The sequence below is a fragment of the Scyliorhinus torazame genome, chromosome 1, assembly GCF_047496885.1.
Source record: "Scyliorhinus torazame isolate Kashiwa2021f chromosome 1, sScyTor2.1, whole genome shotgun sequence".
Lineage (NCBI taxonomy): Eukaryota > Metazoa > Chordata > Chondrichthyes > Carcharhiniformes > Scyliorhinidae > Scyliorhinus > Scyliorhinus torazame.
In genome coordinates, this window is record NC_092707.1 from 140,679,404 (window position 1) to 140,751,492 (window position 72,089).

At 46.2% G+C, this 72,089-nt stretch overlaps 1 protein-coding gene across 1 annotated transcript; it reads left to right on the forward strand.

The window, feature by feature from the left end:
• The first annotated feature begins 10,770 nt into the window (after positions 1-10,770).
• On the forward strand, positions 10,771-56,542 carry dnajc8 (DnaJ (Hsp40) homolog, subfamily C, member 8). Its single transcript, XM_072500919.1, has 9 exons — positions 10,771-10,917; positions 19,080-19,181; positions 22,283-22,339; positions 24,184-24,250; positions 27,441-27,535; positions 39,381-39,452; positions 50,829-50,920; positions 52,167-52,242; positions 55,367-56,542. Exons 1-9 carry the CDS (start codon positions 10,828-10,830, stop codon positions 55,484-55,486), a joined length of 771 nt encoding a protein of 256 aa, XP_072357020.1. The 5' UTR covers positions 10,771-10,827; the 3' UTR covers positions 55,487-56,542.
• Positions 56,543-72,089: the final 15,547 nt, after the last annotated feature.

Genomic DNA, 72,089 nt, shown 5'->3' on the forward strand with positions numbered 1-72,089 from the left:
CCGCAAGTACACAGCCTTCGAGGCAGACGGGCGATTATACCATTTCCTACGGGTCCCATTTGGCGTCACAAACGGGGTCTCGGTCTTCCAACGGGAGATGGACCGAATGGTTGATCAACATGGGTTTCGGGCCACGTTCCCGTATCTCGACAATGTAACCATCTGCGGCCACGACCAGCAGGACCACGACGCCAACCTCCAAAAATTCCTCCAGACCGCCAAAGCCTTGAACCTCACGTACAACGAGGACAAGTGCGTTTTTAGCACCAACCGGCTAGCCATTCTGGGCTACGTAGTGCGCAATGGGATAATAGGCCCCGACCCCGAACGTATGCGCGCCGTCATGGAATTTCCCCTCCCGCACTGCTCAAAAGCCCTGAAACGCTGCCTGGGGTTTTTTTCATACTACGCCCAGTGGGTCCCCCAGTACGCAGACAAGGCCTGCCCCCTAATACAGACCACGACCTTCCCTCTGTCGACAGAGGCTTGCCAGGCCTTCAGCCGCATCAAAGCGGATATCGCAAAGGCCACGATGCGCGCCATCGACGAGTCCCTCCCCTTCCAGGTCGAGAGCGACGCCTCCGACGTAGCTCTAGCGGCCACCCTTAACCAAGTGGGCAGACCCGTGGCCTTTTTCTCCCGAACCCTCCACGCTTCAGAAATCCGCCACTCCTCAGTGGAAAAGGAAGCGCAAGCCATAGTGGAAGCTGCGCGACATCGGAGGCATTACCTGGCCGGCAGGAGATTCACTCTCCTCACCGACCAACGGTCGGTAGCCTTCACGTTCGATAATGCACTGCGGGGCAAAATCAAAAACGACAGGATCTTAAGGTGGAGGATCGAGCTCTCCACCTTCAACTACGAGATCTTGTATCGTCCCGGAAAGCTGAACGAGCCGTCCGATGTCCTATCCCGCGGCACATGTGCCAACGCACAAATTAACCGCCTCCAAACCCTCCACGAGGACCTCTGCCACCCGGGGGTCACTCGGTTTTTCCACTTTATCAAGTCCCGCAACCTCCCATACTCTTTAGAGGAGGTCCGTACAGTCACAAGGGACTGCCACAACTGCGCGGAATGCAAACCGCATTTTTTCAGGCCGGAGGGTGCGCACCTGATTAAGGCTTCCCGCCCCTTTGAACGCCTTAGTCTGGATTTCAAAGGGCCCCTCCCCTCCACCGACCGCAACACATACTTCCTTAATGTGGTGGACGAATACTCCCGCTTCCCATTCGCCATTCCCTGCTCTGACATGACCGCGGCCACAGTCATTAAAGCCCTGAACACCATCTTCACACTGTTCGGTTGCCCCGCATACGTCCACGGCGACAGGGGGTCCTCTTTCATGAGTGACGAGCTGCGCCAGTTCCTGCTCAGCAAGGGCATAGCCTCAAGCAGGACGACCAGCTACAACCCCCGGGGGAACGGGCAAGTAGAGAGGGAGAACGGCACGGTTTGGAAGACCGTCCTACTGGCCCTACGGTCCAGGGACCTCCCAGTTTCATGGTGGCAGGAGGTCCTCCCGGACGCTCTCCACTCCATCCGGTCGCTATTATGTACGAGCACTAATCAAACGCCTCATGAGCGTCTCCTTGTCTTCCCTAGGAGGTCCTCCTCTGGAACGTCGCTGCCGACCTGGCTGGCGGCCCCAGGACCCATCCTGCTCCGAAAGCATGTGCGGGCACACAAGGCGGACCCGTTGGTCGAAAGGGTTCTCCTCCTCCACGCGAACCCGCAGTACGCTTACTGAAGACGGCCGACAGGACACGGTCTCCCTGCGGGATCTGGCGCCCGCCGGCAACACACACACCCCCCCGACACCATTCACCCAACCCCCCCCCCTTTCTGCCACCGCCGCACCCCGCGACCGCCCCCTTCCCAGGAGGATTGGTTCCCCTCCCCTCAGGCCCGACCAAGAATAAAGCCCAAGCTGAAATCGTAAGGCTCCCGGAGACGACAACACTGGTACAAGCACCACCACCACCACCGGGGCCGAGGCGATCGACACGGACGACCAGACCGCCCGACCGACTCGTGGCGTCGATCTAAATCAATATATGGACTTTTCACAAGAACATTTTGCTTTTCTCCCGATACCTACTGTAAATAGTTGAAACAGGACAAAATTGTACATACTGTATTGCCATATGAATGTTTTCCTCCCAGGACCAGCCCTGTAAACCCTTACCACCATGCGAAGCATCACCCCGCCGGGTTCATTTTTGACAAGGGGTGTATGTGGTAGTATGTATTAGGGGTCATGTGGGACTGGAAGCCCTAATGTCATTGGCTGACAGATCCCGGGTCCTGGTTGGCCGTTGACCTCTAGCTCCGCTCTGAAGGCGGAGTATAAGAAGCCGGAGTCCTCCCCCGCAGGCCATTCTACTATCGAGCTGCGGGGGAACAGACACGCTTAATAAAGCCTCATCGACTTCACTCTATTCGTCTCACGGAGTCTTTGTGCGCTACAGCCACTCTTTTGAGGCCCACCAACAAAATAGAAGAAAGAAATCAAACTTAGGGATAAAGCAAAAAGGACTCCTTCTGTTCGGGGCACTGCCCGAACATAACAAAGATCACCGGAAACTTAAAAACATCAAATAAGATTGCAATTAAAGGGGCCAATAAAGCACTCCAACCCCTGCGGTGCCCACCGGGCACAGAAGGCCTTGATAATGTCCATGGACACTGCATGATCCCTTTCTAGGGACACCCGGCTGCGAATGTAGCCTCGGAAAAGGGGCAGTCTGGCCGGACGACCCACTCGGTCGCCCGTTGCCTGGACCTATAAATGGTATGCTTCGCCAGGCCCAGGAGCAGGTTCACAAGGATGTCCTCCACCTTCCCTGTCCCTCTCTGCACCGGGTGCCCATAAATCCGGAGCGTGGGGCTGAAGGGCAAACAAAACCCCAGCAAAAGATTTGACAGAAAACTAAAAGATAGGGGCAGCGTATAACACATAACATAGATCTGGTCCAGAGACTCCACAAAGCCGCAATAATGGCAAGCGTCTTGGGAATCCGTGAACCGGTGCAACCGGTGACTGTACGGCACTGCTGCATGCGACACCCTCCACTCCAGGTCCCCAAGATTGAGGGGGAGGACTCATCCATAGAGGGACCTCCAGTGGGGACCTCCGCCACCGGACGGCAATACGGCATCACATGGCGTGACCGGACGACGGGCGAAGGCAAGGAGGTGAACGGTGTGCAGCGGCAGCCCGTACAGGAAACCCCTCCGTGCAATGTGAAAAGGCACGGAGGGCATTTCCGCGAGTTGGCTAGGATTGTGGGGCATCAGCCCCCGAGGGAGGTGTCAGGACCTGGAGCCAATGTGGAATTTCGTCCGGACAGGGGTTCGCCCAGACGGGATACCACCGCATACCTGCGCGTCCTCCAAACCACGAGTACCATTGGGTCCAAGCACGACCGTTTTAAGGTCTCGGATGTCATTGATCGTGAGCTGGACGTCCACTGCCGTGCTAACTCCAGCCCACTCCTCTGCCACCCAGCACGTTCCCGATCCTGGTCACCCCGGTAGCCACAACTCGCTCCTCCGCCAGCCACTCAAAATGGTATTGGTGGAGCTACGGATTCCTGAGCAGCGACTCCACGACGACAACCATTACACCCGGCGGGGGGGGGGGGGGGGGGGGGGGGGGGGCTGCGGTGCGAGGCGACCATGCTCCAGACTTTGGGCAAGTCCTGGTAAAAGACGGGTAGCACCTGCAGAGGGTAATGAAGACCCTGCAGATCTATGAACAGGAGCTGCACATCATAATTCAGGCCATGCACTTGCCGGAAGAAATGCGTCGCCAGGGCACACCATCGTAGAGGGGGCTCAACATAGAGGTATCGCTGCAGGGTCTGAAGGTGGAAGGTCATCACCTGGGTGTGAAGACACCCCAGTCATTGGCTGCCTTCCCTAAGCGGGAGATTCAGAACCTCAGCAGCGACCCAGTGCAGTCTCTTGTCCCAGATGAACTCGACAAGCATCTCTGGATCTTCGTGACAAAGTCAGGGGGAGGGGTCAAAGTGACCAGCGGGTACCACACCATAGAGGCTATCAGCTGGTTTATGACGAGAACTTGACCCCTGCAAGACAGCACTCGGTGCAGTCCTGTCTAGTGGTCAGTGACCTTGGCCTCCAGCTCCTGCCAGTAAGCCGGCCAAGATTCCTCAGCCGGGCAAAGGTGGACACCAGATAGCGGAGGCTGGTCCTGCTCCAGGTGAAAGGCCTGAGCTCCTCGGGGAAGACGTCCATCTCCCATGGACCAACCAGGAATCAGGAACACTTGGCCCCGTTGATCCTGGCAGAGGACACGGCGGAGTACACAGCCTGGCACTCTCGCATTCTCTGCAGGTCAGCAGGGTCGGTGAACAGAAGGAGCATGTCATCAGCGTAAGCTGAGAGGACCACGTCAATGCCCGGCCCGCGCAGAACCAGTCCCGACAAACTCCTCCGTAGGAGGCGCAGGAAAGGCTCCATGAAAATAGAATAGAGTTGGCCAGACAAGGGGTAACCCTGATCCACACCTTTCCCAAAGCGAAGGGCACCATCAGGGAGCCATTAACCTTAACAAGATACTCTGCGACAGATGGATGTTGTCGTGAATCGTGCTGCCCGGGACCGTGTAGGAATGGTCAGGGTGGATCATGTGGTCCAGCACGGTGCCAAGGTGCAAATACATCGCCTTGGTGGTGATCTTGTAATCCGTGCTGAGGAGGGAGACCGATCACCAGTTTTAAGTGGCAGAGATCCCCCCTCTTTAGCACCAAGGTAATGGTGGCTCTGCGCCATGAGAGGGGCATCTCCCCAGTTGCGATACTTTACCCCAGGATCCCTGCATAGTCGCTTTCCCAGGATGTTCCAGAACACCCTGAAGAATTCCATGGTCAGACTGTCCAGCCCTAGGGTATTGCCCCTGGACAGGCTGTCGAGGGCGCCAGTCAGCTCCCCCAGGTTTATAGAGCTATCAAGGTCCTGGCGCTCTCTGGGCCCACCTGCGTCAGGTCCTCCCACAAAGCTCTGCAAGCATCCTCGCTGGACTGGTCCGGAGAGGAGAGGGGGTTGTAGAAGCTTCGGATTTGGGCCCTGACCTCCTCCAGATCTGAGATGAGGGACCCGTAGTCGGCCAGCAGCCTACGGAGCAGCTGACGGAACCGCTGCCTTTTTTCCAGCGCGCAGAAGAAGGGGTGCCGCGCTCCATGTCCGTGAGGATCTGGATCCGCTACCTCACGTACTCGCCACAGGACCCGGCGAGTTGCAGGTCCCACAGCGCGCCCTTCTTCTCTCTGTACACCAGCCGCAGGGCCGGGTCCTCAACGGGCTGACCGAGATGTGACTCCAGGTCGAGCACCTGCTTCTCCAACTCCACGACCCTGGATTTCTGCTTCTTTGTCAACCCCCTTGTACACTCCTGACAGAAGGTACGCACGTGAGTCTTGCCACGTCCCACCATAGCCTCAGTGAGGGGATGCCACCCTGCTTCCTTCTCCAGCCGGCCCAGAGCCGATGAAAAAAGCCCAGGAACCACTCGTCCTCCAGCAGCAGGTCATTAAAGTGCCAGTACGAGGATCGCGACTAAGCGCGCGACAGGGTGAGCCCGCCCACACCAAACGGTGGTCCAAGCATGGCACCTGCTGCTCAGAGGCTGTCGGGACGTGGTGCAGTTACGCCCTAGAAATGTAGAGGTGGTCGATTCTGGAAACACCGATCCTGAACCTCACAAAGGCGAAGGTGTTGGAGTCAGGATATAAAGTCTGCCAGATGTCCACCAAGTCAAAGAACCCGACCAAGTTTCTTAACTTCACCACCGCATGAGAGCTGCACTGGGTACCAAGGTGGTCCTTTATCCCGAGGGTGCAGTTAAAATCTCCACCCAGGATGATGCACTCGCCCGCGGCGATGGTGCACACTTGTTCAAAGAAGGTCGTTTGCTGCTGGCCAGCCTGGGGAGCGTAGATATTCACAAAGTGAAGTACCTCGACCCCCTAGTGGACCATCAGGTGCAGCAACCGGCCTGGCACTGGCTCCTTGGCCCCCAAGATCTCCGGCTGAAAATGTGGGACCAACAAGATAGCCACCCTGCCTAAATGTGAGGTCAAGTGACTCATGTCGACTCCACCCCCCCACGCCTCGCCACTCCAGGAGCCACATGACATCATATCCCGGTGCTGTGTGGGTTTCCTGCAGGAAGCATGCCGCATACTTATCGTCCTAGAGACCGAGAAGTTCTGGAACCTGTGGAGTGCATCCCTGAGGCGAGCTGATAACTCGAGCAGTGAGCCATTATGACCCCAAGCTGTCGGTCATCGAGCATCGGTACCGTTTCAATGGGGCTGAGAGGACCTTAGGGGAGTCTGTTACCGGGCTCTGAATGCATTTCAGGAAGCTATCTGAATTCTGTGATTACGGTCCTTCCCTTTCCGAGATGCTGCGGGATCGAATGGCTTGTGTTGTGAACAATATGGCGACCTAATAAAAATTGCTGGCCGAGCCATTGTTAGACTTTGAGAAGGCTGTAGAAATTACCCTTTCAAGAGAAAGTGCAGAGAAGGAAGTACAGAAACTCTGAGGGATGGAAGTGAACAGTGTGGGATGTGCCCGCTCCTGGTGTTCAGGACCCCCCCCAGAATGGGAAACCCCAGACATCTGCCTTAGGGCAAACACCACCGATACCAAGTCCATGGAGTTAGGACAAGGTTAGCTGGTCAGGACACGTCCCCCACATTGGGCGCCACGGTAGCACAGTGGGTAGCACTGTTGCTTCACAGCACCAGGTACTCGGGTTCAATTCCTGGCTTGGGCCACTGTCTGTGTGCAGTCTACACAGTAGCACTGGGTCACTGTCTGTGTGGAGTTTGCACCTTCTCCCCGTGTCTGCGTGGGTTTTCTCCGGGTGCTCTGGTTTCCTCCCACAGTCCAAAGATGTGCAGGTTAGGTGGATTGGCCATGCTAAAATTGCCCTTAGTATCCAAAAATGTTAAGTGGGGGTAACTGGGTTACGGGGATAGGGTAGATACGTGGGCTTGAGCAGGGTGCTCTTTGTAAGAGCCGATGCAGATTTGATGGGCAAATGGCCTCCTTCTGCACTGTAAATTCTATGATTCTATGATTCTATGATACACGTTCTCCCTGTGTCTGCGTGGGTTTCCTCCAGGTGCTTTGGTTTCCTCCCACAAGTCCCGAAAGACATGCTATTAGATCATTTGGACATTCTGAATTCTCCTCCGTGTACCCGAAGAGGCGCCGGAGTGTGGCGTCTAGGGGATTTTCACAGTAACTTCATTGCAGTATTAACATAAGCCTACTTGTGACACTAATAAAAATTATTATTATTTTAAATCCATAGAGGAAGACCCCAGACGATGTGGGGCGTGTGGCCAGAGAAGCCACAGGGCAGCCAACAAACCTGCCACCCCCTCTCAAAATACACATCAATCCAGAGCCCGCACTTTTCATTTCGAACAGCCCAATGATGAATGCATACAGCTGAAATGCATCGTAGCACCCCAAGTTTCCTCCATTCAGATCACCGTCCGGGTAAACGGTCACCCTCTCGTAATGGAATTGGAAAAGAATCTGCCATGGGCATGGGAAACACCACAGGAAGAGGCTTCACTCAAGTAAAAAGGCAATTGACTTCATCAGGCTTGCTTATGCACTACAATACCATCAAACCTCTGGCAGCCACGTGTGATGCCTCACCGTACGGCATTGGTGCTGTGTTGACCCAACGCATGGACAACGGTAGAGAACGACCAATTGCATTCACCTCCAAACCACTGGCTGCCCTGAGAAAACCAAAGAACAACCAGAGAAAAACAACACACAAATTTAAAAAGAATTGGCCCTAGCTTTCGTAGTCAAAAAGCTCCATCAGTACATGTATGGATGTCGCTTTACAATAATGATGGACCACAAAGTGTTGTTGGGGCTTTTCAAGGAGGACAAGGCTATTCTGTCTATTGCGTTGGCCCGGATCCAAAGATGGGCTCTCTTCCTGGTGGCGTATGAGTATATGTTCAAGCACCGACCAGGCACACAATCTGCAAACACGGATGCATTTAGCATACGTCCGCTGCTATCACGACCACCGACTCCCCCAGAGTCGACGAAGTTGTAGCCACATTGAACTTCATGGATACATTGCTAGTCATGGCGGCCCGAATACATGAGTGGACGCAAATCGATCCGTTATTGTGCTATATGGTGGTCAACACTGGAAACTGCCCAACGAGCTAAAGGCATTTTCGACCAAGATAGCAGAGTTCAGCGTTGAAGGTGCTGGAACTCGCGTCGTGATTCCACACAAGGGGCAGGACTCTGCGTGATCTACATAACGGGCACCCGGGCTTATCAAAAATGCAAATACACGTCTGAAGTTACTGTTGGTGACCAGGCCTGGATGCAGAGATAGAGTGACTAGCCCACCAGTGCATCATTTGCCAAGAACAGCAGAAGCTACCACCCACCGTGCCTCTTCACCCATGAGAATGGTTGGGATGGCCTTGGGTGGAACTTCATGCCAACTTTCCCGTTCTTTTCCTGGGCTCCATGTTTCTGATTATGGCTAGAGGTCCACAGGATGTCGTCTACTCCTTTGAAGGCACCGATTGAAATATTGCAACTCTCGTTTACACATGATAATCCGGGATTATTGGTGACTGACAATAGCACGCCTTTTACCAGCGAAGAATTCGGGGAATTCATGAAGGCAAATGGGGTGCGGCACATCCGCACAGGCCCGGACCACCCGGCTTAAAATGGGCGGTGCAAACTTTTAAAAGTGGCTTAAAGAAACAGGCCTTGAGGTCTCTCGACACAAGGCTGGCCAGATTTTTATTTTATTACTGAATCACACCATCTGCCACGACCGGCGTGGCGCCGGAAGATCCTTTCATGGGCCGAAGACTTCAGACCCGCCTTAGCCTTGCATTCCAGATATTGGCGGGAAAGTATGCTGCAGTCAGGAGCAGCAGGGGCATTAACCAAACAGGCAGTCACAGACCAGACAGATCACACCAGGTGACGTAGTTTACATTTAAAACTTTGGTGACGCCGCCAAGTGGGTCTCAAGAACAGTAGCTCGACAGACAGGGCTAGTTTCATACCAGGTTTGTGCACAGGACTGAATGAAGAAGAAGCATGTGGACCACATGCTAAGAAGCAGATCCATCGGGTTGCATTTAAAAGTGGCAGCAGGCGAAATAAAAGCCATGCAGTGATTGGGCAGGGTAAAGGGCAGAGGGTTTGCTCCCTCACCCGCCACCCCAGAAGCAGGAGACCAGTTTGACGTGAAACTACTCCAGAGGGATCAGTTTCAAATCAGACAACCCTGGCATCAGTGCATTCAAGGTCGTTGCCCCTGGGGGACCCGACGCAGAAGGTTGAGGACTCTGACTCCAATATGGAATCTCAGGCATCAGACATTTCTGATGGTGAACAAGCCAGAGAGTAACCACCAGCAGTGCCCCCCCCCGCCGGTGATCAGCAACAAAACTGCATTCACCATCCAGATATACGCCTCCTGATCCAGCCCCACAAGTGCAGGAGGCACAATCACGAGCGAAAAAGAGCAAGGGCCCTCCTGCTCCACCTTCCTCAGACCGGCCTTCGGACTTTGGGGAGTGGGAAGGGGGGGGGGGGGCGAGGGGGGGGGGGGGGGGCGGGGGGAGAGAAGGGATGTCATAACCTGCACAAGACCTACGGGAATGGAACAATTGAAGTGTTGGGTGCTCTGAGGTACAGACGAACCAACACGGTTGCGATTGGTACAACGCAGTTTTATTCCATTTAACTATTTATACATCAGACGGTGTGAGTGTCTTGCTATCTGGTCCTGGCCCTGGCCCTGGCCCTGGCCCTGGCCCTGGCCCTGGCCCTGGCCCTGTGCTGTCTCCAGATGGACTGCCCAGGAAGTGTCGTGTTTCTTGTCTTATACTGTGTCTACTCTTGTCTGTGATTGGCTGTCGTGTTATGTGTGCGAATTGGTCCGTTGGTCTGTCTATCATTATGTATGTGTTATGATGTATGTTTGAATATCATGACACCAATTAGCCTCCCCGTCAGCCTCGTTGAATACAAGCTTTTTGTTTCATAGAATTTACAGTGCAGATGTAGGCCATTTGGCCCATCGAGCCCTTGGAAAGAGCACCCCAACCAAGGCCACACCTCCACCCTATCCCCACCTAACCGTTTTTTTTGGACACTAAGGGCAATTTAGCATGGCCAATCCACCTAACCTGCACATCTTTGGACTGTGGGAGGAAGCCCACGCAGACACAGGGAGAATGTGCAGACTCCTCAGAGACATTGACCCAAGCCGGGAATCGAACCTGGGACCTGGAGCTGTGAAGCAACTGTGCTAACCACTGTGCTCCGGTGCCGGGGTGGGGGCTCTTCAGCGGGAGTAATGGACTCTGTCATGAAAGTCGGCCCAGATGGGAGCCCAGCATGAATATAGTCCCAGCTGGGACTTGGTGTGTACTGTCTAAATAGTTTGCTTTGCAATAGAATAAGTTTCTTTACGCCTCTCCTTTTAGACTCCTCTGGGGCCACTAAAGTTTGATAAATTGTTGATAGGGAGTCGTCTGAGCTTAAGGCGACATTCATTTCCATTGGGCCCCGTGCATTTTCTTTGCTAAGTGAGATTAAAAACTGGTGGTGGATGTCAGGGATAAAGGCAGCAGGAAGCCCTGCTCTTGGCCTCCTGTCAATCATCCGAGCAGCAGCGCCCACCGGCGCCACCTGCAGGGCGGCGGCAGCGCAGCAGGTCACGTGGCGGCCGCGCCGGGTCCCCGGCTGTGGGGGGCGGGGAGCAAAATGGCGACTCAGAGCGGAGCGGTGTCGGCCAGCCTGGCCCCCGGGGTGGATTCCGGCGGAGAGGAGGCTTTTAAACTCTTTCTCACCGAGGTAAAGGCAGCCGGCCCGGCGAAAGGGGAAGCGGGGTGGGGGGGAGGAGGACGGATCCCATCTCTTGGGCGCCAAGCGGTCTCTGTGTCTCTCTATTCCCTTCCCCTCTCCCTCTTTAGGAAACGGCGGCTGCAGCCTGAGGCCTATAGGTCACCCAGACTCAACGTTAGCTCCATTCCCTCTCCATAGATGCTGTCAGACCTGCTGAGGTTTTCCAGTGTTTTCTGTTTTTGCAGCCTAAAGGCTCTGGTTTGTAGTGGGGTGGAGGGCGAGGGAGCAAACCCTCTGCCCTTTACCCTGCCCAGTCACTGCATGGCTTTTATTTCACCTGCTGCCACTTTTAAATGCAATTTGATGGACTAATCTTTTTTTAAATAATGTAGTGAGCAATGCAGCAGCTGTGGATCAGAGAATAAACCTTTTCTCTTGAGGTCGCAGATTTTGTGTTCGATTCTGACTCCGCATGCACACACAAAAATGAGGGCTGACACTCCCAGTACAGTACTGAGGGAGTGCTGCACTGTCAGTTGGGGTGGTATTTCAGATCTGACATGTAATGGTAGCATGGTGGTGCTGTGGTTAACATTGCTGCCTCACGGCGCCGCGGTCCCAGGTTCGATCCCGACTCTGGGTCACTGTCTGTGTGGAGTTTGCACATTTTCCCTGTTTGCGTGGGTTTCGTCCCCACAACCCAAAGATGTGCAGGGTATGTAGAACATAGAACATTCAGAAGGAGGCCATTCCACCCATCGAGTTGCACCGACCCACTTAAGCCTTCACTTCTACCCTATCCCCGTAACCCAATAATCCCTCCTAATATTTTTTGGTCACTAAGGGCAATTTATCATGGCCTATACACCTAACCTGCATGTCTTTGGACTGTGGGTGGTAACCAGAACACCCGGAGGAAACCCAGGCAGACAGGGGGAGAACGTGCAGACTCCGCACAGACAGTGACCCAACAGGGAATCAAACCTGGGTAGGTGGATTGGCCACTCTAAATTGCCCCTTAATTGGAAAAAATGAATTGTGTACACTAATTTTAAAAAAAAAAGATCATACATTTAACCCAGGTCGTCTGTCTGCCCACTCAAGTGGATGTAGGTGATTTTATCCCAACCCCCAATTTTGAAGAAGAGCAAGTGTCCCTGGTGATTTGGTCGTCACATTGCTCGCTGTGGAAATGTGTGCAAACTGCCATTTTTTTTTTACATTTTATGACACTTCACGAGTACTTGGGAGAAAAGTCCAGTAATTGTGAAAAGTGCTCTATAAATGATGTTTTTCCGCAACTCCATGAGTTGGGTAGACTCAATGGGTGATTTAAAAAGGAATGTTTGACAAATGTGGTTTTCCTGCACTGATAGTGTGCACTGTGGTGTTCCTACACTGCATTGTATGGCTGTTGGTTAAGTCCTGGAGTGAGTCTTGAATCCACCTCCTTCTGATTTGTAGCTTTAGCAAAGCAGCAAAATGGCAAATACAGCACATTGATATCTATCTGACGAGTTGAAGTCTCCAGAATATATTTGAAAGCTCTTATGAATCTTATAAATGACAGAAGCAAAGTACTTTGGCTGCTGGAAATCTGAAATAATAGAAAATGCTGGCTATACTCTAGGGATAGCAGCTCCTGTTGAGAACAAAACAGCCATTTCTTTGTAATTATAATTGGAAGCTCTGATTTCTACCGGAAGGCAGGATTCCTACCAGCACAGTTGATTGCACTTGCAATGGCTGACCTATTTGCATTTAACGTCTTGCAGATTCCCATGCATCCACCTACAATAATAAAATGTTGCATTTATGTAACACCTTATCACATTCTCAACATGCCCTTGAGGCTCACAATCACGGACTTATTTTGAACAGCTTTCATTCTTGTGGAAGCAATTACAGCAGTCCGTTTAAAATTAGAACCTTTCATAGGCGATTTCATCAGTTGATGGATCAATACACATCTGTTCTGAATATCAGGACAGTTGTCAGTTAAACACAATCGTTCAGTTTCCTTTTGTGAAATTGATCAGCATTTATTATGTACTACCTGACACCTACAGTAAGTGAGCCTACTGATTCTTGTGAGGCTGGCATGGTGCTATTGAAGAAGAAAATCCAACTTTTGGGTCATAGAATTTAGTGAGTGGAACACACATTGTAGTATTTATACAAAAATCTCTTGTTGATTTAGAGTTTTATTCACCAGGGGTTTCCCCTATGTGAACATTGGAATGAGTGTTATGTATTTTCAACTTAAATTTGTAAACACCTTTCCCCAACCAGATGGTATTCTGACTGTAAGACTTGTTCAAATGTTCTAATTTGTGGCAAAATTGGACCTACTTGGTTTTTAACCACCTGGGTGTTGGAATGTTAGGCTGGTCACAAATAGTGCTTTGACAAGCTGTTCAAGAAGCTTGGCAAATGTCAATGATTAAGTAACAAGTTTTTATTCACTCCAGTTTAGATTTTGACTGGCTGTTGTCTGCAGTTAACTATCTAAAATATGTGCACGATGCAGAACATTTTGGCACATTTGGTATTAGTCCAGTGATCTTGATATTTCAAGAGTAAAAAGGAATTGTTTTATTTGAGCCATCAGTAGGGCAGCATTTTGTTTCTCCCTTTACAAACCCTGACCTCTGTAATGCCAACAGTTATTTTTAAATGCAGGCACTGCGTAATGTCCTTTTAGTCAAACAGATACTTTAGGATTATGGGGTCCAGTGATGGCTGTCCTTGCTCCATATGGAACGAAAAAGGGATCTTTAGATTGATTCCTGGGATGAAAGGGTGGGGTTGACTATGAGGAGAGATTGAACAGTTTGGGCTTGTACTCGCTGAAGTTTAGAAGGATGAGAGGGGATCTGATCAAGCTGTACAGAATACTAAATGAGTGATAAAGTGAATGTAGACCAAATGTCCCCCTTGTGGGGTAATCTAGAAAGAGAGGTCACGATATAGGTTGAGAGACGGTAGATTTAGAAGTGAGATGAGGAGGAAATACTTCTCGCAGAGGGTGGTGAATTTGTGGAACTCGCTGCCCCATAGTGCGGTGGAGTCTGAGTCGTTAAATGGTTTCAAGACCGATAGATATATTTTTTATAAAAACAGGTTAAAGCGATATGGGCAACAGGTGGGAGGTGGATTTGAGACCAAGAAGAGATCAGCAATGATCTAATTGAATGGCGGAGCAGGCTCAAAGGACTGAATTGCTCCTAATTCCTATGTTCCTATATTCGTCGCACTATATCAGATACAAAAAAATCAAAATGGTCCCACTTCTGATTTTTTTCCTACTGAGGAGTGGGTTCAGAATTGGTGTACAATGCAACTGATAAAAGCATGGCTCTTGTTGTAGGATTCCATTAGGAGGTGTGACTATGTTTTTAATGCACAATATTGTAATGGGAATGCAGTAGGTTGCCATGTGACCTCTACCCTCTGTGTTTCCATCTAAAGAGAGCACTTGTCCAGAGAAAATCTAAATATGTAGCCAGCCCTCAATAGTTAACTGGTGATTGATCTTGTATGCATGGTCAGTACTCTGTGTAATACTAATACATGGGTGAAGCAAAATTGACATGGTGGTAGTGGTGGGATTTTAAAATTCTGAATAACGAGGCGCTCATCGTAGACATCAGATGATTTGTTGGCTACATGGTTTGGAAAACTGCATCAACTTATGTCGACAGCTCTGCATTCGTGTCGAGTACGGTTGTTTGCACATTAATAGCCATATAGTGTTCCAGCACAGAAAGAGGGCTGTTGGCCCATCATGTCTGTGCCAGCCATCTAGCACTTATCTATTCTAACCCCATTTTTACAGCACTTGCAGTTTCAAGTGCTTATCTCAGTCCTCAAATGCTGTGAGGGTTCCCCCTCTACCACAGTTTCAGGCAGTGAGTTCCAGATTCCCACTACCTTCTGGGTGAAAAAGACTTTCCTCAAACCCCCTCTAAATCTCCTGCCCATAACCTAAATCCATGTCCCATGGTTATTGGCTCCTCAACTAAGGGGAAAGATTTCTTCCTATCTACCCTATCTATGTCCCTCATAATTCAGTACACCTCAATCTCCCCAAGGAGAACCGCCCCAGCCTAACCAGCCTCTCGTCGTAGCTGAAACGGACCAGCCCAGGCAACATTCTGGTCAATCTTCTCGGCACCCTTTCTAGTGCAACCACTTTATAAAAAATAAATTTAGAGTACCCAATTAATTTTTTTTCCAATTAAGGGGCAATTTATTGTCACCAATCCACCTACCCTGCACATCTTTGGGTTGTGGGGGCGAAACCCACACAAACACGGGGAGAATGTGCAAACTCCACACGGACTGTGACCCAGAGCTGAGATCGAACCTGGGACCTCCGCGCCGTGAGGCTTGAGTGCTAACCACTGTGCCACCGTGCTGCCCTTTCTAGTGCAATCCTCCCTATAATGTGGCTACCAGAACTGTACACAAACTCTAGCTGTGGTCTAACTATTGTTTTATACAGCTCCAAAGGCAAGTAACCCATATGCCTTCTTGACCACCTTATCTACCTGTCCGGCTACCTTCAAGGACCAATGAATATGCACGCCAAGGCTCTGGTCCTCTTGTGCTTACTAGTGTCCTACCATTCATTAACCCTTGCCTTGTTAGTCCTCCTAAAATGCATCACTTCACACTTTTCAGGGTTGAATTCCATTTGCCACTGTTCTGCCCATCTGACCAGCCCATCTATATCCCCTGTAATCTAAGGCTTTCCTCGTCGCTATTTGCCATACCACCAATTTTTGTGTCACCTGTGAACTTACTGATCATACCACCCACGTTCCTGTCTCGATCATTAATGTACACTACAAACACAAGGGGACCGAGCAGGCTCTAGGGACTGAACGGCCTACTCCTGTTCCTATTTCTTATGGTCTTTTAATCCCTGCAGTACACCACTGGACATAGGCTTCCAGTCACAAGAAAATCCTTCGACCAACACCATCTGCGTCCTGCCACAAAGCCAATTTTGGATCCAAATTGCCCTGGATCCTTGATCAGTTTCCCATGTGGGACCTTGTCAAAAGCCTTACTGAAGTCCACATAGACTATATCAACTGCACTGTTCTCATCTACCTAGTCACCTCAAAAAAAATTCAAACAAATTTGTTAGACAGGAGCTCTCCATGACAAAGCCATGCTGACTATCCTTGATTAATCATTGCCTTTTCAAGTGGATATTAATTTTGTCCCTCAGAATTTTCCCTCAATAATTTCCCTATTACTGATGTTAGACTCACTGGCCTGTAATTACTCCGTTCTTCCCTTCTTGAATTATTGTACCACATTAGCTGTCTTCCAGTCCTCTGGCCAGAAAAGATTTGAAAATTAATGTCCAAGCCCCTGCAATCTCCTCACCTGTCTCTCTCAACCTGGGAGACATCTGGGCCTGAGGATTTATCCACTTTTAAACCTGAGCTGCTCCCTTTCAGTGCTAATCTGTTCAGTTATATCATCGGCCCCCTTCCTGCTTTCTAAACCTACATTGTCCTTCTCCATGGTGAACACAGTGCAAAATACCCATTTAAGACCTCCCCTATGTCATTTGGCTCCACACATGCAGGTTGCCATTTTGGTCCCTAATAGGCTCTACTTATTCCCCGGTTACCCTCTTGCCCTTCATATACTTATAAAATACCTTGGGCTTCTTCTTTATTCTCTGCCAGTGTTTTTCATGCCCCCTCTTCATTCTCCTGATTTCTTTTTTAAGTAGCCCCTGCGCTTTCTATGCTCCTTAGGCATTCACTGTTTTCAACTCTCTGCATCTGCCATAAGCCTCCCTTTTTCATTGATCCAATCCTGTGTTTCCCTTGGCATCCAGGGTTCTCTGGACATTTTGGTCCCACCCTTTAACTTTACAGGAACATGACGGCTTTGCACTCTCTATTTAATTTTTGAATGACTCCCACTGCTCTCATGTAGGATTTTCCTACAAGTAGCTGCTCCCAGTCCACTTTGGCTCGATCCTGTCTTATCCTATTGAAATTGGCCTTTTCCCCTGATTTTAGAAACATTATTTCTGGTCCATCTTTGTCCTTTTCCATAACTACCTTAAATCTAACTGAGTTATAGTCACTATCATCGAACGTCACTTTCACTTCTACCACCTGCCTGGCTTCATTCCCTAAAATTAGGTCAAGTACTGCTCCCTCTCTTGTAGGACTTTCTATATGCTGGCTCAAAAAAGCTCTCCTGGATGCACTTTAAAAATTGTGTCCCCTCTAAGCCTTTCACACTGACAATCTCAATTAATATTGGGGAAGTTGAAATCACCTACTTTTAGTACCCTTTGATTTTGTACTTCTGTGAGATTTGCCTACGTATCTGCTCTTCTATCTTTCTCTGACTGTTTGGGGGCCTATAGTACACTGATAGTAGTGTGACTGCTCCCTTATTGTTAAGTTCCACCCATATGGCCTTAGTCGAGGAACTTGCTAAGATATCATCTCTCCTCACTGCAGTAATTGACTCTTTGATCGATATTGTGACACCGCCCCACCCCGCCTCGGGTCGCTCGAAGATGTTGAGCTGCCAGTCCTGCCCCCCTCCCCCCCCCCCCCCCTCCCAACCACGTCAGTGATAGCAATAATAGCATACTTCCATGTGTTAATCAACTACCTCAGTTCATCGGCCTTACCTGTAAGACTTCGCACTAAAATTAATGCCATCCAAGCGTACCATATTCCCTTGAGCCTTAACATATCTATCTTTGCTCTGCTTTCCATACTGACATGATTTTTTTCTTTTATATTTGGCTTTGCATGACCCCCTACTGTACTTCCGCACTGTGACCCACACCCCCCGCCAAATTATTTGAAATCTATCCCCCCCACCCCAACAGCACTAGCAAACCTCACCGCAAGGATATTAGTCATTTCCAATTCAATTGCAACCCGTTGACTTGTATATACATGGTCCCACCTACCCCAGAAACTGACCCAGTGACCAGGAATCTAAAGCACTCCCTCCTACACCATCTCTTCAGCCACACATTCAGCTGCTCTATCCTCCTACTCCTAAACTCACAGCATGTAGCACTGGGAGTATTCCAGAGATTACTACTTTTGAGGTCCTGCTTTTCAATGTGCTACCAGGCTCTCTCAATTCTTTTAGTGTACCCAATTAATTTTTACCAATTCAGGGGCAGTTTAGTGTGGCCAATCCACCTACCCTGCATCTTTGGGTTGTGGGAGCGAAACGCACGCAAACACAGGGATAATGTGCAAACTCCACAGAGGAACTGTCACTCACTGTTTTCCAACACAGAAAAATGGTTCTTGAGTGCGATGTGTTCTGGGCTTTCCTGTCTATCTTGCCCCCCCCACCTCGCCATTCTTCTGACTGGTGGTCACCCATTACCTCCCTGACCGCATTCCGTGAAGCTGCGGGGTGACCAGGTCTAAAAATGTGCTATCCGTGAACGTATCAGCCTCGTGGCTGCACCGCTCTGTCTCCAGCCGGCACTCGAGTTCTGAAATACAGCTTTCAAGTTGGTCATACCGGTGGATCTTCCTGCAAATGTGGTCATCCAGACTGCATGGAGTGTCCAGGAATTCCCACATACTGCAGGCTGTGTAAAACAGGACTGGGATCCCCAGACATACTTTAAGTTAAAAGACCCCAACATTAAATTTATTCCAAGTAGTAGAAATATGTAATTTATTTTTTTAAAAGCTAGGATTCTACTTAATGTAGCTATAAATTGGAGAAAGGCAACTTGTCTACCCCACTTACCAATTCGCTCTCTCCCTTGTAGGCTCAACGTCAGTTCTAGGTGTTGCTTACTATCTGTTTCAGTATTCTACCCTTACACTTTCCAATAGTACTATCCAGTATTAAGGCCTCTCTCTCTCCGTTCTTAATTGAAGTCTAGCTTCCCTCTTTCCGATCTTTACTGAAGTCTCGCCTCTCCGTGCCCTTTATTGCAGTCTTGCCTCTTTGTTTAGTATCTTTCCTGTGAAGCACCTTGGGATGTTTTAGCACATTAACAGTGCTATATAAATGTAAGTTTGTTGGTCTACATTTTCAAAGGTGGCTTCCTTAGTCGTCAATTTGTTTTATGATGTATCAGTAAATTAATAATTTACAAATCCTATTTGGTAAAAGCAATCTTTTTGTTCTTGCAGGTTAAGCAGATTGAAAAGAGGGACTCTGTTCTGACCCCAAAACAGCAAATTGAAAGATTGACAAGACCTGGATCCACCTACATCAATCTAAATCCATTTGAAGTAGGTCTCTTGCCAACTTTATAATTTTGTTTGGCAGTTGAAGTATGACTGAATTCCTGACATCCTAAGTGACTATTTTTTTGCTTATGCTTCTCAATATTGCTGCATCTGTTGACATGGTTGCTGACATCAACACTCTTCTCCTCCAACACCACTCTTCTCAAAACAGAAAGTTCTGGAAGAGCTCAGTGGGTCTGGCAGCATTTGTGGAGACTAACAGAACTAACATTTTGAATGCAATATGACCCTTAACTGGAACTGTTATCTAGCTTGGTGGGACTGCCCTTGTCTGATTACATTCCTGTGTATCTGATTGTAGCCACAAGGCTTCCTGCAATGGCTTCGCTTTCCTGATTCCATTACCCCTGGAATCCTTGGCCACTTCCTATTTCTCATCTACATGCTGTGCCTTGGCGACATCATTTGAAAACACAGCTTTGGGTTCCACATGCACTCCAATGGCACCCAACTCTACCTCACCCACTATGTCCTCCCTTACACCCTCTACTGCCTCGTGCTACACTGCCTCGTGCTTGCTAAAAGTCCAGAACTGGGTAAGTATAAAATTCCTCCATTTAAATATTGGGAAGTCCCAAACCATTGACTTGGATACTGTCAGAAACTCTCTTCATTAGTCCCAGAATCCAGTCCACTTCCTAACCAACATCCCAGGCTAAACTAGATTCCCATGATCATAACTTCCTATTTGACCCGAGCTCTTGACTCTATAACCTCTTGTCACCAAATCCACCTACTTCCGTCTCCACTATATTCCCTGTAGGTAGTCCCTTCTCCTTAGGCAGTCCTTTGGGACCGAGGATGATTTCCTTCTACTCTGGCTCGATGGGTTCTGAGATGGCTGGTAAGTCCAATGACCGATTTCCAGACTCTACCACAAGTGGGACAGGCAATGCTTAGAAGAGTTGGGTAGATTAGTTGTTTTGATGCTTGTGTGCTCTCCTTGAATTCACCTCTGTGTGTTCTTGACAAAGTCTCTGTGTTCAGTGCCTTCCCGAATGGGCCTGCTCCATTTTGGTCGATCACAAGCAAGGGGCTCCCATGAGACAACAAGAATGTTTGACCTCTGCAAAGACGCTTTGAGGACATCCTAAAATCATTTTTGCTGTCCTCTGCGACAAAATTCCATGTTGTGCAATTGCTTCGGGCGTCTGGTATTAGGCATATGAGGGACACGTGCTGCCAAGCGGATATGTTTTCAGTGATTAGTGCCTCAACGCTGGGCATATTGACTTCGGAAAGAACACTGCTGTTGGACTGTCTTTCCTGCCATTGCATTTAGGGAATTTTGCGAAAGTACCACTGATGGTACGTCTGTAGTGCTTTGAGGTACCTGCTTTAGGTTGTCCAGGTTTCAGAAGCATATAGGGATGACTGCTGTCTGGTAAACCATGGTCTCGGGTATTAAATCGTAGCCCTCAAATACTCTTTTCCTCAGACAACCAAAGACTGAAGTGGCACATTGGAGGCGATAATGAATTTCGTCATTGTTGTCTCCTTCCCTTGCTCAGCCCCTCCAATGACGCAAATCTCATCCATGCTGTTATTGCTTCCGGACTCGACTATTCCAATGCTGCCGTGCACCCGGCATAAATTTTAGCGCATTTCAAGCTTTGCCTCTAACCAAACTTGTCCCATTCATCGATTCACCCCTGTGAAGATGGGTAGATGGGTTTCCTGTCTTGCAACGACTTAATTTTAAAATGTGTTTATCTCTTTGTTGAAAACGTTTGGCCTAGTATTGATACCGACAATCCTCTGAATTCTTACACTCCATCAATTCTGATCTTTAGTTTATTTCTGGTTTTCACCACTTGTTGGTGGCCATGCTTTCACCATTGGAATTAACTTCACCTCTCTGTCTTCCTTTAAGACATTCAATAAAGCCAACCTCTTTGACCATGCTTTTGGTCAGTTCTAATGTCTCCTCCTTGGCTCAGTAGTTTACTTCTGATTTTCACCACTTGTTGGTGGCCCTGCTTTCACCGTTTGAATTATCTTCACCTCTCTGTCTTCCTTTAAGACATTCAACAAAGCCGACCTCTTTGAGCATGTTTTTGATCAGTTCTAATGTCTCCTCCTTGGCTCAGCATCAATTTATTTGTACACATATACGCCTCTGAAGTGTCTTGGGGAATTTTTCTATTCCCTATGTAAATCCAAGTTGTATTGTTTGTATGAAGTAGTAGAGTTTCTGCTGTGACGCAATTAGCAACCCAGTGCAATTTCATTTAAAATTGCAGCAGTTTTCCAAAGTTTAAGTTATGGTTCAATTCTCTGCTCAAACTAATTTGCATATCAGAAACTAAATCTTGCATGAACCAGTGCAATTAGGTACAATGTAAGGGTTTATTTTTTTCCCTTGTGCTTTTAAAGAAAAGCTAATATTTAAGGGTGATAGCCTGGTGGTACTACAGCTGAAAAGTAAATTATCACAAAAATACACATTTTAATCAATGTCTCTTCATTTTTTAAAAAAATCACTGAAAATGTCTTTGAATCATTTACTGGTTCCATTTATGTGCAATAGTTAGTTCTGAATTAATTAAATATTTTTTAATATTTACCTTCATTTCTAAAAATGCTTACACGTTCACTAAAACACATCCTTTTGAAAAACAAACATCTGAAGAGCATGGTTGAAGGGTTACAGAGGGGTACAATTGGGAAAACTCAGTGCTCATCAATTCAGACTGGGGACATCCAGTTTATGGGCAGGACCCATTTCCAACGTAATTTTAAAAAAAGTTGCAGGAAATCAATTTGTGCTCCATTAGTGGTGCTAAAAATTCCACCCGTTTCACTGGTTTGGTCTATTTTAGCAAATTCCAACCTAATGAAAACTCTCCTTTTTGTTTTTAAGATGTATCTAGAAATAAGCGACTGATTGCTTTTGTTTGCCCATTCAAAACAGCTTTCTTCATTTCATTCATTAAAATCCATTCTGTAAGTTATGTGTAAATATTAATAATGAAGTATTTGTAACATGCTTGCTTTTGGAGTACATCGCTAGATTAACAACTGTTGTAGCAATTTCCTGATGGTGCAAAATAGTAGTTGCAGTATTATGTTTTATTACACAGGTATTGCAGATAGATCCTGAAGCAACAGATGAAGAGCTGAAAAAGCGGTTCAGACAGGTAGACACATCTCTGTTTGCCATACTACAGGCTAAGGTAGCAAACACCTTAGGTACAGTCGATGTCATTTAAGTGAGTGAATAAAAATTGAAAATTCCAGAACAATTTTTATCTACATACATTACATTTTGTTAACTAAATGTTGTTTTGGTTGAGAATTCTTGTTAAGTGAATACATTTTTCCCCAAATTTTGCCTTGGTTAGACCCAAAATTCTGCAGTTATTGTCTGTAATAATATGTTGCATGGCATCAGTTGGTTCAATTTTTACCATACAAAGTAAGGCAAGTTAATAGAAATGACAATGAAGTTCTCCGTGCTCTCCCACCACCAACTCCAACCCCCACCACCTCCCACCCAACTGATGGTCCCTTTGATAAAGTCCAGGTGCTACTGATCCATTCGGATCAGAAGAATGCAGGTTCCATTCTCGGCCTGGGCAGTAGTTGGTGCTTTAGTGATCCTGTCAGAGAGTGCACACGTGTGAGGACGTCGGGTAGATCATCATTGGGCTTGACAGTGATGGCCCCCATGTAGAAGGGCTTGATGACGTCTAGTCCTGCACGTGTAGGCTAGCCATTGGTGAGGTATGGAGAGCTGTTGGTACCTGTGACGCCACGGTCCAGCATGAGTCAACACCTTCAAAAGAAAATGTGTGGCAAATAATCCTTACTAATATTTCACCACACTCTTTAGGGAGATCTTTGTGGGCAACCAAGATATTCACTTAACAGGAATTGAAATTAATGCTTATTGTTGCTTTTTTGTGTGAAAAAAAACATTTCTACTTTGAAGTTTTCTACCATTTAATGAATTAAAAGTAAATCATCATATTAAAGAAATTTGGCAATGTTTTTTATTTTAATTCACTGGGGCCATATCATGCACTAGACATAGCATATCCTTTACTAGCCTGTGAAAATCGACACTTTTTTTTTCCAAATTCTCTCCCTTCCTCAAGGTGCTGACTCACGTTGGGGTATGGTTCTCTGGGTGCAAGCAGCCCTTCGGTACCTCGCCCAAGTGGCCATTCTTCAGCTGTGAGCCCAGACAGTGAGTATCGTCAGGCTACCCTCACCCAGCGTCCACACGTATGTACTTTCAGGCAGTGGTCACTGAATAGTGATCAGGAGCAAGAACTCTGGCTGATTTAAAAAAAAAAAGAGTATCCTAATCTGAGCACACTTGAGGCCTCTTCTAATGCCGTACCAAAATTCCAGCTCAGAACAGCCTATTTGGCACAAACCAGGCATTAGATTGGGGCCTTTCTGTTGTGGAGATCTCAGTACTGTGCCACGGCATGTATTTGCTGACTGAGTTATTGGGATCAGTAGTGGGATTAATCATTTACATGGTGTCAATGTTTGATCCTTCCCATGGCTTGACATTTAAGTGCACTACTTTAATGCTCTGTCAACACAAGTTTATTGTACACATTTCCATTCCGAAGTGTGCTGCTAGCACACCTGAGCTAAAGCTTTTTTTTCCCCCCAGCCTTAATTCAGTAGCTACATGGAGTGTTTTGGATCCTTTCAGAACAACCGAGCTGGAAAAGTAGGAAGGGGAAAGAATCAGGAAGGACTTTAACATTTTAAATTTGAATGTTGAAAGGTATGGAGCAAATGGAGACTAAATAAGAAACTGCAAAATGACAGGACTTTAACGAAGGCAAAGGATGCAGAATAGAAAGGGAAATATTAAGAATACTCTGTCAAGAGGATTGAAATCTTTCATACATTGAAATGTATCCTCTGCTTCTGAAAATTACAATACTAAAAATTTCTATAATATTCTAATATATTTAATTATGCATTCATCATAAATGATTTTTCTTTATAATTCTAGTTGTCAATCTTGGTCCATCCAGACAAAAATCAAGATGATCCTGAAAGAGCACAAAAGGCTTTTGAAGGTAAGTCAATGCAATTGTGGTAGTAATAAGACCTAATGCGACAGTACAGTTTCTGTGGATCTTCATAATGTACATTTGGAAACTAGACAAAATTCAGCTGGCAAATTCATTATTCTTCTGATAATATTCCAGATAGTTTGAAAATGTAATTGAATGCAAACATTGATTTAGCTTGATCTCACTTGGAGCTACAGTACTTGGTGTCCCTGGGTCAGTCAACACTTCCTGCAAATGTATGAGCATGGATGTTAAGGTGAGGGCAGCAATTGAGTTTGGATATGATGCTCTGCAGTTTTCAGTAGCCTGCAATACCGCTAGTGCTGATGCATAACTAACGGACATTTGAAGAATGTCCAACTTTTAATGACCTGAGTCAATGCATTCAAGAAAGGGAAATTGGGGAAGGTAGAAAATTCACATGGACAGAGAGATATAAGGAAGCAAGTTTCTGTGATGCCCCAGTTGATAAAGGCACCATCTACATAGACCTATATTAAAACTGCAGCTCAGTAAGTCATTGAGCCTAACTGGTTCATGCCAGTGTGTGTGCTCCACACAAGCCTTCTCCTACCTCTCTTCATCTAAACCTATCTTATTCTACTATATTCCTGTCTCATTCATGTATTTTTCTAGATTCCCCTTGAAATGCATCTATACTATTTGCCTGAACTACTGCATATGGTAGTAAGTTCTAGTCTTTGAGTAAATAATTTTCTCCTGAGTAAGTATGTACCTGTCAGGCAGGGAGGAAGTGGTCGAGCAAGGGAACCGTGGTTTACCAAAGCAGTCGAAACACTTGTCAAGAGGAAGAAGGAGGCTTATGTAAAGATGAGACCTGAAGGTTCAGTTAGGGCGCTCGAGAGTTACAAGTTAGCTAGGAAGGACCTAAAGAGAGAGCTAAGAAGAGCCAGGAGGGGACATGAGAAGTCTTTGGCAGGTAGGATCAAGGATAACCCTAAAGCTTTCTATAGATATGTCAGGAATAAACGAATGACTAGGGTAAGAGTAGGGCCAGTCAAGGACAGTAGTGGGAAGTTGTGCGTGGTGTCCGAGGAGATAGGAGAGGTGCTAAATGAATATTTTTCGTCAGTATTCACACAGGAAAATAACAATATTGTCAAGGAGAATACAGAGATTCAGGCTACTCAACTAAAAGGGCTTGAGGTTCATAAGGAGGAGGTGTTAGCAGTTCTGGAAAGTGTGAAAATAGATAAGTCCCCTGGGCCGGATGGGATTTATCCTAGGATTCTTTGGGAAGCTAGGGAGGAGATTGCTGAGCCTTTGGCTTTGATCTTTAAGTCATCTTTGTCTACAGGAATAGTGCCAGACGGCTGGAGGATAGCAAATGTTGTCCCCTTGTTCAAGAAGGGGAGTAGAGACAACCCCGGTAACTATAGACCAGTGAGCCTTACTTCTGTTGTGGGCAAAATCTTGGAAAGGTTTATAAGAGATAGGATGTATAATCATCTGGAAAGGAATAATTTGATTAGAGATAGTCAACACGGTTTTGTGAAGGGTAGGCCGTGCCTCAAACCTTATTGAGTTCTTTGAGGAGGTGACCAAACAGGTGGATGAGGGTAAAGCAGTTGATGTGTATCTGGATTTCAGTAAAGCGTTTGATAAGGTTCCCCACGGTAGGCTACTGCAGAAAATACGGAGGCATGGGATTCAGGGTGGTTTAGCAGTTTGGATCAGAAATTGGCTAGCTGGAAGAAGACAAATGGTGGTGGTTGATGGGAAATGTTCAGACTGGAGTCCGGTTACTAGTGGTGTACCACCAGGATCTGTTTTGGGTCCACTGCTGTTTGTCATTTTTATAAATGACCTGGAGGAGGGTGCAGAAGGATGGGTGAGTAAATTTGCAGATGACATTAAAGTCGGTGGAGTTGTGGACAGTGTGGCAGGATGTTACAAGTTACAGAGGGACATAGATAAGCTGCAGCGCTGGGCTGAGAGGTGGCAAATGGAGTTTAATGCAGAAAAGTGTGAGGTGATTCATTTTGGAAGGAATAACAGGAAGACTGAGTACTGGGCTAATGGTAAGATTCTTGGCAGTGTGGATGAGCAGAGAGATCTTGGTGTCCATGCACATAGATCCCTGAAAGTTGCCACCCAGGTTGAGAGGGTTGTTAAGAAGGCGTACGGTGTGTTAGCTTTTATTGGTAGAGGTCTTGAGTTTTGGAGCCATGATGTCATGTTGTAGCTGTACAAAACTCTGCTGTGGCCGCATTTGGAGTATTGCGTGCAATTCTGGTCGCCGCATTATAGGAAGGATGTGGAAGCATTGAAAAGGGTGCAGAGGAGATTTACCAAAATGTTGCCTGGTATAGAGTGAAGATCTTATGAGGAAAGGCTGAGGGACTTGAGGCTGTTTCCGTTAGAGGGAAGAAGGTTAAGAGGTGACTTATTTGAGGCATACAAGATGGTCAGAGGATTGGATAGGGTGGACAGTGAGAGCCTTTTTCCTCGGATGGTGATGTCTAGCACGAGGGGACATAGCTTTAAATTGAGGGGAGATAGATATAAGACAGACGTCAGAGGTAGGTTCTTTACTCGGAGAGTAGTAAGGGCGTGGAATGCCCTGCCTGCAACAGTAGTGGACTCGCCAACACTGAGGGCATTCAAATGGTCATTGGATAGACATATGGACGATAAGGGAATAGTGTAGATGGGCTTTAGAGTGGTTTCACAGGTCGGCGCAACATTGAGGGCCGAAGGGCCTGTACTGTGCTGTAATGTTCTATGTCCTAGTTCCTTATTGGATTTATAGTGCACTTGTAAGTTACACAGACAAGGAATATCCCAGATTTGATTTCTGCTCAGTGTCCCGATCTTGAGCAGTAGTTTGGGGACACGGTTGATTTGTATTGCCTTGAGCAAGATGGTAAGAAAATACACACACACACATGAGCTCAGTGCCCAGATTTGCAAACGTTTTGGGGTGTTTTCAGATCTTCTCATCACATCTGGAGAGACAAGCCAGTTGTGTCAAAACACCCCAATCACTGAGACCAGCTAATTTGGCACAGATTATCTTTCAAATCTGGGGCCGTCTTGCCCCTGCGGTTCAAGACACATTGATGTTGTCATTGCTCAGGCTACCTCAGGAGCTAGGGATGTACATTTTGTTTGGAAATGATTCTTTTGTTGTAGAAAAAATTAAATGCTAACTTTTCTTGCTTCTCGGTAGCTGTTGACAAAGCTCACAAGATGTTATTGGAACCAGAGCAGAAGAAACGTGCTATCGATGTGATACAGGCAGCAAGGGAAACAATAGAACACAATGTAAGCATTAATTTTAATCATTTGGGCTTGATCCTGAATGACAAACAAGGTTGGTATACTTCTGTGGCAGCAATACCTACAAATCCCTATGCGTGCGAGTGTGTCTGAGGATAGAAGAATTGGATCAGTGTTGACTAAATTTTTCCCTGCCCCGTCCCCACTCCTTTTTCTACCCGTTTTGTTTCTATTGCACTGTCATGTTGATATGAACAGATATTTACAATGCATTACGTACTCATAGTATCTTTAATGTATTAAAAGTATGGAATGTTCCACTAACTTAGCCACAAGTAAGAATAAACTTTCTCATCTGATCGATCCGTAAAAACTTAGATCAGAAGGAATTTCTTCAGCCAGAGGGTGGTGAATCTGTGGAATGCAGAAGTCTGGAGACCAAGTCCCTGTTTTTAAGACCAATAGATAGAACTTGATTAATAAGGGGAGCAGGGATTACGGGGAGAAGGCAGGAGAATGGGGATGAGAAACCTATCAGCCATGATTGAATGATGGAGCAAACTCGATGGACTGAATGGCCTAATTCTGCTCCAATATGTTATGGACTTAAGTAGCACATTTATCATATTCTGAATATTATTTTGGATTTTGATTTGTTCTGACCATTAGATCAGTGTTTTTCAAAGTGGGTATCGCGACCCTCGGGTGGTCGCGGGATGATGTGAAATAGGTCGCCAAAAGGTCTGCAAAAATGATCCCGAGGATCGCCTGACCTTGGGCGGGCTATGTCCCCACGCCCGCGAGAAAACGACACCAATCATTCTGGACTTTCCTGGAGAAAGTCCAGAGTGATTCTCCGTTTTGCAGGGGCTAGCAGGGCCCCGGACTGCTCCTCGCAGCTCTGGCTGCCGATATGGGCCCTGCACTTCCGGCCGCGGATCTGCACATGCGCGCAGCGGCTGCCCGTTGCGGAGGCCCTGCGCAACATGGCAGACCCACACTGCGGGCTGACCCCAACAATATAGGCCCCCCCCAACCGAGATTGCGTGCGCCCACCGATCGGTGGCCCCCGATCACGAGCCTGGCCATCCTGGAGGCCCCCCTGGTGACGGATTCCCCCCCTGTCCCCCACCCAGGCGGTCGCGTACTGAGTCCGCAGCCGCCACTCTGAGCTCCCGCCGAGTGGAACCATGAGTGAAGCAAGCTGGCTGGAACATGGCCAGTTGTTGGCGGAGAATCGCCGCAGGGGCCTCTTTCAATGGCTCCTGACCGGCGCCACCATTGGCGGTGATTCTCTGGTCACCGGAGAATCGCGGGAGCGCCGTCGGACCCGATCGCGTGTCTCACGCCCATTCTCCGCCCTCGCGCCGAGCCGATTGCGGCGCGGAGGCTCGGAGAATCCAGGCACTTGTTTACCATTTTCTCCCTGGGTGATTTCTGGCTGCAGTACAGTGTGTGGCCACGTGAGGCTGTTGTAGAGGCTGGTGCCATGGACTTTCTGCCTCACTGGGTCACTCTTATAGTCACCGACACAGCCTCCAGCAGCCACTCCCGTTTCTGCAGCAGCTGATCATCCAGGTTAGTCAGCACTTGCACCTACAACCGAAGAGTTTAAAAGAAAAAAAATCAATTATCTTTAAGTTTATTTCCTCCAGATACTCCTGCACAGTTTCCAGCAGTGCTTCACACTTTTATTTTTTTCCCGGCCTACATCTCCCACCCAAAACCAAGTGACTGCTGACTGGAATATGTTTCCACAAGTACCCTAGTCAGTAACTCGTAGCTGGAGCATTGCCATATATAGGATTTCACAGATAATTCTTGTGGGGATCTGCCCACCTTTCATAGAACATGGATCATTACAGCGCAGTACAGGCCCTCCGGCCCTCGATGTCGTGCCAACCTGTGAAACCACTCTAAAGCCCATCTACACTATTCCCTTATCATCCATATGTTTATCCAATGACCATTTAAATGCCCTTGATGTTGGCGAGTCCACTACTGCTGCAGGCAGGGCATTCCACACCCTTACTACTCTCTGAGTAAAGAACCTACCTCTGACATCTGTCCTATATCTATCTCCCCTCAATTTAAAGCTATGTCCCCTCGTGCTAGACATCACAATCCGAGGAAAAAGGCTCTCACTGTCCACCCTATCTAATCCTCTGATCATCTTGTATGCCTCAATTAAGTCACCTCTTAACCTTCTTCTCTCTAACGAAAACAGCCTCAAGCCCCTCAGCCTTCCCTCATAAGATCTTCCCTCCATACAAGGCGACATCCTGGTAAATCTCCCCTGCACCCTTTTCAATGCTTCCACATCCTTCCTATAATGCGGCGACCAGAATTGCACGCAATACTCCAAATGCGGCCACACCAGAGTTTTGTACAGCTACAACATGACATCATGGCTCCGAAACTCAAGACCTCTACCAATAAAAGCTAACACACCGTACGCCTTCTTAACAACCCTCTCAACCTGGGTGGCAACTTTCAGGGATCTATGTACATGGACACCGAGATCTCTCTGCTCATCCACGCTGCCAAGAATCTTACCATTAGCCCAGTACTCTGTCTTCCTGTTATTCCTTCCAAAATGAATCACCTCACACTTTTCTGCATTAAACTCCATTTTCCACCTCTCAGCCCAGGTCTGCAGCTTATCTATGTCCCTCTGTAACTTGTAACATCCTTTCGCACTGTCCACAACTCCACGGGCTTTAGTGTCATCTGCAAATTTACTCACCCATCCTTCTACGCCCTCCACCAGGTCATTTATAAAAATTGGTCCATTGTCAGAACGCTGATTTTATGTTTGTCCCATTCTGAACTCGGCTCTGGGGTGACTGGTGTGGGTTTGGGAACTCCATCCATCCCAGTCAGGGGGGAAATGCATCTGTTCAAGAGCAGCTCACCGAAAGAGACTGACTTCAGGGTTAACATTCTGAATCGGATGCCACTGTTACCATTGTCAATTAATCTTGAATATCTGTTACCATTAACATTGCCAGTGCTGGTTCAATTTCTGTGACAGTTAATCTTTTGATGTCTGTTGAATTTCGGTTACTCTTAACCTTGTCAATCAGATCTTCAGATCTATGTTTAAAGTCATATTGTGTGTGCACAAAGGGTTTTATGTATATTTTAAATGGGGAGCCGTTTTTCGCTCGCTTTCTGAGATCAGTTGCTCTCTCAGTGAGACTGACTTCGCGATCAATGGTGAGTCTCCTTCCTTCCTCATCAGCCCAAAATCCAGGCGTGTTTCTAAGAAATTCCTCATTTCCCCTTCAAACACCTCAGGACTCTGTGATCAAAAGACTCGCACACTGATCTGTGCAGAGATTTTTATTACAAGTTATTTAAATCTCAAAATAACAACAAAAATAGAAAATATATTTGTTTTTACATTTAATAATACAAAAGTGATAATACAGAACAATGAATGTGATGTTGAAGAAGTAACTATGGAAAATCTGTTGTCAATGTGCCGTGGGTAGCGAGAGGCAGCCATTTTGTAAAAATGGGTTGCCGGAAAAAAAGTTTGAAAAACACTACATTAGATGATGCCACAAGAAACTTCTGCATTGTAATGTTATAGAACCTGCTTACAGTGGTGCTTCATATTGGTATTCAGCTGATTCAAATAAGAGCTGCATTATAAAAGTGTAAGGGTCACCCAGAAAAAGGTCAAATAATGGAACTGTTCTCTTTAGACGGAGAGAATTATTTTTTGGTGCAGTTTCAGAATTAGAGAATCTCTTAAAAAGCAAAAAATGAAAGGAATAGAGAATTCCAGTCCTTGCATCATCAGCATGTTTTACTTGTTTCAACTGCCCAAGCGGGATCGCCTGTGTCTTGAGTCCCAAAGAGCTGGAAAAGTTCCTGTAATAAACATGTTAAATATGGAACACAGATCATATTTTGTGGATACAGAGACAAAATTTGTTATGAATGTTGCCTCAAATACCCATCTACTGTTTTTAAAGGCAACCCATATTGAATCATGTAAGTAGAATTTATTTATTGTTATGCCATTCACTTCAGTTTTTCTTATCGTTCCTTTCCTTCCTCGATATGCTCGGGAAAGACTTGTGGATTCCTGTACTTTGTCTGCCCCGAGTGCCTTTTTGTGATACGTGGTGAGTGCGTGTGAGCTGTTCAAATGGGTCAATTAGAGTGAGCCCAGCACCGCCACCTCATGGTGCTTGTTGGATCAGCTGTGGACTGCTTTGATAGTTTCCATTTGCCCCTCCCTATCCCAGGGATGCTGATAGTTGCATCTTTATGAGCTTGGCAAGCCTCATTATAAATCAGGATTCAAACCTGAGGCCTTGCTGATCTCTCTCTACTGCAATGCCATACCACATGTTGGGCAGCACAGTAGCATTGTGGATAGCACAATTGTTTCACAGCTCCAGGGTCCCAGGTTCGATTCTGGCTTGGGTCACTGTCTGTGCGGAGTCTGCACATCCTCCCTGTGTGTGCATGGGTTTCCTCCGGGTGCTCCGGTTTCCTCCCACAGTCCAAAGATGTGCAGGTTAGGTGGATTGGCCATGATAAATTGCTCTTAGTGTCCAAAATTGCCCTTAGTGTTGGGTGGGGTTACTGGGTTATGGGGATAGGGTGGAGGCGTTGACCTTGGGTAGGGTGCTCTTTCCAAGAGCCGGTGCAGACTCGATGGGCTGAATGGCCTCCTGCATTGTAAATTCTATGACATGATGCAATCATTCATTGGTGAGCTCATGCTATTCTCTGAATTCCTCTTAACCATTCTGCATTTTAAAAAAAATTTAGCAAAATAATTTCTGTTGCCTCAGGTAATTGAAATCCATTAACAATGAAATATTTCATGTCAGAAACCATATAACCTTTCTTTCTTTTCATGATATAGCTCCTCTCTCCCTTACTTGTATCTTCCTCGAAGCATTTAAATTCATGTTCTTATAGTCTTGTTTATGCTTTTTCTTATGGAGTTGCTTTGCACAATATTCTTGACCCTTGTTTGAACTGCCCAAGGCCATAACCTATGTCAGCAAATTATTGCATTAGGTTTCTTAGCTCTATGGTTTTATATTCTGTGTGGGTTCCAGCTTGACTATTCTAAGGTTTTTCGTTGTCTTTTCTTATAAATATGAGCTGTTTATACATTAATTTATTAATCTTGCACCTCTCGATTTAAACATTCTTGGTGCATGCCCTTTCCTTTATCAGGCAAGGGATGTGGATGCCTCCTTAGTAGAGCCTGCATAGTGGAGCTGGCGTGGGACTGTTATAATGGTACCAATTCTGATGGAAACCATACTCCTCGATGGCAAGCTCAGCCTGGAAACATGGAATCCAGAAACTGTGGGCAACCATGTGGTATTGAGAAAGTACAGATGTTGCAGTTTACGGTTCAATTCCTTCAGGCTCAGCTGGACTCGTAATCTAAAATATATAGCACAGAAACTGCAGGCCCATTAGCCAAACGAGCCCATGCAGACTTAATCTGGATAAATGCAACAGTTAGTAAATCGATAACTGACACTGGGGAATCACTATTTGTTGGATTCCCTGAGGAGGAGTATGATTTTGCTAAGACTAGACCTTAATTTAGAAAATAATTTTGGAACCTAAGCGCATACTGATCTGATTTTCCTTGAACAAGAACTACCGAATTGGAATGTTCTGTTCAAAATGTGGGAGTCCATTTTGACTCACCAGATGACCTTTTGTTTCTTGGCAAAGCACATCATGAATTTGTTTTGCTCTTGTACTCTTTATCAAGGCAATCAAATGGGGCCGGTCCTGTATGTTTCTATTCACACTACTTTTTTTTTAAATTTAGAGTACCCAATTCATTTTTTCCAATTAAGGGGCAATTTAGCATGGCCAATCCACCTAGCCTGCACTTCTTTGGGTTGTGGGGGCGAAACCCACGCAAACACGGGGAAAATGTGCAAACTCCACTCAGCTGAACACCCTTTGAAGGAGGAAAGGGCTCAGAATGTACTCTGGGTGGGGACTTCAATGTCCATCACTAAGAGTGGCTCAGTAGCAACACCAGAAATTGAGCTGGCTGAGTCCTAAAGGATGTAGCTGCTGGGCTGGGTATGCGGCAGCTGGTGAGAGAACTAACCAGAGGAAAAACATACATGACCTCATCATCACCAACCTGTCTACATCTATTCGTGTGTGACCACTGCACAGTCCTTGTGGAGACAAAGTGTCATCTTCACATTTGAGGATACCCTCCATTGTGTTTTATGACATGACTACTATGCCAAAGAACAGATCGAGCAACTCCAGACTGGGCATCCATGAGGCATTGTGAGCCATTGGCAGTAGCAGAATTGTACTCAACCACAATCTGTAACCTCATAGCCCAGCATATCCCCACTTTACCATTACAACCAAGCCTGGTTCAATGAGTGCAGGAGGGCATACCTAAAAATGAGTTGCCAACTTGGTGAAGCTACAATGCAGGATTGCTTGAGTACCAAACAGCAACAAGTAATAGAGCTAAGCCATTCCACAACCAACAAACCCGACCTAAGCTCCGCAGTCCTACCACATCCAGTGGTGGACAATTAAACAACTCCCTGGCGGAGGTGGCTCCACAAATATCCACATCCCAGTGATAGAAGAACCCAGCACATCACTGCTTTTACTATAATCTTCAGCCAGAAGTGCTGACCTCCAGGATCAAAAATACCAGTCTTCAGCTTATTCGATACACTCCACATGATATCAAGAAACTACTTGAATGCACTGGATGCTGTGCCAGAGGCCCTGACAATATTCCGACAATAGTACTCCAAAACTAATCGCACCACTACACCTACAACACTGGTATCTACCCAGCAATGTGGAAAGTTGCCCAGGGTGTAAAAAATTTATTCATGGGAACTAGGCATCGTTATTGCTATCCCTGAGGGCATTTACGAGTCCACAATGCTGTGGATCTGGAGTCACACATAGACCAGGTAAGGACAACAGACAGATTTCCTTCCTTAGAGGGCATTAATGAACCAGATGGGGTTCTATGGCAATTGACAATGGTTTCATGGTCTTCATTGGACTTCTTAATTGATTTAACATTTAAAAAAAAAAAAAATTCAAATTTCACCATCTGCCTTATTCAAACCAGGGTCCCTAGAACATTACCCTAGGTCTTCTGATTACAAGTCCAGCGACAATACCACAATGCCACTGCTTCACTGTGCACAAAAAAAAATCCAATCTGGCCAATTACTGTCCCATCAGTCTATTCTTAGTATTCAATAATTGGAGGTCAATTATCTCTGTTCCAGGACCACAATACAGAAGTTCCTCAGGAAGTGTTCTTAGTTCAACCATCTTCATCAATGACCTTTCTTCCATCACGAGGTTAGAAGTGTGGGGATGTCCGCTGATGACTGCACATCGCTGATGACTACACAATGTTCAATACTATTCGCAACTCCTCCTCATACTGAAGCAGTCCATGTCCAAAAGCAGGAAGACCTAGAACAATATCCAAGCTTGGGCTGACAAGTAAAATTTGCCCCACAGAAGTGCCAGGCAATGACCATGTCCAACAAGAGAGAATCTAACTATTCCCACCATGACATTCAATTATGTTACAGTCACTGAATCCCCCACTATCAACATCCTGAGAGTTACCATTGATCAGACAGGACTAGCCATATAAATATTATGGCAGCCAGAGCAGGTCAAAGGCTAGGAATCCTGTGACAAGTAACTCACCACCTGACTCCCCAAAGCCTGCTCACCATCTACAAGGCACAAGTCTGGATGGGTGCAGCTCCAACAACATTCGAAGCATAACTTGATCTAGGATAAAGCAACCCACTTGATTGGCATACCTTCCACAAACATACACTCTCTTCACCACAAACATACACTCCCTTCACCACTGACGAACAGTGATAGCAGTGTGTACCACCGACAAGATGCACTCGTCAAGGCTCCTTAGGCAGCACCTTCCAAACCCATAGCCACTATCAACTAGGACAACGGCGGCAGACACACGAGCTCCACCAGCTGGAAGTTCTTCTAGTTACTCACCATCTTGATTTGGAACTTGGGAACAACGATCCTTCACTGTCGCTGGGTCAAAATCCTGGAATTCTTTCCCTAACTGCACTGTTAGTGTCCCTACACCACAGGGACTGTATCAGTTCAAGAAGGGAGTTTCTCTCCCACCCGCTACCTTCTCGAGGACAATTGGGGATGGACTAAAGTGTTGGCCTAGCCAGCGACACCTGCATCCCGTAACTGAATTAAAACATCTATAGTCCTGCAGCATTAAGTATAGTTCCAGAAAGGGGAAAGCCTCGTCTGTTAGATATGTAGAAAATGCTCCCAGGTCGACGTGAGAGGATGGGATCAGACTTTAGGATGATGGTTCACCGCAATCAAATAATCTGCCAGTACCTGCAGTTTAGGTTATCCAATGAAGACAACCCATTTAGCTAGTCAATGTAGAGCACCTGGTGTCCATGGAGCTGTCCGCAGCAGGGATCAGCATTTAGAAGAGACTAAGAGGAAAAGAAAGGGAAAATAGTTGTGTAACTGGTATCTAGAACATTTTATTTTTTTCTGTACCATTACTTTTTTTTGTTTTAAAAGCCAACAGTACTCCATTCTGCCCCTAGATGGCTCTGTTGCACTGTGTACAAAGTTTGGTGACAGAAATTCAAACTGGCAACGTTATCTGGCGGTTGCATTCAGTTGCATTGTTTTTCTTGGGGCTGTCAGAAATATCAGATGATTATTTATGTCTTCTAAATTATTGACCTTGAACCAATTCAATTTTTTCATTAAACATGTGAATTCGCAAACATCTGTTTAAAATCTTGCAAACCAAACTTTGGAGGCCGAGTGGAGTTGATTGACCTGTGGAACTTTCCTCATTCTGACAAAGCTTTATCTGTTTTCTTGTTTAGCCTTCTACCACCCGGAGCCGCAGAGAGCCTTTTACCTAGTTCTCGAAACTACTCTGAGATTAAGCTGTTGAAGTTGTATAACAGGATGTTGGGTTCTATTTTTGCTCCTTGTGATGGAGATGCCCATTTAACGACCCAGATGGAAACTGAAATTCATCTCATATTTTTGGCACATTTAAACGTCAGATCTTCATGGAACATGGAGCCAGTTCCCTTCTGTTTGATGGTCCTTTCAATCTGGCACAGAAGTCTACATTGAGTCTAGTTAGGTTTAACTGCTCATCAGTTCAACACATGATTTAACTCTGACACTTCTATAAATAGTTCATAAACTTTGCCTTGTCTAATTTTTGCATTTACAGTTCCCGCTATACATACTTATTTTCTCTTCCCCCCCCCCCCCCCCTTTTCTCCTTGTGCCTTGTAGGTGCTGGTCCCAGCTGTGCGCACCAGTTGCCATGCAAATCTGGTTTCACAATCATTATAAAACAACCAAATAAAGACACTGGAGCAAATATATGCACAGACATTACCTCATAAAATCTTAAATATCAAAAGAAATGTGTATACATTTTTATTATTTCCTTTCAGTGGATTACCAATCCGACTCCTGATATTACCATCGTGGGTGGCACGGAAGAACAGTGGTTAGCACTGTCGCTTCACAGCTCCAGAGTCCCAGGTTCAATTCCCAGCTTGGATCGCTGTCTGTGTGGGGTCTGCACGTTCTCCCTGTGTCTGCATGGGTTTCCTCCGGGTGCTCCGATTTCCTCCCACAAGTCCTGAAAGACATGAGGTTAGGTAATTTGGACATTCAGAATTCTTCCTCTGTGTACCCAAACAGGCTGCTGAGGGCTTTTCTCAGTAACTTCATTGCAGTAAGACCACTTGTGACAATAAAGATTATTATTATTATCAAGCCTGTTCATCATAATTAGTTTCATTCTCACTAACGCTTGCATAAAGGTGTTCATTTTACCTTGCTTCATCTGTAAGAAGTTTTTATTTCGCTCCTACTAAATGTGTTCTTGCCATACAAATTATGTAGCGCAGTGGGTTAGCCCTGCTGCCTCACGGCACCGAGGTCCCAGGTTCGATCCCGGCTCTGGGTCACTGTCCGTGTGGAGTTGCACATTCTCCCTGTGTTTGCGTGAGTTTTGCCCCCACAACCCAAAGATGTGCAGGGTAGGTGGATTGGCCACGCTAAATTGCCCCTTAATTGGAAAAACTGAATTGGATACACTAAATGTATATTAAAAAAAAAAAAAAAAGAAATGGAGGGCAATGCTTCTGAAACATTGTTATTTTTTTCCCTGCTCTATTTATCTGCCCTCTTCTGAAAGCTAGATAACAACCATCTGTCAGTATTTGTTTAGGTGGCCATTTTTAATTCTTCAATCACAAACTCAAATTACCTGCACCCTATTCCACATTTGGCTTCTCACCTATTACTTGGTGATATTGGTTGGTCTCCTTTATCCGTCAATCTGATGATTTCAGAATTCTTGTCCTTATGGGGGACACGGCAACATAGTGGTTAGCACAGTTGCTTCACAGCTCCAGGATCCCAGGTTCGATTCTCGGCTTGGGTCACTGTCTGTGCGGAGTCTGCACGTTCTCCCCATGTGTGCGTGGGTTTCCTCCGGGTGCTCCGGTTTACTCCCACAGTCTAAAAATGTGCAGGTTAGGAGGATTGGCCATGCTAAATTGCCCTTAGTGTCCAAAAAGGTTGGGCTGGGTGGGGTTACTGGGTTACAGGGATAGGGTGGGCTTAGGTAGGGTGCTCCAAGGGCCAGTGCAGACTCGTTGGGCCTAATAGCTTCCTTCTGCACTGTAAATTCTATGATTCTACCCACTCTGTCTTTGCAAACTCTTACAACTCTTCTATCTGCCCGACTGTATATTTGTGCACTCACTGCCTACCTCTTTAGCCATTGCTGCATCCCCACCTTTTTAACACTTTCTTTCTGAGCCCCCCTGTCTTGATACATCTTTTCCTAGCTTTAAAAACCTTTAACATTTTCCAAGCGCTTTCAATCAGTTTTCCTTGTGCTCCTCTTGTATGCCATATTTTGCATGTGAAAAGTGTAGTTCATAAACCTGCACAACTTGTGTCATTGAACTGTTTAACTGGGAGCCCAACACAGCCAAAACTAATATATTTGTCTGGCCTTCCTACCTGAGCATTTCTCACAGCTTGGCTGATAATCGGGTAGTTTCATAGAATCCTAGAATCCCTACTGTGCAAAAGGAGGCCATTCGGCCCACTGTGTTTGCACTGACCCTCTGAAAGAATACCCTACCTAGGCCCATAGGCCACAAACCCGTAACACCACCTAACCTTGTTTGGACACTAAGGAGCAATTTTGCACGGCCAATCCATCTAACCTGCACACCTTTGTACTATGGGAGGAAACCGGAGCACCCGGAGGAAACTCGTGCAGACACGGGGAGAAAGTACAAACTCCACACAGTCACCCAAGGTTGGAATCAAACCAGGGCCTCTGGCGCTGTGAGGCAGCAGTGCTAACCACTGTGCAACCATGCCGCCCCCTTGGCCTTACTGACTACATGCTATTCAAACATTGTGCGCTTTGTATATGCCATCCAGCATTTACAATAGACACTTCTTAGCAGATGTCACTGGAGTACCATAATTGGCCAAATTAATCCCGGATGACTTTTTGTTACGCTTCCTCCTGCCTAGTCTGGTGAAGTAATTGGTAGCACTGTTATTGTTACAGTGGTCCAGTTCTGCTAACTCACTGTAAACCAAGTACTAAAACGGGTCATTCGTGATCTTTTAGATTAATATTGTACCATATGTGTGTTACACACTTACCACTAAATTCTGGGAATATAAAATATATGATTCACAAATCTGTCACCCATAGTATATTCTGTAACAAGTATGTTCTTTATAAGTGACGCCTTCAAAAGTGTGCTTTTTATTATCTTAGATGAAAGAAAAAAGAAAAGCATTGAAGAAAGAAGGAAAGTCTTGCATTGTGGAAGAGGATGACCCTGAAATGGTAAGATTTCAGTTAAGGCGGCCGATAACCTTTTCAGATATGAGCCTCACCGAATCCGTGTCTTGCATTTTAGCTGGGGAAAATGCTTAAGTGTTGGTAGTGTTTAAGGAATAAAATTAGGCACTAAAAGAGATCGAACACTTGGCAGTTCATATTGCAGTAGCTGAACTGTAATGGGCTTCTTGAGAGCTTGCCAAAGTGAGCAGCACATTGTAGCAAGCATTTATTTCGAACCATTTGTCATTGGGGCAGACAATTTTTTCTGCAGTTCTTTCTGTATTCCCATTTGTGAAAAAAATCGAGCTTGGATTTTTACTGAAGGTGGTTTGTTTTTTCTGAGTGCTTTTCTGAAATGAATTTTAGATCTTTAACATGTTAGGTGAAATATAGCTCCACCAAAAAGTGTTATGAAACTTGGTAAAATATATAACATGATTGGATTAGATTTGTTTATTGTCACATGTATTGTTCTCCATGCAGTGCAGACAGATCATTCTATACATGAAAAGAAAATACATAGGGCAAACATAAAATACACAATGTAAAGGCGTAGGCATAGGCATCGGGTGAAGCATACAGGAGTGTAGCATTGCTCAGTAGAGAAGATGTGTGAAGAGATCAGATCAGTTCATAAGAGGGTCGTTTAGGAGTCTGGTAGCAGCGGGGAAGAAGCTGTTATTGAATATGTTCGTGTGTGTTCTCAAATTTTTGTATTTCCTGCTCAATGGAAGAGTGAGTAAGCCGGTGGGAGGGGTCTTTGGTTATGCTGCCCGCTTTCCCCAGGCAGTGGGAGATGTGGATGGGAGGGGGATCATGTGATGGACTGGGCTGTGTTCACCACTCTGTAGTTTCTTACGGTCTTGGGCCGAGCAGTTGCCATACGAGGCTGTGATACAGCCAGATAGGATGCTTTCTATGGTGCACCTGTAAATGTTGGTAAGAGTCAATGTGGACATACCGAAACATGGGTAAAATTTTTGAAAGCTTTTTTATATTTTTATAAAAACATACAAATTCAAACATTTTATAAAAAAACTGTTTTATGCAAGTTTATTTAAAACTATGTAAGGGAGTTTAATTCAAAAAGATAAAGGCAGTTGCTCTCCTGTTTGCTCAGAAAAGGCAAATGTAGGTGACCTGCTGCAAAATCTCAATTTGCAATGCCTTAAACCACATTGGAAGACGTGTAACAGCAGCAGGACACTGTGAACAGGAGGTACTTTAAGCCAATCCAGTAGAGACCAGGAACATATGTGGGATCTCGGGTCTCTTTATTGTATTAGTTTACAGTCTACCAACTTAGCTGTGGTGTTACATTTCTGTATAATAATACATATTTAATCCTTTCTCAGCAATGATTACCCATGTGCTGATATACACTGCATCGTCAGATCAGTGTCAAACCACTTTTCTTAGCATATTTAAACTGTTTAAAAATAATATATATTTTTATTGGTATTTTAAATATTATATACATTAGCGCTCATTTTTGTTTATTGTACAGTACAAAGGTTTTTATGTCTCTCTATTTACAGCTTTCGCTGTCTGACTCTGCGTACAATCCTTCTTACTAATTCCCTCCCCTGATGCCCTCTCTGCTTGTTCTGGGGTGGGGTGTTCCCCCTCCTCGTTTCCTTCTTTCCCCCCCCCCCCCTTCTCCCCCTGTCAATTTTGGCCGTGTCCATCATGTGGGTGGGGTGGGGGGGTTCCCCCCTCCGTGTTATTTCTTCTGTCCCTCTCAGGCTCTCTCTTCAGTCTACCCCCTCTTCCCCTGGGTTGTGTGTCCCTGACATTCCTCTGTCTTTTCTTTTTACTGTCCAGTTTCCCGCTGCTGGCCTCAAACAGGTTTTGGAACAGGCCGGCAAATTGTCCCCATGCAGTAAGGAGGCCTTCCTCCGACCATCGGGTGGCGTATTTGATCTTCTCCAGGTGGAACAATTCCGACAGGTCTGCCAGCCATTCTGCAGCTGTGGGTGTTGCTGCTGATCGCCAGCCGAGCAGGAATCCCCATCATGCGATTAGGGAAGCGAAAGCTAGGGCGTTGGCCCTCTTCCCTATGTGTAGCTCTGTCTGCACTGATATCCTGAAGATTGCCACATTTGGGCATGGCTTCACCTTCACCCCCACAACTTTGGACATTGCCTCAGAAAAAGCTGTCCAGAACCCAGCAAATTTGGGATAAGCCCAAAACATGTGGGTGTGGTTGGCCGGGCCTCTCTGGCACCGTTCACATTTGTAATCCACCTCCGGGAAGAACCTGCTCATTCGGGTTCTGGTCAGGTGTGCTCTGTGCATCACTTTGAGCTGCATGAGGCTGAGCCTTGCACAGGAGGAGGTGGAGTTGGCCCTGCTCAGTGCTTTGCTCCAGAGTCCCCAACCCACTTCTGTTCCCAGTTCATTGCGCCCCCCCCCCCCCCCCCCCCCCCAATTTCCATTTGGACTTGTCTAGTGTTTATTGGGCCCTGTTCAGTAACTGTCCATATATTTTTCCGCAGAGTCCCCTTTCCTTACTGTCCATGTTCATCAGGTCCTCTTAATAGTGTGGTCTCCAGGGTTTTGGGGTATCCTACTGTCTCTTTGCAGAGGAGGTGTTTATTTGTAGGTGTCTCATTTCCTGTCCTGTCGGTAGTTCCCATTCCTCCGTCAGTTCGTTCAGGGTTGATAGTCTGTTTCCTAAATAGAAGTCCCTAATTGTCAGCGTTCTCCCGTCCTGTCTCCATTTTTTAAAGGTTGTGTCTGGCATGGCTGGTGGGAATCTGGTTTCCGCAGATGGGGACCACGGGGGACATCTTGGTCAACCCGAAGTGTTGTCTTAATTGGTTCCACGTTTTCAGTGTGGCCACTACTACTGGGCTGGATACGTTTTCCCAATGGGGATGGAAGCGCTGCCGTGGCTAGGGCCTAGAGGGTCGTCCCCTTGCAGGTGGCCTCCTCCATCTGTACCCACTCCGAGTTGGGTTCGTGTACCCATTCTCCCACTCTTTCGCTGTTGCCGCCCAATGGTAATATTGCAGATTTGGTAGAGCCAGGCCTCCTTTCATTTTCCTCCTTTGCAGTATTGATTTGGGGGCTCTTGGATTCTTACCCCCCGCACACAAAAGCCATAATTAAGTGGTCTACATTTTGGAAGAAAGACTTGGGGATGAAGATCGCTATGGAGCTAAGCAGGAAGAGGAACCTCGGCACTACGTTCATTTTGATCTTCTCCACCCTCCCCACTAGGGAGAGCGGGAGTGAGGCCCACCTCTGTAGGTCCTTTTTGATTTCCTCCACCAAGTTTGTCAGGTTCTACTTGTGGATCTGTAACCAGTCTCTGGCTATTTGGATCCCCAGGTATCGGAATCTATTTTGGGCTATTTTAAACGGGAACCTCTCCAGCTCTCCCTCCCCCATTTGGGTTCACTGGGCCTGCCTTGCTTTTGCCCAGGTTGAGTTTGTAACCTGAGAAGGTTCCGAACTCTCTCAGGATCCGCATGATTGCTTTCAGTCCTTCCTGTGGCTTTGAGACGTATAGGAGCAGGTCATCTGCATAGAGCGAAGCTCTCTCTTTTTTTGAATGCCCTTCCAGCTTCCCGCGTCCGGCAGAGCTAGCGCCAGGGGCTCGATTAGTAGTGCTAACAAGAGCGGGAATAGCGGGCATCCCTGCCTTGTGCCTCTTTGTAGCTGGAAGTATTCAGAGCTGGTGGTGTTGGTTCGTACGCTCGCCATAGGAGCGTTGTACAGGAGTACAGGGTTGTACAGGGGCAGCACGGTAGCATTGTGGATAGCACAATTGCTTCACAGCTCCAGGGTCCCAGGTTCAATTCCGGCTTGGGTCACTGTCTGTGCGGAGTCTGCACATCCTCCCCGTGTGTGCGTGGGTTTCCTCCGGGTGCTCCGGTTTCCTCCCACAGTCCAAAGATGTGCAGGTTAGGTGGATTGGCCATGATATATTGCCCTTAGTGTCCAAAATTGCCCTTAGTGTTGGGTGGGGTAACTGGGTTATGGGAATAGGGTGGAGGTGTTGACCTTGGGTAGGGTGCTCTTTCCAAGAGCCGGTGCAGACTCGATGGGCTGAATGGCCTCCTTCTGCACTGTAAATTCTATGAAACTATGAGTCTCACCCAAGCGGCGAATCCCGCTCCTAGCCCAAACCGTTCCAGTACCTCGCGGAAGTACTTCCATTTGACTCTGTCAAAGGCCTTTTCTGCGTGCAGGGAGATGATCACCTCTGGTGATCTCTTCCCAAATGGGGTCGTTATTATATTCATCAGCCACCTGATGATTGCAGTGAATTGCCTACCCTTGACAAAGCCTCTACGACCACCTCTGGTACACCGCTCTCCAGCCTTTTGGCCAACAACTTTTGTGGATATTTTTGTGTCACATTTAGCAGCGAAATGGGTTTATATGATCCACATTCCGTTGGATCTTTGTCTTTTTTGACCTGCACTGGTGTAGGAGGAAAAGTGCCCATTGCCAGCGCGTCTCTGAACATGTCCCTTAGATGTGGGGCCAGGGCCAGCGCAAACTTTTTGTAGAAGTCCGCCAGGAACCTGTTTGGTCCCGGCGCATTCCCCGCCTGCATGGAGCTGATGCTCTCCAGAATTTCTCCCAGATCTATTGGTGCTTCCAGCTCTCCCTGTCTGTCCTCCCCCACAACTGGTATTTCCAGTCCGCTGAGGAACTGTTTCATCCCTGCGTCGGGGGGCTTGGAGGTGTACAGTCCCTGGTAAATGGTCTCAAATACTCGATTGACCTCTTTGTTCCTCTACCGGTCTGCCTCTGCCATCCCTGTGGTATTTCCCTCGTGCCTGCCTGCTTTCTTGGCTGGTGAGCCAGTAGGCGGCCAGCCATTTCGCCGTGTTCGTAGAAGGTCCCTCGCATCTGGCGGAGTTGGTGCACTGCTTTCCTCCTGGAGAACAGGTTAAAGTCCATTTGTAGCTTTTTCCTCTTCGCCAGCAGCTCTATGGTCAGGGCCTTGGAGTACTTTCTGTCGACCTCCAAGATAGTCGATCAGCTGTTGCCTGGCCGCCGTCTCTTCCCTGTCTCTACATGCCTTGTTGACTTTGATTTCCCCTCTGATCACAGACTTTAGTGCCTCCCAGAACGTGGAAGGTGGTGAGACCTCCCCGTTTCGATTGTCACTCACATAATTGCCTATGGCCTGTGATGATTTCTGGCAGAAGTCCTTGTCGGCCAAGAGGTCCGTGTTCAGTTTCCATGTGGGGTGCTGAGTGTGGCCTGTCTCCAACCTCCCATCCCCGCAGTGTGGAGTGTGTTTGGAGATGACCACTGCGTAGTATTCCGCTCGTACAATTCCTGGAAGCACCCATTTCCCCACTGCAAAGAAGTCGATACGAGTGTATACCTTGTATATTTGTGAAAAGAACGAGAATTCCTTTTTCCCCCGGGTGTAGGAACCTCCGTGGGTCCAGCGCCCCATCTGCTCCATAAATGCTCCCAGTTCCTTAGCCATGCCTGCCTTTGTTCCCGTTCAGGGCTTCGATTGGTCGGTCAGCGGGTCCTGTACGCAGTTAAAGTCCCCTCCCATTATCAGTCGGTGTGTGTCAATGTTGGGGATTTCCGCCATGGTCCTTTATATAAATTCTATATCCTCCCAATTGGGCGCGTACACGTTCACCAGCACTACCGGTGCCCCTTCCAGGACACCGCTGACCATGATATACCATCCCCCATGGTCCATAACCGTCCTAGTCTCTGTAAATATCGCCCTCTTGCTGATCAGTATGGCTACTCCCCTAGCCCTTGACTCGTAGCATGAATGGTACGTCTGTCCCACCCATTCCTTCCTTACCAGTAATCTGTCCTTCTCCCTCAGGTATATCTCCTGCAGGTAGACTATGTCAGCCTTCAGGCGTCTCAGGTGGGCGAAGACTCTGGATCTTTTCACCGGGTGCTGAGTTCTTTTACATTCCAGGTGACTATCCTGGTGGGAGGATTTTGTCCTCCCGTTCCTGTGGAATCAACCATACTTGCCTGTTGGATGCACCCCTGCGCTCCGGGGTTTCCCTTTGCTAGGGGGCTTTCCAAAATGGTCACAGTCTTCACTCTCACCATGAGGTTGGGCCCCTGCGCTCCAGGGTTTCCCTTAGTCCAGGGGGCACCCATCATGACTGCCATCTATGTGCACGCCACGTGGGTGTTCCCCTGCACTCTGGAGTCTCCCTTTGTTTAGGGGCCCTCCAAAGTGTCTGCTTGTGGCAGCATCTTGATTTCTCGGCCTGTTCCATGCCTGTTGAGGCCTGTGTCTGTCTTGCTGCCAACCCTTTCCTATCTTTCTGACCCCTGTCTGTTCTGTGAGTTCCCACTGTCCCCGATCCCCTCCCCTCCTCTCCTTGTCCCCCCTCCTGTATTCTCACTTCCTTCTCCGCTGGGGTGCCAACGTAGTGTTCCTTCCCCGGTACGTAACCCAGATGCTGGCTGAACCTCACCCCGTTCTTGTAGAGTGCCGAATTTGCCCTATTGAACTCTGCCCTCCTTTTACAAGGTCCGCCCAATGTCCCGGTAAACCTGATTCTATGTCCTTCCCATGAGCACGACTTTGTTTGTCGGGCCCACCTCCGGATCTTTTTCCGGTCCTGGTACCGGCACAACTTCGCAATTATCGCTCTCGGCTGCTCCCCAGATTAGATTTTGGCCTGTGTGACCTGACAAGTTCTGGGGGACTGAGGAAGCTGTCTCTCCTGACTAGGTTGCCCAGCATTTGGGCAATGTAGTCCATTGGTCCCCTCCCTCAATGCCCTCTGGTCAGCCCAAGATATGGACTTATTGCCTTCGGGACCTGTTTTCCTGGACTTCGACGTTCCCCTGGGCCGCCACCAACCTCCTCACCTCTGCCTCCAGAGCCATGAGCCTGTCGCTCTGATCCGATGACGCCCTTTCCAGATCCAGGATTGTCCTTTCCTGGGCCTCCACCATCTTCCCCAGGCCGTCTATTGTGCGCTGGGGGGGGGGGGCATCGCTTCCGTCATCAGTTCCTTCACCACCACCTGGAACTCCATTTTAATCGCCTTCCTCATGGCATCCAGTTCCTTTTTTAGGAAACTCTTCCCGGTGTGGGGGGAGATGTCACCATTCGCTCTTGTTCCACCGTCTGGGACGCGCTCCTGGTTCGTGGGTCCGCTGGTCTGTCTACCTGTTGCTCTTGCCCCTTTCCGCCGCTTCTGCCTTCTTGTCGGCTCTTTGAACTGTTGTTTGCCGGCATCTTCCTTCTGTTGTTGTTCGCCCCGTCTGGGTTTGGTAGAGTTGTGGGTGGCTTTTTGGGCCAGAAATCTCAAAACATTCACTGGTTGGGAGGACAGCCACCTGATGTGCGTCCACTCAGCACGTCACTGCCATCGGAAGTCCCTTAAAACTGTTCTTTAAGCTACTTTAATGTGTGATATTGTATAAGTAAAAAGAAGACACCACTTCCAGGTTGATGAGGCTGTTTATTTTAACAAAAAAGAAAGAATGTACCTCTGGGATCTCTGGTACAACAGGTACAAAATATAAAAACCAAGAAATAACGATGAATCAATGTAAAATAAATAACTCCTTTAAAATACCGTGTGCACTATTGGGCTTCACACAATAGGAAGGATCTTGAGGCTTTTGCTAAAGCACAAGCAGATTCACTGATATGAGAAAATGCAGATTAGTAAATACTTACTTAGAATTGGGTCTTTTTTTCATCAAAATGATGCAGATTGTGGAGTAGTGTGGTCAAAGTGAAATTAATTAAGAACGGGGTGGCTAGATTGAAGTAGACCCCTTTCTGAAGATGAGGGATCCAGAACAAAGAATTAGAGGTACAAATTGTAACAGATTAAGAACTGTACCTTACACAAAACGTTGTGTAACATTTTGTACTCCTTTATGCTGTAGCCTTCAGAAACCATGGTGGTCAGATTGTGTAGCCTTTTGGAATGGCATTCAATCACCTTGCTAATGGCCATTAGCCATGTTGGAGCAGTTAACAAGAGGAACCTGTGAAGATTGCCAGTGTCCTCTCTGGGGCTTGGATCAAATCACTCTTTGTTTTTGGCTAAAGCTTCTTGAAACAACTTCCAATCCGTTAACTCAACATTTTGATAAAAGTGTTTTATTCTGATAGTAATGTCTTCACAGTTAATCCACCAATGTTACTGAGAAAAATGTTAGGCTTGCACTCAATACTGGGCTTATGTGTGGGGCACGAGTAGTGTTATAAAATGTTTTTTAAAATCTTGCTCTCTTTGTTCCCTGTTTTTCAACAAAGTTGAATAGGGAAGTGAGAATTGTAAACTTCCATCATTTCTGTAAACCAAGTGACTGGAACTACAAAAAATAGGTACTTGTTAACTTCCCTTCACTCTTGCTTCAGGATACATTTTCTCAGACAGCCCAGCTGTATTGTGGGAAGCAACTTTATGTGCAGCCTGTGATAAAGTGGATTAATGTCGTATGCCATCAAAATGTCAAAATATGAAACTGGAAAGGGGTTAGGATATAATCTGTATGAGGACTTCTTGTAGAGTTCACTAATCTTCTACTTCTCAATAGTAAAGCCATAATTTAAGCAAATAAATAGTCAATCATAAAGTAGTTATGCAGTGTTGGAGCTTGATGGGTTATCACACCCGAATGTACAGTTTCCAAGTTCTTTCACACTTGGTATTGCCTCTTGATTTCCACTTTTGACTTTGTATAACATTTAGTTGCTGCCTGAATGTTTAAAACATTAACCTTCGCCCTTTAATTTCTTGTGTCGTCTCTCCCCCCCCCACCCCCCTTTGGGCTCAGAGTGAATGTTGACATTATGTTCCATCACGGGAGGTTATTGTGCCTTCTCACCTGAGCATATTTTGAGCATTTTACGACCATTAGTTGTTGCTGGAGAGCCTGAGCTCTGTTTCCATTTCCCCCAACCTTGCATAGGAAATCAGATCATCTCTAGCACCCCAGTTGCTATTTGCCTCTGATGAGCTAGTCAACGTAAACCCCAGAGTAAACCCATAATCTTTTAGTCTGCAGGCTTAGTGCTACCCAAAGTGGTGATACTTACTAGGTGATCGAGGGCACTCCTCATTGAAGCTTGATGCAGTGCCGATAGGGAAGGAAATATGTCATCCTCACCTGGTCTGGCCTACATATGACTCCAGATCCACAGCAATGTTGACAGTTGAATGTCCTCTGGGATTGGGGGCAAATGCTTGCCCACATTCCATGAACAAATGAAAAAGATTTTACTGTAGGATTTTGAAGAGCGGTCTCTAAAACAGAGATAAGCTATTGGGTCGTATATCTCACACGTTTCTCATTGCAAGTACAACTGAAATAAGTTTAGAGAAATGCACCTAAACCCAGTCCCAGGTATGGTTCCTAACCAAGAAACGCTTGGAGACTGGTTGCCTCACATCCTTTTTTTAAAAAAAAAAGCACCCGGATGAGCACTCGGTATATCATAATGTTAAAGGCTATGTGCCAAGTACTGGCAAATGAAATTAGGTAGGTAGATCAGTGTTTTTCATGTGTTGGTACAGACTTGACGGTTCGAATGGCCCCTTCGCACTGTGATTCTGTGTTTCAATTTAAATGTTGTCACTGAACTGAACCAGCCAGAAATTTAAATGCCAGCAGAATTCTGAAATCAATTGGACATCTATTATTGTTTATGAAGATGATTGCAAGCACTTAATCATTTGTATAAATAATCACAGCATGTCCCATAGGTGTTTTGCCAGTCCACTTAAAGTCCTTCTATTCTCAAGTACACTGCCAATTTATAACACTGAAATGATCTCAAAAGGATGGATTTTTCCACATTTTTAGCAGCTCTTGTATAGTTGCTGGCCTCATTGTAGTGTTAGAGCTCATAAATATGATGAGCAAATCAGCCAAGATAAATATTTGTATTAGCACAGTGACCCATTGCTGAATGTTGTCACTTGAAGTGAGAGTTCAGTGAATTTAATTTAAACTCTGCTGAAGGATTTTCAAATGCTTCTCACTCTGAAGAGAGACAAGAGATAGTTGCCTGACCTAAGACTTTACTTTGGTGCTTAAAAAGAATATATTCTATGAGTTCCATGACTTTGATCTTTCTGATGAGCCAAACCAAGATCTCCAGTGTTGCTGTTCATTATGTTGCCTGGGTCATCTTCATTTATTTGCACATCGCCTGTGCATCTGCCATATGTGCACAGACTTGCTTCCAGCTGCTCATTTGCATTCAGAGTGAATGCGATTTCGGTGAACACTTATTGATTTGTGAAAAACAAGGAATGTTCACTTAAAATGAGAGCATAAATATGACTCTTATTGTGTTGAAAGTTTAGTCACCCGGATTAAATTATTTTTATGAAAAGGATGTGGTGGGGATCAGGGGCTATGGGGAGAAGGCAGGAGAATGGCGATGAGAAAATATCAGCCATGATTGAATGGCGGAGCAGGTTTGTTGAACCGAGTGGCCTAATTCTGCTCCTATGTCTTATGGTCCTATTATTTAAGTAAAGGATATGTAAGAATTCCAAAGTGACTGGTATTTTACAATTGGTGAATTTGTTTTAATTCTCTTTGGTCATTGGCTTAATGCCCTATTATGTTTCTCCTTTTCTTGGATCCAAGTGTTGTGTTGGGGGTTTGTCAGTGTGAGTGCTAACTGGTGTCCGCTTTTCCATCTTCTTCCCCGTCTTTCAGTCTTTAAAGGTTTAAAACTGCACTGGTCAGTCCTTTGAACATCCAGAAGACAGAAGTTTCCAAATTGGGGTGTGCAGGTCCTGAGACCTCTGTACATTTATAAAACACATACTGTGATCACAGTGCCAGGAGTATTCTACATCCTTTAACTATTCCAGACTTGTTGATTTACTTGTGTGTATTTTATCTTGTATTCCAAGACAATGTTTAGATACTTGGAAGTTAAGATGGTAGTGATAGTTTATAAATCTTAGTGAATTGTTCATTGAAGTTGCTGCAAATATTATTCTGGGGGACAACTTTGGAAAAAAATTGCCAACTGCAGTGGACTTTTCTTAGTGTTCTGCAAGAGAAATAACATAAAAGTCAGGCAAATTCAAATAGTAGAATTCTGATGACCCAAAGGACCCTTCCCTGGTCCCTGTCAAAGCTGCCATAATATTTTGTAAATAAATCCCTGGGATTATAGGAGTTTTACGACCAGTACAGTTGGGCAATAATGTGATGAATCTTTGGAAGGAACATCATACTTTGGATTTCTTTTTCTGATTGAACTTCTCCTTTTATAACTAAATGTAATTCTCAACCGCTGACTCAAATCAATTGGAGGGTGTTCCCATTTGTGTCATTGCTGTAAAAAGTGTTGTGCAGTAACCTATTGTTCACTTGCTCTTTAGGCATGTCAGAATCAATCTTTCTTTTTAACCTTACTAGTTCAAGCAGTTGGTCCACAAACAAACAATGAAGCTATTTGCCGAACTAGAAATTAAAAGGAAGGAGCGTGAAGCCAAGGACATGCACGAGAGGTATATGGAATGATCTTAAAACCTATTGTACCACTCATTCTACTTTTGATCTCCCTCCACCACACACACAACAATGCCAATTTAAATGGGGAGTCAATTTTTGATGAGGAAAAGAAGCTGTGACAGTCTGCTCTTAATTCAAAGTAATTTTAATTATCCAATACTTGAGAACTTTGCACCAAATGCTGATCACCCCAATACTCTCGGTTAAATTGCGGCTCCTGTTCTGACAACATCTCTTTTAAAAAAAAAAAAAGACTTCTAATCCTTGTTTTCCAATCCCTCCATGGACTCCCTTCTATCTCTGTAACTTCCTACAACCCTCAAATCTCCCAAGATATCTGTGCTTTTCTGATTCTGATCTCTTGCTCATCCCCAATTTCTGTTGGTCAACCATTGTCCATACCTTTAGCTGCCTGGGCCATGAAGCTCAGAAATGTCCTCCCTTTATCTCTCTGCCTCTCAAGTGTTCTAAAGGAGTTAGTTCTTTCATAAAGTTTTTGGCCATCTATCTGTCCTAATATCTCCTTAAGTGGCTCAATGTCATTTCATTTAATAACCCTTCTGTGAAGTGTCTTGGGATGTATTGTTATATTATAGGTGCTTTATAAATGTAAATTGTTAATTTATACTTTGCCATTCTAAGTATTTGTTCATTCAAATGTGTTTAGTACAAAACTTGATTCAAATTTTCAGTCTTTTATTGTGGCCTTATTTTCTTTCCAAAGAGGTCTTTCCAAAGGCCATTTACCTATTGTAATTTATTCATCAAACCTCTTCCCGACACACCCTTCCACATTCCCAGTCTTAAATTTACACCCTTCATTTTCAAAATTCCCTGGGGTGAGGTTTTAGCTATCTGTCAGTACCTCACCCAAATGCCACTCTTTATTTATGAGCTATGCCTGTGTGCGTTGGTTTTTTATACCCCGCAACAAGTTTGGGGTTGGGTCCAAGTGTGGGGTGTGACAATTCTAACCAGTTCTGTTGTCACCCATGTTGGGTTTACCAGCAGGTAGTAATAATTTAGTAAAGGGGAGACTGGTTTTGTGGGCCTCCAGATAGCAGATCAGCTCTTCAATCCTAGGGCAACAAGTAAAGGGGGCCTCCCAGGCTATGCAAGTTTGAAACACTCTTAATTCACTGGGTTTTTAAAAAGACCCACAATCCACACACAAAAAATTGCAATAGCTGAATGCTCATCTAAGAGCATATTTTCACATGCTGTCCATTCTTCTTAATCCAGGAAACGGCAAAGGGAGGAAGAGATTGAGCAGGAAGAGAAAGCAAAACGTGATAAAGAGTGGCAGAAAAACTTTGAGGTTTGTGAAATTCTAATTTACCAATTTCTAATTATACTTGTCATGTTTTGAGTGGATTGTGGAACACTGAACAATGGTCATATTGAAATGGTTTTCTTCTGAAAAGCCAATTTATTTTATGAACTACCTTGACATTGAGATGCCCAGTGAGTGATGCAGAATAGTCAACTTGATAGTATGGCTTGAAACAGTCATAAAAATCTGTTTCAGATTCTAAATTACAAAGAACTGTGGATTCTAATTAGAAAACGTTATGGAATATCCGCTCCAAATCTAGGTGATGTTTTCTCATGAGCTTTTTAAAATGACCATTATATGCAAAGCAAATATAAATACAGAAATATATCTCATTTGGAACAGCATGGTGGTACTGGTTAGCACTGCGGCCTCACAGCGCCAGGGACCCGGGTTCAATTCCGACCTTGGGTGACTGTCTATGTGGAGTTTGCACTTTCTCCCCGTGTCTCTGGGTTTCCTCTGGGTGCTCCGGTTTTCTTCCACAGTTCCTCACACAAAAAGGTGTGCAGGTTAGGAGAATTGGCCATGCTTAAATTGCCCTCTGTAGGTTTTGTTACACCTCTATTGTACTACTTTACATGTTGATAGGATTACTCCTTGGATGTTCCAGATGGCACACAGGAGTGGAAGATGGGGGGGGGAAAATGGGAGGTCCCACCCATACTCTGAAATAGTGATTGGTTCTGGTCGCATGGACCCTTCTGTGCAATGATCAGCGTGAAAATCCCTTGGGTTTTATTGGATGGGAAGTGAGCCTATGCCTTCTGGTGCTTGCCTTGACCCAGACTCATCCTGTGTGCCACTGGTTCAGATTTTTAGATGCCTTCTTGTTATGGAAGTCAGTTGTAGCATTGTTTTGAGACCAAGCTCCCGCTAATCTGCTGTACTAATGTGCCCTCAGTCTCCAGAACATCATTTTCTATTGCATCTGTACAAATTTTTCATCTTTTGCAATCATCATCTTTCTAACCTTTTGAGTAAATTTGTAGTTCTGTGACACTTTATGGAAATGCTTACTGTGGGATGTTCTCAGTTGAAATTGATTGAAACTATGAAAAACTACCTTGCTCCTTTGACTCCACAGTTATTTTTTTTCCTGATTTAGTACCTGAAATTCTGTAAATTTAATGTTGGATATTCGATTTTTTTAATATGGAGTTTATTTGAAATATGCAAAATACCTCCATGATTAATATGTTATGTCACTGGGACGTGCATTTCTGGAGAGAGTACTTAACATTAATTTGGTATACTGGGGGTTGGTTATTGGTTTCGCACAGGGGAGGTGGGATGCGCTAGAATGGTTTGAAAATCAGGTTGAAGTGATGAATCCAGAGTCTTTTAAAATAATTATGCTAACTCAGTACATTGTTCTTTCCCTATAGCATTTTGGTCTCCATGCAGTAAATTACCTTGGCGACAATATTTGATTGTTTTTTTCTGCCCATTGATTGAATACATTGCTCCACAGCGCATATGCTGGTGAATCTGATGTCTAAAGTTTGCGATGGTGTACGGGTTCCTGATTGAAGATCTTGTTTTGCTCTGTGTCATTTTTCCCAGCCAGAGATGGAAGTGCTTCAGAGATGATGAGCCGCATAATTAACAGGGAAGCTGGGGGTTGAAGAGCCTGAAAATGGCCAAAGGACCCTACAAGCTCCCACTGGACCTAATGGCAAAACCTCGCAAATGTCTTGTTGCTCTGTCTTCTGCCTGTCGACAGGCCAAATGGATGGCCTGGTCAGTGGGTAGGAGGGAACACCAGTGAAAGGTGTCCACAGCCAGGGACAGCCTCCAACCAGGCAGGCCTTCGATTGGGGGTGGGGAAGGCTGAAAGCTTGGGCTAAGGTGAGCACCTGCTCCTCCTGGCCTAGTGTTCTGCCTCTCGGATACTTTGACACGCCAATATTCATTGCTGTAAAAGTGGCGAGTTGGGCTTATTGAGCACATTTCTCCTTTTATCCCTGACCCCTGGTCACTGTGTGTTGGGGCCAATAAGTTACTGAAGATCAGTATTTCCATGTGAGAAAAGAGCTATTAAGCTGCTGCTGCTCTAAGATCCACATTCAAGATTTGTGCTTGCAAAGCGAGCTGGAAGCTGCAACCAATTTAGGGTCCCAGAAGTAAACGGACAGTATTCTTCCCTCGATTGAAAACACTGGATGAACTTTGTCCTTGCCTAGTACTTTGTGGTGCCAGGTTTTGCACTGATTGAATGCAGTGCCCAGAACCCACCACATCCTCTCAACTGCAGAGCACACTTCTCTATGACAGTGCTATTTTAATAATTTTTCTCCCTCACCAGCCATCATTGTGGCCATTCTGAATCGTAACTTCTCCAATTCTGCATAGGCAGTCAGAGTCATAGATGTTTACAGCATGGAAACAGGCCCTTCTACCCAGCTTGTCCGTGCCGTCCAGTTTTTATCACTAAGCTAATCCCACTTGCCTGCATTTGGCCCATATCCCTCTATACCCACCCTGCCCATGTAACTATCTAACTGCTTTTTAAATGACAAAATCGTACCCTCCTCTACCATAGCCTCTGGCAGCTCGTTCCAGATTCTCACCACCTTCTGTGAAGAAAATTCCCCTCTGGCCTGTATCTCTCCCCTCTTACCTTAAACCTGTGCTCTCTAGTTCTAGACTCCTCTACCTTTGGGAAAAGATGTCGACTATATACCTTATCTATGCTCCTCGTTATTTTATAGACCTATATAAGATCACCCCTAAGCCCCCTACGCTCCTGGGAAAAAAGACAGGCATTACCTTTTGTAGATTTAAGAAAAGGTTGTAGGGCAGCACGGCACAGTGATAGCACTGCAGTCTCACGGCGCCGAGGTCCCAGGTTCGATCCCGGCTCTGGGTCACTGTCCATGTGGAGTTTGCACATTCTCCCCGTGTTTGTGTGGGTTTTGCCCCCACAACCCAAAAGATGTGCAATGCTAAATTGCCCCTTAATTGGAAAAAATGAATTGGGTACTCTAAATTTATTAAAAAAAAGAAAAGGTTGTTAATTTGCTGACGTAGGAAGTGACATTTGAAGAAAGAAATTACTGTACGTTTTATTTTAAGTGTCAGTCATTGTGCGTCTGTGTCACCGCAGGAGAGCCGAGATGGCCGCGTCGACAGCTGGAGAAATTTCCAAGCCAATAAAAAAGGCAAGAAAGAAAAGAAACAGAGGAGTTTCCTCAAGCCACCAAAGGTTAAGATGGAGCAGCGATAGGAGCCATCTGAAAATATTTTACGTAAAATAGGAAATCACAAACACAAACAACTATAGCAATGTTTACTCCAGAACATGTTCTTCGCTTAGGAGTAGTGTTTGCAGTTTAGTGGCAGAAATGTTTTTTTTTCCTGTCCATTCTACTGACTCGTACATGTTGTCATAGCTTATACTATTTTTTAGTTTCACCCCTGATAATCTATGTAGCAGGGCTTCACTGCATCCTGATTCAAAACCAATATGATGTAAATGTACAGTATAAAAGAGGTTGATAATGGCCTAGTATCCTTTTGAAAACTTTTAATTTTTAAGCCCTGTAATTTAACGTTTTGTAACCTTTTTGTACTGTGAACAATTTGTCTATCTTTAGCCATCAAAGATAATCATTAAAAGTGTTTGGAAAAAATGAAGTATGCATTTTCTATTTTCAAAGTTGATAGATTCCATGTATTGTTTGACTGGATTGATGCATCATTGTTTGAAGTATGTAGTGAATTTTGGCTTTGAAGTACACATACTAAAGTTGAGCAACATTGAAATGCTTTCAATTTCAAACTCCTCAAACTCCTCGGGGGCGGGGGGGGGGGGGGGGGGGGGGGGGGGGGGGCGTGGAAATGTAAAAATTAACTTTGAAAATGAGGCACTAATTCATAGATGGGAAAATAATTTTGCTGCTTTTCACCCTTTCCTGAAAGTGCTGTTTAATGTTGGGGTGGCAGTTTTAAAGATGGCAGCAATTCCACTTCACTACATGGTGTTGGTTATGGGTGGGCTGAGGACAATTCGTGGAATCGTTCAATAGAGAGGTTAGCTTCTTATTGGATATCCTACAATCAATTCAAATTTTCTCCTATAATAAAGTCAGAGAATGCTGAAAATACTCAGCATGTCTGACAGCATCTGTACAGAGAGAAACATTTCAGCTCAATAAATTTTCGTTCAAAACTCAAATCTCTCACCTGTTTGCCCATAAAGGGTTCTGGTACTCCACCTGAAATTTTAATTAAAAAATGCTTGTAAAAGACTTGTGAATAAAACACAATTGAGTTCAGCCAATGTTGATTTCTGCTTCGTTGCTTGATTTTTCCAGAACATGAAGTCTCGTTTGCTGCCCAAATATTACTGTTCTCATTACCGTGAGCAATCACCTAATGATGTGGCAAGTTATCCTTCCTATCTCGCTGTCTCCTTCTGTTTGCCACAAATCTCAAATTATATCTTGACCAAAGCATAATTTGAGAAAATACTATTAATTTGTTTCTGGAAATTTGCACACCCATCAAGTAAGTAGTTGATGACAATGGGGTCCTAAATGCTGAATTTTCCTCCAGCTTTTCAACCTGTTTATGAATTAATGTCTATGGATCAATTGCACTTGCATGAATGCCTGTCTCCAAGAAACCTATTTGAAAAGAAAAAAACCTGGATTTTCTGTATCAAAATATAATTTTCCAAGTTGTCCCACCCATCTTATTTTTTATAATTTTCTGAGCGAATGGTAGCCCCTCCAAGCAAGAGTCCCTCCAAGCAAGAGTATGATTCTGTTGCCTTCAAAGTTGAGAAAACAACAATTTTGCATTTTATATAGCACGTGTAACACAGAAGAATACGCCAAATTTGACACTGCCACATGAGATGATGGGGAGTTTTAAGAGAGAGGTTTAAAGGTGAGTCTTAAAGATGGGAGAGGTTTAGGGAGGGAATTCCAGGCTGGAGTCTGTTGGGACTTAGATCTGAGTTATAATATGCTTGACAGTATCTTGACATGCCCATTTCCAATTGTCACAATTGCTTAATTGGAATTGACAGCAGTCATGAAGAGGTAAGTTTGTAATAGTCTCTAGTGCAGATGGATGTACAGGGCAAACACATTGTACGTTGATTAAATTGACCACAAATAAAAAATCCTGATAGAACCAATCCCATGCTTTTTTTTAAAAGACTGCTGGCCAAGAAAAAAATCTTTAAAGGAAAATACATACGATAAATAAGAATACAGGATGCGGGATGGATATTTTTTGATTCCCGGAAGTGTCATGTATTTGAATGTGATTGGCTTTCTCCAATTTAAATAAAATGCTGTTTACCCTTTTACATTTTAAAAAGCACCAGGCTGTAAAATTTGAATGAAACTTGCATCCAAAATATTTTAGTCAGTACGATTTAAAACTCTATTTTAAAATAAGGTTGTTATGGTCATGATCAAGTTTCATGTCTTGATAACTGATTGCTTTAAATATACTGCCTCTGCGCACCCTAATTGATTCTCAAAAGTTATTACATGAATCATGTCTTTCATGAAGAATCATTTCTGAAAATTACTGATTATTTGAATGCCAGTGATATTATTTTTGAAAAACATTTTTTTTCAAGGCATTTTCATATATACAACCGAATCAGAAGAACAATCCAGTAATTCAATAAACAGCCAACAAAACATCGTCCTATCACCCCCTGGACTCCCGGGTCTTCCGACACCACCTCCACACCCAGCACTTTGGACATCATGTCCGAGAACCCCTGCCAAAACCCCCTCAATCTTGGATGCACCCAGAACATGTGGGTGTGAAACGCAGGTCCTCCCCCCACCCCCCCGCACACCGGCCACAATTGCCCTCTACCCCCTCAAAGAACCTACTCATCCTCCGCACCATCATACGTACCCTATGCACCAGGTTAAACTGGATGAGGCTTAACCTCTCATGATGGGGATGCGTTCAGCCTCCGCCCACATCTCCGCCCTCACCTTCCCTCCCAGCTCCTCCCATTTCCTCTTAACATCCCCCCCAATAGGTCTCCCTCCCACTCCATCAACCCCTTATAAACATCCGACACCATCCCCATCTATTTTATCCTTCGACAGCGCCTTATCCTGCAACCCCAGGGGCAGCAGCCCAGGAAAGGACGGCACCTCTCCTTACAAAGTCCCTAACCTGCAGGTACCTAAAGTAATTCCCCTGGGCAATTCATACACTTCCTCCAGCCGTGCGAATCTGCCTCCTCTGAACAAGTCCTCCAAGCGTTCAAACCCCGCTTGCTGCCACCCCTGAAACCTCTCCAACCCCGCTGTGGCAAACCTATGATTATTACAGATCGGCGCCCACACCGAGCACCCTCCATCCCCAGATGCTACCGCCACTGTCCCCAAACCCTCACAGCCAACACCACCACTGGAGTACCTGGCTGGCAAAAAATGGTAAAGGCGCAAACAAAGCCCTCAAACATTTACCCCTGAGGGCAGCAGCACTGGCGCAGTGGATAGCCCTGCTGCCTCACGGTGCCGAGATCCCAGGTTCGATCCCGGCTCTGGGTCACTGTCTGTGGGGAGTTTGCACATTCTCTCCGTGTTTGCGTGGGTTTCACCCCCACAACCCAAAAATGGTCAGGTAGGTGGTTAGGCCACGCTAAATTGCCCCTTTAAAAAAAAATAAAAAAAATGAAATGGACACTAAATTTATTTAAAAAAGACATGTACCCCTGCACCATCCCTACATTGACCTCTTCCCCCATGCCCATTTCGTCACCAGCGCTGTGTTTGCTGATGATTAATAGTTCGTTGTTTGGCATTGCCAAGCACCCCCCCCCCCCCCCCCCCCCCCCCAACTACCCCTTCGTCAAGAAAGCCCGCTGCACCTGCGGGGTCTTTCCCACCCACACAAACCTGGAGTCAACCCATTGACCTTCCTAAAAATAGACTTGGGGGCAAAGTTTGGGAGGTGGTAAAATACAAATAGAAACTTAGCCGTGTTATTTTCACTGAGTGCACCTGCCCTGCCAGCGACAGCAGCATCATATCCCACCTCTTATCCACCTTCAGGGGCAGCACGGTGGCGCAGTAGTTGGCACTGCTGCCTCACGGCACCCGAGGTCCCAGGTTCGATCCCGGCTCTGGGTCACTGTCTGTGGAGTTTGCACATTCTCCCCGTGTCTGCGTGGGTTTGGACCCACAACCCAAAGTTGTGCAGGGTAGGTGGATTGGCCACGCTAAATTGCCCCTTCATTGGAAATACTGATTTGGGTACTCTAAATTAATTTTTTTTAAAAGTCCACCTTCATCATCTGCTCCACCAGCCTAGCCAAGTTCAGTTTATGCAACTGCGCGCAACTCTGCACCACCGAGATCCCCAAATACCTGAAACTCGTCCCCACCACCCTAAACGGTAACTTCTCTAATCTCTTTTCCTACTGTCTAGCCTCAATTGGGAACACCTCACTTTTTCCCATATTAAATTTGTATCTCGAAAACCGGCCAAATTCCCCCAGGATCTCTAGGATGCCTCCGATGCTGCCCACTGAGTCCGCAATATACTGTAACAGATCGGTGTGACTCACACTTCTCCGTATTCTTATCCTTTTTTATAATCCGAGATATGGAAGCCTGCGACAATGTGGGAGGGGCTGGTGTGGGAGTTCCCTCCTCGCACTTTCTTTATTATACACCCTCACCAGCAGTGTCTCAGGTCTGCCCCAAACCTTTTGTACAACTCTACCGGGAACCCATCCGGCCCTGGGGCCTTCCTGCCTGCATCGTCCGCACACCATCCATCACCTCCCTCAGCCCAATTGGGGACTCCAGCCCTGAACCATCCTCTCCTCCACTTTGGAAAGCTCTAACCCATCCAGGAACCGCGGCAACCCCTCCTCCCCAACTCGGGGCTCCGACTCGTTAGAGCCTCAACACCCCATTCACCTCCTCCAGGTCCATCATCACCTTGCCCATATCATCCCTAACCGGGCCGAGCTCCCTCGCCGCCTCTTGCTTTCTCAACTGATGGGCATGGTAGCACAGTGATTAGCACTGTTGCTTCACAACTCTAGGGTCCCAGGTTTGATTCCCGGCTTGGGTCACTGTGTGGAGTCTGCGTGTTCTCCCAGTGACTGCGTGGGTTTACTCCGAGGGCTCTGGTTTCCTTCCTCACTCCCGGAAGACGTGCTGTTAGATCATTTGGACATTCTGAATTCTTCCTCTTTGTACCCAAACAGACGCTGGAATGTGGTGACTAGGGGCTTTTCACAGTAACTTCATTGCAGTGTTAATGTAAGCCTACTTGTGACAATAAAGATTATTATTATTAGACATCCTGCTCACCTTCTCCCCGTACTCATACACTGTCCCTCTGGTCCCTCTGCAGCTGCTCCACCACTTTCCCCATAGAAAGTAGCACAAACATCATCTGGAGCCTCTGCCTCTCCTTCAACAACACTGCCTCCGGCGCCTCTGAATACTTCCTGTTCACCCTTGAAATCTTGTCTACCAATTTGGCCCCCTCCTCCAGCCCCATTATCTCCCTGTGCACCCAGATCAAAATGAACTCCCCCAATTACCGCCTTGAGTGCCTCCCACAGTATGGCGGCCCTGGCCACATCCGTGTCGTTTAGCTCCACGTTGCCCCGAATGGCCAATCTCTCTCTCTCCTCTCTTCTTCTCTCCCCCCCCCCCACCTTGAACGCAACCCGTTTATTAACCAAACGCCACCCCCCGCATCTTCATATCCAGCCCGAATGGAACACGTCCCACCCATCCGTTTCTCAGCCTCATCTGGTCCTCCAGCTTCAGATGCGTGTCCTGCAGAAAAGCCACGTCCACCTTCAAACTCCTCATATGCCTAAACACACGACCATTTAACCGGCCCATTCAACCCCTTCATGTTCCACGTGACCGGCCTGGTTGGGGGGCTGCCTGCCCCCTTCCCCTGCCAATCAGCCACACCCCTTTTGGGCCATCCCCCAGCCCATGGCACATAACCCCCAGGTCCACCCTCCGCTGTCCACTGTCATCAATCCCTTCCCAACTGCGCCACACCAACCGCACCCATGTCAGCAGCTCTTCCCCCCCCTCCCCTCCATCGAACAAAGCACCAACTCCACTCCCCCATTCCTTCCTCTTGGCAACCTCCTCACTTCACTCCTGTTAACTAGCCCGCCCAGCTAGCATGGTGGCCCCTGCCCACTGCCTCCAACCTCCCTTCCTCCGTCCAGTTCCCCTCCTCCCGACCAACCCAACCATCAACACCTAAAGGGTAACAAAAGCCACACACACGACCGTCACACCCCCGTGAAAGCTGCTCCCAAAAACCCACCACCAAACACTTTACAAAGCACCCAAAACCCCTCCGAAGTTCAATGTCCTCACTCCCCCTAGTCCATTGCCCCTCATAAATTCCATCGTCTCCTCTGGCATGTTGAAATAAAGCTCTCGCTTCTGGAAAGTCACCCACAGGCGTGCCTGGGACAATACCTCAAACTTCACCCTCTTTTTAAAGAGTGCAGCCTTATTCTGGTTTATTCTAGCCCTCCTCTTCACCAGTCTGCTCCCAGGTCCTGGTACACCCACAGCTTGTTCCCTTCCCAGGTACATTTCCTGGTCTGCCTCGCCCATCAAAGTATCTTCTCATTGTCCAGAAAGCAGTTCAACTGCACCACCATCGCCCTTGGTGGCTCGCCTACCTGCAGCCTGCTCCTCAGCATCTGGTGCGCTCGGTCCACCTCCAGAGTCTGATCGAAGGTCCCCTCCCACATCAATTTCTCCAGCATCCTTGACACATATACCACGGCCTCCACACCTTCAATGTCTTCAGGCATCCCGACAATCCTTAAATTTGCCTTATGGAGCGATTCTCCAAATCCTCCACCTTCTCCCTCAACTTTTTGTGGCTCTCCCGCATCACTCCCTCCTCCATCATCAATGAGGCCAATTGCTCCTTGTGCTCCCCCACCGCCGCCTCCACTTTCTGGATCACCAGGCCCTGGGACTCCAGTCTCTGCTTCACTTGCTCGAACCCAGACATCAGCAGTTCCACCACTGTGGCTAGGTCTTCCAGGGCCTCTTTCCTCTGTTGCTGAAACTTATTATTCAGGAACTCCACCAACTGCTCCATCGACCACTGGGCAGGCAGTGCCCCCTCCCTCGTCCTCCGCTGTCTTTTTCTGTGGCACAGCACAAAGACTCTTCTGCTCCCGCTGCTCTTTCTTCCTTGCAAAACTCCTTGTCCACTGATCCATCCACCAGCCACACAAGAGGAGTATGACCTTCCCCAGGCACTCCTGCACCTTTTGTCCATAAATACTTTGCCCTTCAGGCAGGGAAAAGACCAAAGATATCCGCCTTGAGCGGAGCCACCAAATGTGCGACTACTCACTCCATGGCCGCCACCAGAAGTCCGAGTGCCAGTGTGATATGACAGGTTGTGAATATTAGTTATTTACAATGACCCAGCAAGGATAAGACTGAGGGTGGCACGATGGCGGTGTAGTTATCACTGCTGCCTCACAGCACCAGGGACCCAGGTTCAATTCCGGCTATGGGTGACTGTAAGGAGTTTATATGTTCTCCTCGTGTCTGTGTGAGTTTCCTCTGGGTGCTCTGGTTTTCTCTCACAATCCAAAAATGTGCAGGTTATGTAGATTGGCCTTGCTAAATTGTCCCTCAGTGTCCAGGGATGTGCAGGTTAGGTGGGGTTACAGGGATAGGGTTGGGGAGTGGCTTCTGGTAGGGTTCTCTTTTAGCGTGTCAGTGCAGACTCGATGGGCTGAATGGTGTCTTTCTGCACTGTAATGGTATGATGAGGTTCCAAGAGACAACAGTTAAGTGGTCAGTGGTTAGACTTGATAACATTTAAGAATATGGTTTATTTTAATCTTTAACATCATCAAAATGCTCAGGGAGTTTCCATTCTGGGCCCAATCCAGCACACATTGCACTTGTGGATTTAGTCACTCAGTTTTCTGCTCAAATGTGTTTCCTGAAGTGGTGGAGTAATGGTATTGTCCCTCTACTAGTAAAAGGAGCGACCCAGAGTAAAGTCCTGGTGACCCAGGTTCGAATCCTGCAGATGGTGAAATTTACATTCTATAAAAGAACTAGATTTAAAAGTCTAATGATGACCACGCATGCAACCATTGTTGATTGTAGTAAAAACCCACCTGGTTCACTAATGTCCTTTAGGGAAGGAAATCTGCCATCCTCACCTGGTCTGGCTTACATGTGACTCCAGTCTCACAGCAATGGGTTGACTATTAACTGCCCCTCAAGGGCAATAAATGCCGACACAGCCTGTGATGTCCATGTCCCATAAAGGAAAACAAATATTGCCAAACAAAATCTGCCAGAAGCTGTGTAAATTGGCCAGACTTTTAGAATTCTATTTGTTAAAAATTGCCTTGTAAAATATGCCTTGATTTATTTGAGCAGTAACCTGGTGTCGTTTTATTAATGTTGAAAATGGATTGATCGAATTTGACACCTAGGTTGCAAACTGTCTGGTTCAAAGATAGACTGGGATAAAAGCAATATACTTGGCAAAGAACAGGAGGGGACCTATATAGCTTTTGAGATCACTATGCTTTTAGTCCAACTGGGAGGAAAGCAAAGCTGGACCTTGTTCTCGGAAACAAAGCAGGGAATGGATTAAAGCAGGGAATGGCTAAAAGCAGGGAATGGCTATAAAACGTAACAGACTTTAGCATATTTCTTCAAGAAGAAAAGTGAATGCAGCAAGCGTTGAAGAAACAGAAAAGTTAAAAAGATGAGACTTGGAAGTGCCCCATGTTTAACGTGTATCTCGCAGCTTTTTAAATTAAAAGATGCTGCAGAAATTTAAGATCCTCTTATTGAAACAGCATATGGGCGGGGTTTCATTACATCAAAATTAGTGACAATGTGGTACACTGCCATATGAACGGATTGAAGCAGAGACCATTGGTTAATGCATGCATGAAGGCAAAAGCAATGCATGGGGAGAAAGTAGAAAGAGCTAATGAGATTGGGAGGGGGTATGTCAAAATCGGCCAGTTGGGACGACTAACCTATTTTGTCAAATCTATGTAATTTAGTGTACAGGCATGAGGCCAATTTGAGGAAAGGTGGTCGAGTTGAGTAGAAGGGATGTTAAAAATATTTTGGGGTGTTCACATGATGTGAACGAGGGAGCGGCTGCGTTTTCACGAGCTCTAGCGCTACTCATCTTTTAATCCTTTTTAAAATCCCGATGCACAACCCATAATTATTTGTTCCCAGTCTGTATGTCCTTTGCTATGTTCTTGGAAGACCCTGGCTAGATTTTGGTGATGGGAAGTGTGACATTATCATAAATGTAAAGAACTGCAAGGGTTAATGTAATGTCTAAATCAACCACTAGAGGGAGTTAGATGTACAAGTGTATAAAACATTGATGCTAAGCCTTGTGGGTGAGAGGTTGAGGAGAAAGCTAGAGAACAGACTGAAGGAAAGATAGTTTGAGTGAGGGCAGATCATGTTAATGTAATAGTGTAGAGGTTGGTGGTAGATGAGCGTAGATTATATGTATATTAACTGTATTCTATAGGAGTAAGTGTCAAATCCAATTAAGTGGTGTTAACAAATTTATAGCTTTGTTCAATTTAAAGCTATTTGTGGTCTTTGTGAACACTACGCCAATCATCCTAAAATTAGCAACACAAAGAACATCATAAGACGCTGAGTTAAGTCAAAATCTCCATGCTTGATTGAGGCAGTCGAATGTGGGCCTAGCTTGCAGTGACAATTTTGCTGGTGAGCAGGCCTATGCTTTGGCATTGCTGTCGGTATAGAGATGATGGGTGCCTTTATGAATAATGTTGTGGACAATGGTCTCGGCTCTAGGCGCAGGTTAATGCCCCTTACTTTAAGATCTCCTAAAGAGAATGATGAAGCGGAAAGAGAATCCTGTTACTCGATAGGGAAGTCTCCTCACCATCAGTCCTTGGAAATCCTGTTGCATGGTATGTTGAATAACCCGGTCGATACGGAGAGATGGGGTCGGACAGGGAATGTTTGTGTGCCCGATCAGTTGAGGGGAGCGGGGGACGAATTCCCGGACTAATTTGAGAGTTGGCTGCCATGCCTTTGCAATCTCGATTTGAAGGCTGGCATTTTGAGTTTGACAGGGCACAATGTATCCGGTCTTCAGGATCTGGAGTCCGTCTGGTGCTGCCTTGTCTTTGATATTCATCGAGAAGAGCTGGAGGTGGCTGAACGTGGTGGGGCTCAGGATGCTCACTCACCGGACTTTGGGATGATGACATGGTGGAGGAGCAAGGGATTCGATGAAACTCCAGATGAATCCTGGATGCTGCTCGACACTCCTGTTGTGGCTTTGGCCCTTCCCAGCTCGTTGGGAGCATCCTGCAGTTCATCAATAATCCTGAACTTTATCCCCTTGTGACTATGCCGCTGATTTTATGTTATTGTCTTTTTTCCTGACAAGGGAATACGATCTATTAGCACAGAGGCTTCTGTTATTCTGTCATGGCAGAAACCTTACTGAGTCTGTAGTGTGAGGTGAGAGTTGTGCAGTATTTATCCTTGTTTTTTTCATGTGCTGTAATCCTTGCATTTACAAAGAAAAAGTACATTTTAGGTACATGTCACTTTGTTTATAGAGAAGATAATAATAATTGCTTATTGTCACAAGTAGGCTTCAATGAAGTTACTGTGAAAAGCCCGTAGTCGGCACATTCCAGCACCTGTTCGGGGAGGCCAGAACGGGAATTGAACCCTCGCTGCTGGCCTTGTTCTGCATTTCAAGCCAGCTGTTTAGCCCACTGTGCTAAACCAGCCCATACAGTTGTTCAAAATGGTGATGCCATTAGGATTAAGAGCAATTGCACTGTGATACTGTCTATTCTTGATAATTCAATGCTATTCAGGCTATAAAATTTGAATTTTCTACTAATTCTAACTAAGCATTTCACATCGTTTGGAATGTAGGAATTTCTTGCAGAAAGGTTGGGTACTTATAGTGAATATGAATGAAAAGGAAGGGGCTACACATGGCAGTTCCTGAAAGACAGTTCTATCCTATCGACCACGTACACACATTTGTCTCTTATTGTCATTACTTACTCGCATATTTAATCCCCTCTGCTAGTCCTCACTCTAAAATTAGTTATTGCATCATTCAAAGCTTTTTCAGCAACATTAGGAACGTCCAAGTGTTTTGTCTTTGTAGGTACTCAGTGGGTACATGTGGGGGAAACTGAATGCAATAGTCAATCCACTGACCATCACAATGAAATAAAAAAATTAATTGTGCATAAATTTGTATCATGCTTTTCACTACCTCGGGACCTCTCAGAGTATTTTGCAGCCTTAGTAACTTTAGTAACTTCAGTAACTTGAGGAAGCAGGTGAAAATGGAACGTTAATTTATTTTAACTATATATAAAGTTCTGCACGAAGCAGCATCTCGCTCCCAGTACAATCCTTGCTGGGTGGCCTCGTCTGTCTAGGCCGTCTTCTGGACCAGCTTTGATATCAGTCCACAACAAGCCCCAGGTGGGTGGCCTCCGCCTCCAATCTGGTAAGCTTGTACTCCATGAGACTCACGGGAAGATCAATGATGGGTTCCCCGCGGTCCTCGTGGGGGTTATGACAGCAGCCAAAGAATTACTTTCAAAGTGTATTGTAGGGAAAAGTGGTGAGGCAAATTGCATACAACAATTTCTGTCAAATGACAGTGAGGTAAATCTGTCCTTGTGATGTGGGGTGAGGGACACACATTGGCCAAGTCACTGGTGATGTAATGGGAGGGAAGATACGAAAGACCAGGGACGGAGGATTGAAGCATGTGAGGGGAAATGCGAAGCCTGAGAACCGATGATAAAATATAGGTCCAAATACTCTGACCCACTCCCAGGTGAGTTGCTCATCATCTTTGGTCACCATTGCTAAATGGTTGTCCTGCTAGCAATTGGTCAGGTATCCACATATAACACACAACTGCGACCCAATACAGGTCAAATATGAAAGAAATTAAAAATAAATTAGAATAAAAACATAATTTACTTCTTAATGATCTCAACATCTAATCTTCTTTGGTTTTCCTGTCTAGTCACCTTCGGGCAGCAATATCCAATGAACACTCTCAGCCAAAACGTCCTTGAAGGCATTAGGTGCCTCATGAACCAATAAAGAATAGCTACAGTTTGGACTAAAAATAAATTAAATTAAACATCATGATTTCACAGTGGCACAGCCAGATGTTCCTAATATATTATTATAGAATGTAGGCTGGTTCTATGCATAAATTTAAATCATATAATTAAGGCCTTCTCTAAGCTCCCCATAGTAAGAGTTAACAGAATGACTTACTTTGAAGATTGGGCATGTATCTCATAATTCAGGTGATGAATTATCCACACCACTTTAGAGATGAATGTGGACAGGATCTTAATAAGCGCTGAAGTCAAAACTGAACAGCCTAATGATATATAGGAATGCTTTGTGAGCAACTGTTCAGAGGAAATACTCGACTCTGTGCTCCATGGGCTGTTCCCAGGGATGCGCAGCAAGACAAATCCATCAGTTGCAGCTGGAGGACCATCAGCTCGGTAAAAGGCGCCCTTTAGTCTGCCCGAAATTTGTTGGTGGACACTCAGAATCACAGAATCATGACTTCCGGTGACGGTGATGTGCTGAGCGGATGCATATCAGGTGGCTCTCCTCCCAACTAGAACCAAAAGAGTTAATTTTAGAGAGATTTGGCCTGAAAAGCCAACAGAAAGAACTTCCAAAGAAAAAGGCCAACAGTGGTAAAGAGGATGCCAGCGAACTGTAGCTCGAGGTGGATCCATAAGGCGAGGTGGAAGCAGAGGCCGCCCAAGAGCCGGGAAGATCGGCGACCTGTGCATTGGCGCCGACACAAACAACAACCTCCCCCTCCCCACCAGGGATGGGTGGAGAAACTTCCTAAAAAAGGAACTGGCGGGCAGCACGGTGGTGCAGTGGTTAGCATTGCTGCCTACGGCGCTGAGGACCCGTGTTCGAATCCCGGCCCTGGGTCACTGTCCGTGCGGAGTTTGCACATTCTCCCCGTGTCTGCATGGGTTTTGCCCCCACAAACCAAAAGATGTGCAGGATAGGTGGATTGGCCACGTTAAATTGCCCCTTAATTGGAAAAAAAAGTAATTGGGTACTCTTAAAAAAAAAGGAACTGGCCGCCATGAAGGAGGCAATAAAAATGGAGATCCAGGTGGCGGTGAAGGAGGTGGTGACGGAGGCGATGGCCTCCCTCAAGCACACGATCGATGGCCTGGGGAAAAAGTGGAGGCACAGGAGAAAACAATCCTGACCTCAAAAAAGCTCTGTTGAACCAAAGTGACAGAATTGTGGCTCTGGAGGCAGAATTGAAAAGGTTGGTGGCGGCCCAGGGGGATTTGAAGGGGAAGGTCGAGAACCAGGAGAATAGGTTTCGGCGACAGAATATTCGGATTGTGGGCTTGCCGGAAGGCATTGAGGGCAGGGACACAACAGACTATATCACCCAAATGCTGGGCAACCGAGTTGGGAGGGACAGCTTCCCCAGTTCCCCAGAACCAGACAGGGCACACAGGTCGCTTCGGCCGAAGTCCAAAACAGGAGATCGCCGAGAGCGATCATTGCAAAGCTACACTGGCACCATGACCGGGAAAAGATCCTGAGGTGGGCCAGGCAAACAAAAGTGAGCTTGTGGGAAGGGCACAGAATCCGGGTCAACCAAGACATTGAGACAGACCTCGCTACAAAAAGGGCCGAATTCAATAGAGCAAAATCGACGCTCTACAAAAGTGGGGTGTGGTTCAGCATGTTGTTCCCGGCCAGGCTCTGGTACATACCAGGGTAAAGAACATTATTTTAATACCCAGGCAGAGACGAACGGATTTGTGTGAACCAACGACCTGGAAAGAGACCAATCTTGGCAGCGGTGAAGGCGCGCCGCGGAAGGACTGCAGAGGGAAAGAAAATGTTCAAACTAGAGACTACTGTCTGGACTATGTGTTCGTGTGGGACTGTACTGCCTCGTTATGAGCAAAGAGTCTGAATACAGAGAGAAGGAAGCGGGGACAGGGAAAGCAGGTGAGGAAGCAGAGAGAGGAACGCAGGCAGTCAGACGACATAGGTATAGGGCTGAACCAGCCCTGGTAGGAGAGTCACTGTACTAGCAGGGAGGGCGAGCACGGGAAGACAGGTAGCAGGGGGTGCTGCGGCACACTTCTCGGGGGAAAGGGAGCATCTGGCCAAGGGGGAGGTACAGCGGTAGGGAGGGGGAGAGGGAGGGATGGGGGGAATACAGAACAGTCAGGGGACAGAACAGGGGAAAAGAGTTGGCAGCAAGATTGGTGTTGGCAGGCAGGGAACAGGCCGAGGTATCAAGATGGCGCCGCAAGCAGTTGGAGAGTCCCTGGGCAAAAGAAACCCCAGAGTGCAGGGGCCTGACCTCATGGTGAGAACGGCGACCATGGCCATTTTGGATGACCCCCTAGCAAAGGGAAACCCCGGAGTGCAGTGGCGCATCCACCAGGTAAGTATGGTTGATCCCACAGGAAGGGGGGGGCGGGGAGGTGCGCAGAATACTGAGATTCAGGCTACTAGACTAGAAGTGCTTGAGGTTCATAAGGAGGAGGTGTTAGCAATTCTGGAAAGTGTGAAAATAGATAAGTCCCCTGGGCCGGATGGGATTTATCCTAGGATTCTCTGGGAAGCTAGGGAGGAGATTGCTGAGCCTTTGGCTTTGATCTTTCAGTCATCTTTGTCAACAGGAATAGTGCCAGAAGACTGGAGGATAGCAAATGTTGTCCCCTTGTTCAAGAAGGGGAGTAGAGACAACCGGTAACTATAGACCAGTGAGCCTTACTTCTGTTGTGGGCAAAATCTTGGAAAGGTTTATAAGAGATAGGATGTATAATCATCTGGAAAGGAATAATTTGATTAGAGATAGTCAACACGGTTTTGTGGAGGGTAGGTCGTGCCTCACAAACCTTATTGAGTTCTTTGAGGAGGTGACCAAACAGGTGGATGAGGGTAAAGCAGTTGATGTGGTGTACATGGATTTCAGTAAAGCGTTTGATAAGGTTCCCCACGATAGGCTACTGCAGAAAATACGGAGGCATGGGATTCAGGGTGATTTAGCAGTTTGGATCAGAAATTGGCTAGTTGGAAGAAGACAAAGGGTGGTGGTTGATGGGAAATGTTCAGACTGGAGTCCAGTTACTAGTGGTGTACCACAAGGATCTGTTTTCGGGCCACTGCTGTTTGTCATTTTTATAAATGACCTGGAGGAGGGCGTAGAAGGATGGGTGAGTAAATTTGCAGATGACACTAAAGTCCGTGGAGTTATGGACAGTGCGGAAGGATGTTACAAGTTACAGAGGGACACAGATAAGCTGCAGCGCTGGGCTGAGAGGTGACAAATGGAGTTTAATGCAGAAAAGTGTGAGGTGATTCATTTTGGAAGGAATAACAGGAAGACAGAGTACTGGGCTAATGGTAAGATTCTTGGCAGTGTGGATGAGCAGAGAGATCTCGGTGTCCATGTACATAGATCCCTGAAAGTTGCCACCCAGGTTGAGAGGGTTGTTAAGAAGGCGTACGGTGTGTTAGCTTTTATTGGTAGAGGGATTGAGTTTCGGAGCCATGAGGTCATGTTGCAGCTGTACAAAACTCTGGTGCGGCCGCATTTGGAGTATTGCGTGCAATTCTGGTCGCCGCATTATAAGAAGGATGTGGAAGCATTGGAAAGGGTGCAGAGGAGATTTACCAGAATGTTGCCTGGTATGGAGGGAAGATCTTATGAGGAAATGCTGAGGGACTTGAGGCTGTTTCTGTTAGAGAGAAGAAGGTTAAGAGGTGACTTAATTGAGGCATACAAGATGATCAGAGGATTGGATAGGGTGGACAGTGAGAGCCTTTTTCCTCAGATGGTGATGTCTCGCACGAGGGGACATAGCTTTAAACTGAGGGGAGATAGATATAAGACAGATGTCAGAGGTAGGTTCTTTACTCAGAGAGTAGTAAGGGCGTGGAATGCCCTGCCTGCAACAGTAGTGGACTTGCCAACACTAAGGGCATTCAAATGGTCATTGGATAGACATATGCACGAAAAGGAAATAGTGTAGATGGGCTTTAGAGTGGTCTCACAGGTCGGCGCAACATCGAAGGCAGAAGGGCCTGTACTGCGCTGTAACGTTCTATGTTCTATCAGGATAGTCACCTAGACTGTAAGGGGACTTAACGGTCTGGCAAAAAGATACAGAGTCTTCGCCCACTTGAGAAGCCTGATGGCCGACATAATCTTCCTGCAGGAGACACACCTGAGGGAGAAGGGCCGACTGCTGGTAAGGAAAGGCTGGGTGGGACAGATGTATCATTCATGTTACGGAACGAGGGCTAGGGGAATAGCCTTACTGATTAGTAAGAGGATGAGCAAGCGGGGCGGTGTATTATGGTCAGCGTTGTACTAGACGGGGCACCGGTAGTGCTAGTAAATGTGTACACGCCCAACAAAAAATGTGTACACACAGATTTTATAAAAAAGACCATGGTGGAAATCCCCGACATCCACACATACTGGCTGATAATGGGGGGGGGGGGGAGGCGACTTCCACTGTGTACTGACCGACTGATCAAGACCCAGAAAGGGGAAAAAGACAGGCATGGCAAGGGAACTGGGAACATTCATGGAACAGATGGGGTCGGTGGACCCATGGAGGTTCCTGCACCCTGGTGAGAGAGAATTCTTTTTCTTTTAGCTGGTACATAAGGTATACACCTGAATCGACTTCTTTGCAGTGTGGAAATCGGTGCTTCCAAGAATTGTAGGAGCGGAAC

Excerpts from the sequence above, each read along its gene's own strand:
- dnajc8 (XM_072500919.1), top strand. The coding sequence starts at position 10,828 with ATGGCGACTCAGAGCGGAGCGGTGTCGGCCAGCCTGGCCCCCGGGGTG. Across the intron at positions 19,182-22,282 it reads TCAATCTAAATCCATTTGAA|GTATTGCAGATAGATCCTGA; the intron begins GTAGGTCTCTTG and ends TTTATTACACAG. Across the intron at positions 39,453-50,828 it reads AAGAGGATGACCCTGAAATG|TTCAAGCAGTTGGTCCACAA; the intron begins GTAAGATTTCAG and ends TAACCTTACTAG.